This window comes from Antechinus flavipes, chromosome 3, assembly GCF_016432865.1.
Source record: "Antechinus flavipes isolate AdamAnt ecotype Samford, QLD, Australia chromosome 3, AdamAnt_v2, whole genome shotgun sequence".
Classification (NCBI taxonomy): Eukaryota; Metazoa; Chordata; class Mammalia; order Dasyuromorphia; family Dasyuridae; genus Antechinus; species Antechinus flavipes.
This window is the reverse complement of record NC_067400.1, coordinates 534,986,707-535,058,795: the sequence shown is the minus strand read 5'-3', so window position 1 is coordinate 535,058,795 and position 72,089 is coordinate 534,986,707. Positions and strand designations below refer to the sequence as shown.

The following is a 72,089-nucleotide window of genomic DNA, read 5'->3' as shown; positions in this document are numbered from 1 at the left end:
TTCTCTATCTGCTGTAACTGATAGTTGATGTATGGATGGTATGATGTTGCTTGGTGGAGAGCCTCTTTTTTTGGTATAAATCATTAGGCTAAAATTAGAACATGCTTCCATGGATTCTGGATAATGGAAAATCCTCTTGCACTTTGCCAATAACCAATTGAATGAAACAAGGCTGTGAGCTTGTTCCCATGATTTTTAGCATGATGTTTTCAGTGATGTTAACTATACCTTCAATGAAAATGAAAATGTCATCAAAGTCAGCTACTGCACTGTCAGTAAATGATTGAACTTGAAAGGCAATAAGCTAAGACTAAAGTGGAGGGAGAGTTGGTGTACATTTTTTGTTTGTGATTATGTACTTAGTGCAGTCTTTGAGTCTGATATGCAACTAAGTGTAGGATATACCTGTCAAACCAATATATAAATACACAAGTTTATAGTTACCTATTCACATGTGTATATAGGAACATAATTATTTAAATACCTAATTATATAAAGGCAACTTTGTAAGTACCCAATGTACTTAAATATATGATAACAAATAAAGATGTGTCTATGTTCCTAAATACTTAATATTAGCAAATTATGTGTTTATATCTGATGAGAAAAATGAGGGCCCAGAGAAAAATTATTTGTCTAAGATTATATAGGGACTTAGTGTAAAAGCTGGAATTTGACCTAGGGCCTCTGATTCCAAATTTGGCATTCTTTCCACTGAGCTAGTATTGTTCTGAAAGCTATTTAAATAATACGCAATCTTGGTCTCTTATTTTTCTCAGATTTTTTCATCTCAAGGACTGCTGTTACTACTTTTTTTTCCCTTTTTTCTCCTTTTTTCTTTCTTTGTCTTCTTTCTTTTATTCTTTTTCTTCTTTTGTTTCCTCTCCTCTTCTTTTTCCTTTTTCTCTTTTTCTTGTTCTTCTTGTTCTTGTTTTTGTTCTCTTTCTCCTCTTTCTCTTTCTCCTCCCTCTCCTCTTCCTCTTCCTATGACTACTGCTAGCTAACATCTATATAGTGTCTATTATATGTCAGGCACTGTGCTAATTTCTTACAATTATTATCTCATTTTATCTTCAAAACACTCTGGGAAATGGGTGCTATTATTATTCCCATTTTACAGCTGAAGAAACTGAAGCAAACTGAGGTTAAATGACTTGCCCAGGGTCACATAACTAAGAAATATTTGAAACCAGATTTGAATTCAGGTTTTCCTGACTCTAGGACCAGAACTGCATCTACTATGTTACCAAGTTGCCTAAGGGGTGAGGATCTGGCCTTCAAAAACAGGCAAACAAGCCAGGAGACAATAACTAATCTTTTCTGTGTCATATTTTCATTTTTTAGTCCATGGAAGCCTATAGACCCTTCTCAAAATAATGTTTTTAAATGCATAAAATAAAATACCTAGGATTACAAAGGAAATTAATTATAATGAGATACAATTATGAAAATGTTTTTTAAAAAGTTCATGGGTCTCAGGTTAAGAACTTCTGATCTAAATAACAGCTGATTTTTCTATACTATCTTAAAATTTAGAAAGTATTTCAATTAGACCCTCAAAACAACCTTGTGTGCTTTTCTCTTGCAGAAAATGAGCAGGTTCTATCATGTGGCTAACATGCATTTTTTCACTTAGGTTTCCTTTTGGGCCAGAAGACAGGAGAATTTTCTCCTTCCTGCCTCTCCCCCCAAGTCATAGAGATGAATACCTAGTACCATTGTTACATCAAGTTACTATGTTTTCTTGAAGTTCATATATCAGTGTGAAATAAATACTGGCATTGAGCCTATGAAGTGTTCCCAGAAATGTACTGGGTTCTGGATGCCTCTTTCTTAGTTTGAAAAGGAGGATAGAGGGGTTGAAGGAATGGTCTCATATGAACAGAATTCAGATTTTTGCCTGATTATGACTAAGCTTAGCAGTGGCAGCTAAGTGGAGTTAGGGGATAGAGCAGCAGGGTTAGACTCAGGAAGACCTAATTTCAAATCCATTCTCAGATATTTCCTAGCTGTGTGACTTTGGGTAAGTCACGTAAATCTGCTTCAGATTCTTCAAATAAACATGAAGATAATAATCCTCCAAGCTCCTAGGATTGTTGTGAAAATAACTTGCACTAATAATTATAAAGCACTTAGTACATGACATTGCACGTAGTAAGTGTTATATTGCCTTTCTCTTAATAGCATGGTGTGCTACTGAGGAATCAAGGTTGATCACTCACTTTCACAAAGTGTTTTTTATTTAAGCTAAGTATTTGACTCCTTCACCCCTCCTAAGCCCCCTAAATAAATAAAGTTTTCTGAAATGCCTGTGGTTGTTTTATTTGCAAATGGAATTTTCTGGGGTCTTATACATATAAATAATGGTGATTCCAAATCCTCTGTGTTTATTTCTTTACCTTGTGAACAGGCAGATCATATGTAATGCACCTGGAATGAAGCATGCCCTAGCTGTTACAGGTGATTATTTTGTTTTAATTTATATTTGGGAGAAGAACCCTAATAAGAAGATAAAAGTTGTTATTCTTCCAAAGATCATACAAATAAGGACCTGGCTTTGATGCAGAATCATAGGACGTCTGAAAGGGATATCAGAGATCATCTAGTTCAGATTTATTAACTGATGTCTACAGACCTTCAAGGCATCTGTAGAGAAATTTCAGAAGATCTGTGAACTTGGATGTCAAAAAATTACATCTTAATTTGGTAATCACTACTTTCTTTAATTATGAAATTAAAAATAATTATTTTGAGAGGACTTCACAGGTTTTACCAAGCTGTCAAAGGGATGAATGACATAAAAAGGTTAAGGATCTCTAATCTATTCTAATGAACAGAAAAACAGTAGACTACATCCTTAACAAGTCACCATCCTGTCTTTGTTTAAAGACCTCAGCCTTCTTCATTTTATATTATACTCTTTTGCTCTCCTGGGTCTCATGTTCTCTAGAAACTCATCATCTTATAAGATGGCATCATCTTTGAAGTTCATACACCCTCAGTAGCCTCTACCCTGGGTATTCTCTCTCCCTCTGATTACAAAGGATAAAGGGTGGATTTGAGGGATTTCCTCCTCCCCAGTAGGGACCCCTCTATTTAAGAGGGGTGTCCCAGGCAGCCTCATCATTTCCTACCCAATTCCCATCATGTTTTCTCTTTCTTCTTCTTCCCCTTCCTATTCAGTTGTTGCTTTTTTTTTTTTAATATTGAAAGGTGGCTTAGCGATATCAGACATAAAAGAATATGGCCTAACTGTTCCATACCTAAAACTATATTATAAAGTGACAGTCATCAAAATCATTTGGTATTGCCTAAGAAATAAGAGCAGTTGATTAATGAAATAGGTTAAGTTCACAATAGTCAATGACTATAGTAGTGTTTGAAAAACCCAAAGACTCCAGCTTATGGGATAAGAACTCACTATTTGACAAAAATTGTTGGAAAAATTGAAAAATAATATGGCAGAAACTAGACTTATTGACCAACATCTAAAACCCTATAAGGTCAAAATGGGTTCATGATTTAGACATGAAGGGTGATATTATAAGCAAATTAGGAGAACCAGCAGTAGTCTACCTCTCAGATCTGTGGAGAAGGAAGGAATTTATGTTCAGAAAAGAACTAAAGATCATTATAAAATGAAAAATGGATAATTTTGATTACATTAAATTAAAAAGGTTTTGCACAAACAAAACCAATGCAACCATGATTAAAAGGGAAGTAGAAAGTTGGGGGGAAATTTTACAGCCACTATTTCTGATAAAGGCTTTGTTTCTAAAATATATAGAGTTTACTAAAATTTGTAAGAATACAAGCCCTTCTCTGATTGATAAATGGTGAAAGAATATGAACAAATAATTTTCAGACATTAAAGCCATTTCTAGAAAAAATGCTCTAAATCACTATTGTTTAGAGAAATGCAAATTAAGACAACTCCAAGGTACCACTTCCCACCTATTGACTAAGATGACAGGAAAAGATAATGATAACTTTTGGAGCAGATATGGGAAGACTGAGACACTGATGCATTACAGGTAAAGTTGTGGAATGATCCAACCATTCTTTAGAGCAATTTGGAACTATGCCCAAAGGTCTATCAAACTATGAATACATTTGATCCAGCAGTGTCTGTCCCAGGTCTGTATCCCAAAGAGATCATAAAAGAGGGAAAAGGATCCACATCTGCAAAAATGTTTGTAGCAGCATTTTTTTAATCTTTATTTTTAGGACTAATATTCTTTTTTTATAGCTTTTTATTTACAAGATATATTCGTGGGTAATTTTTCAGCATTGACCCTTGCAAAATCTTCTGTTCCAACTTTTCCCCTCCTTCCCCCTGTCCCCTCCCCCAGATGGCAGGTAGACTAATACATGTTAAATATGTTAAAGTATATGTTAAATACAATATATGGATATGGATATACAATATATCCATACAGTTATTTTGCTGCACCAGCAGAATCAGACTTTGAAATAATGTACACTTAACCTGTGAAGAAAATAAAAAATGCAAGTGGACAAAAATAGAGGGATTGGAAATGCTACGTAGTGGTTCACCCTCATTTCCCAGAGTTCTTTCACTGGGTGTAGCTGGTTCTATTCATTAATGAACAAATGGAACTGATTTGGTTCATCTCATTGTTGAAGAGGGCCACATTCATCAGAATTGATCATCATATAGTATTGTGGTTGAAGTATATAATAGTCTCCTGCTCCTGCTCATTTCACTCAGCATCAGTTCATATAAGTCTCTCCAAGCCTTTCTGAAATCATCCTGCTGGTCATTTCTTACAGAACAATAATATTCCATAACATTCATATACTACAATTTATTCAGCCATTCTCCAATTGATGGGCATCCGCTCAATTTCCAATTCCTAACCACTATAAAGAGGGCTGTGGCATCATTTTTTGGTACTGGCAAGGAAATTGAGTGGATGTCCATCAGTTGGGGATTGGTTGAATAATTTTTGATATATGAAGGTAATGGAGTATTATTTTTCTATAAAAAATGATGAGCAGACTGATTTCAAAAAAGTTTAGAAAAACCTACATGAACTGATACCAAGTAAAGTGAGCAGAACCAAGAGAACATTGTACACAGTAACAACAAAATTATGTGACGATCAATTGTGATGGACTTAGCTCTTTTTAACAATGAGGTCATTTAAATTAATTCCAATAGATTTGGAATGGTGGTACCATCCACATCCAGAAAAAGAATTGTAAACACTGAATATGGATCAAAGCATAGTATTTTCACCTCTTGTTGTTTGCTTGATTTTTTCTTTCTTGTGTTTTTTTCCTTTTGATCTGATTTTTTTCTTATGCAAAATAATGAACATGGAAATATATTTAAAAGAATTTTATGTTTGACCTATATTGTATTACTAGCTGTTCAAGGAGAGGAAAAGGGAAGAAAATGGAGATAATTTTGGAACCCAAGATTTTGCAAAGGTGAATGTTGAAAATCATCTTTGCATGTATTTGGAAAAATAAAATATGATTAAAAATTGTCTCCCCCTGTTAGATTGTGAGTTCCTTGAGAGTTTTCCTTTTTTTTTCCTTTTTTTATCCCTAATTCTTAGTATAGTGCTTAACAATAGAAAATACTTAATAAATTTTTGTTGACTATTAATTGATTGTATAAGAGAGATAATGTCTGTCCTCATGACTTCAAAAGTTGTTTTTAATGAATCAATATAAAGTATTTTAATAGATGGAATAGTGAAAAGCTCTATCAGTTTTCTTTCAAACTACCTCAAGAATAATAAGAAACTTTTATCTGAAAGAAAAGGTCATAAAACCAAAAGAAATGAATAAAAGGAAACTCCCTTGAGGAAATGTCCTTTAGATAAGACAATGCTATCACAAGCAGGGCATAGAGGTCATGATTTCCCAGTTTGGTTTCCCCATCATTCAGCCCTCATTGATGAGGAAGGAGGGCACAAAAACTTTTTATCAGCTATGTTTGTCAGCTTCTCTCTTCACAAACCGAGTTATCTTTAGCAGGGAAGGGAATAATTATGCAAAAATTACAAATATAGTGCAAAAAAAGAAAATAGATTGGTCATGTGGACTCTGAGTGTGAGTATAAAGCCTCCTAGAAGTTTTAAAATAAAATGAAATGAAAAAAGAGTTGAATGAGAGTTCTTAAAGGAAAAATGTGAAAGGAAAAGAGAGTGCTCCTAAGAGAAACTAGAAACCTTACCAAACCAAGTGAGCAGACTAAAAAATAGAATAATGGAAATAAAGTTCCAAAATTCAAAATGCAGTAGGGAATAATGCAAAATGAAAAGACAGACAGATTGGAAGAACATTTGAATCATCTACCATCAAAATTGACTGGTTTTAAAAATAGAATGAGAAGAGATAATTTAAGAATTATTGGGATCCATGAGACAAAAGACTTGGGTAACGTATTTCAAGAAATCACAAAATAAAACTATTGGAACTGGTGTGCAAAGAAAAAAATGGAAAAATGGATAGAACTCATATGCCATCATTTTAAAGCTATCCTAAATTAAACACACTCAGCAATATAACTATCCAACTGTAGAACTTATAGCTTAAAGACAAACATTGCAAGCGGTCAGAGAGATACATGTCACCAATCAAGGCACCTTAGTCAAAAAGCACATAGGATGGTGCAGCAAGAATGAAGTGAACAGAACTAGGGAGACCATTGTACACAGTAACTGTAACACTATGTGATGATCAGCTATCATAGTTCTTCTCAGAAACACAATTCCAATTGACTCATGATGGAAATGCTATCTTTATCCAGAGAAAGAACTATGGAATCTGAATTCCAAGGTCAAAGCAAAATATTTTCACTTTTTACATTGTTATTTTTCTTTCTCATGGTTTTCCCCTTTTGTTCTAATTATTTTCCCACAATATTATGAATGTGGAAGTATGTTTGTGTGGGACGGGTGCTAGACCCTCTTCCCCACACTAACTAATCAGAGTCATCTTAAGAGAAATCATTTATTTAATCCCTGCAGGGAAAGGCCCAGCATACCCAGGAGGCATCCCAGCTACCTCCATGTGCTCCATCTGATCAGCAGGAAGTAAAATACCTGGTTAAATAGGAAAAGACCCAAGCCTTTTCATTGGATAGATGAAAAGGACGCAACCATCCTTGACTAATGGTCACCAATGTTGTCTGCTTCTCACAGGTCACATCACTTCTTGTAACTTCACTAACTTCATGTGACTTTCTGCATTCCAGGGTTCAAGGCCTGGAGATAGGGATCATGTGACTTAGTCTCAAACTGAGAAAACTTCATCTAATCAATCCCATTCATGTTTAATATGGTGGTACATATATAATTTATACATGTATAACATTAGGCTGTCTTGGGGAAAAGCAAAGGGAGGGAGAAAAAAAATTTGACATTCAAAATCATATAATAAATGAATGTGGAAAACCATTTTTACATGTAATTAGGGAAAAATACTATTAAGTGCTTAAAAAAATTAAAAGATAGTGTAGCAAAAAGTAAAAGAAAAAATTGTGATGTGTCAAAAGGCAAAAGATAAAAAACTTACAGACAAAAACAGGAGATAGAATATAACTAGAAAGATAAACATTCAAACAATTTGAAAGGTCTAAATGAAGATCAAATTAGTATAGCCTAAAAAAGACAATTGCCTCTTCAAAAGCTCACAATGAAGAACAAAGAAAGACAAGTTATCAGGTATAAATCCTGTGATTCTGTGATTTGCAAAAGGTCATACAACTAGCAAGTGGTGGATAAGGGTTGAATTCCTGACTTTGCTGCTTATTATTTGTGTAAATATGGGTAAATTTTGTAATTTTTTGTATCTCATTTTTCCTATCTATAAAATGGTGTTTTTAGATGAAAACAACTTTCAAGCCAGCTCTTACTCCTCTACTCCAGATTTTTGGATGCCAAGATAAATAGTTTCCTACTAACTTTAGTTACTTTTTAGTTCCTATTAAACTAGATGGCTCAGTGAATAGAGCATTGGGTTTGGATTCAGAAAGACCTTAAGTCAAATTTGGCCTCAGATACCTATTAGCTAAATGACCCTGGGCAAGTCACTTAACCCCTGTTCAATTTAATCCACTGGAGAAGGAAATGGCAAACTACTCTGTATCTGTGTGTCAAGAAAGCCCCATGGACAGTATTGGTATGATATGGTCCAGGGGTCACAAACAATCAGACATGACTTAATTATAGCAACAATCTTGAAATATAGAAAAGGGATAGGAGAAAGCCCTCTCAGAATATCATCAAATATTTTTTCTAAAATTTTGAATTCTAAATTGTTTTCTCCCTCCCTTTTTTCCCTCTTTTCTCCCCAAGATAATAAGTATTTTATACATGTACAGGTTATAGATGTACCAGCATATTAAACACATTTCCATATTAGTCATGTTGTGAAAGAAGAATCAGAACAAAAGGGAAAAACCATGAGAAAGAAAAACTAACAAAAGAAATAAAAAAGTTGTATTATTGGACACAAGACTTTTAAGAAAGTGATTGTGACTTACAAAAAGAGAAAGCTTAATTAATTGAAGTGAAGGAATGTCTTAACCACAAGTATGTTTTAATATTCATATTAACATAACCAAAAGGTTTTTGATGACTTGGAAGACTGAAAGATTAACTATCTTTCTTCCATAAATGGTTTCTTCATTCCCTCACTTCTTCCCTTCATTTGCAGTGTTTGGCTGCTATGTAGATATTAGCTATTATTATCATTAAAGATCAGTGTAATTTATCAGATCTCAAGCTAGTTCATATTAACTAGAGAATCCATGAGAAGACATTAAAAATAGTGGCATTAAGATTAGATACAAGGGACTTTATGTTGTAGCACAGATCTGTGGTCCCTACTACTGAGGAGGCTGAGATTAATGGAATGATGGGGTTTGGAAATTTTAGCCTAAATAAGGATAAAATTTATTTGGTGTTTGCACTGTCAGACACCAATATGATGAACCCATGGGAGTGGCTGCTTACAGAAAGGAGAAAGCTCAGACTGGAAGCAGAGCAAGTCAAAACTTCCATGATGATAATCAGTGAGCTTGGATCTGTGAATGGCTTTTGTCTTGCTTGCCTGGGTAATTTAGGGATACCTACTCCTCCTCCCTTTTCTCCCCCCACCTCCAAATATAAAGGGAACGTTTTGTTTGTTTGTTTCTTATTTGTCTTCTGATCTCCAATCCTCTGGATAGGGATGTCATGACCTTCTTCACCAAAATGCTTGGTGTACTACAATAGAAAGAACGCTGAATTTTAGAGTTAGGAGACCTAGGCTCATCTTTCAATTCTTCTAGTCATTGCTTGTGTGAAATTATACAAGTTATTTAAAATCTATGAGCTCTATTTTTCTCTAAAATGAGATAATTCCCTGTGAAGCACCTTGCAAACTTTAAAATACTATAACCAGAAGGAACTGGTAGTTGAGGGGATGCCCCTCAGTTGGGAATGACTGAATAAGTTATGGTATCTGAATGTAATGGGATATTATTGTTCTATAAGAAACAATCAGCTGCCTGATTTCAGAAAAACCTGGAAAGACTTATATCAACTGAGGCTGAATGAAGTAAGGAGAACAGAGAAAACACTGTACAGAGTGATAAGGAGATTATGTAATGATTAACTGGATGGACTTGGCTCTTTTCAACAATGACATGATTCAAGGCAATTCCAGCCCCAGTCTTGGGTTGGAGGGTACCATCTGCATCCAGACAACTATGGAGATTGAAGCATAGTATTTTCACCTTTTTGTTGTTGTTGTTTGTTTGCTTGGTTTCTTTTTTCCTTCCCATGTTTCTTTTTTCTTTTTGATATGATTTTTCTTGTGGAACATGACAAATATGAAACTATGTTTAGAAGAATTATACATATTTAACCTATAATGGATTGCTTGCTGCTTTGAGGAAGGGAGAGAGGGAGAAAAATTTGGAACACAAAATTTTGCAAAAGTGAATATTGAAAACTATCTTTGCATGTATTTGGAAAAAATACTGTTAAAAATTTAAAAAATATAATATGAAAGAAGAAAATTTTTAAAAAATAATAAAAGTACTATAGTCAGGTCCCTATTAGTACAAATAATGAATCCCCTGATGTGATTGCATATATATGAATTTATACTCTTTGAAGTTATAATTACATAAAATATGTTCATAGGTTCTAGTCTTACGGAAATATGCAGTGGAAACTCAAATAATATGATTACTTTAAAGTATTTTTTGTTTGTACTAATTGGGATCTAGCTGTAAATGCTATCATTAGTTTTATTATTATCATTATGACAGACAAGCCAAATTTATTGTCTCCTTATTCCACACCATCTTTTCTTGCTCTCTTAGTTGAAAACAGATAACTATTTCTGTATGTATCACTTCCTTCTCCATCCTTCATCATGTGGAGAAAACAGGTCCTGGCCTTTCCAATGTCTGAAACCGGGAGAGCAAAGAATGCTAAATTTGGAATCTTAAGAACTGGGTTTAAATGTCAGCTCTGCTACTTACTACCTATAAACTTCAGCAAGCCATTTCTTCTTTCGGGGCCTCGAATTACTTATCCCTAAAGGGACAAGGATAAAAGAGATAATTTACAAACTAATTACCAGCCCATGAGTCAATGATCTCTGTCTGGGGAGATGAGGGGCAATGACATCATTCTTGCTTTTCTCCTTGATTGTGCCAGCAAGGGAAAGTACCCAGGATTTTGTTGATCCCAAAGTTTTGGCTCCTCGTTCTCAGGGAGTCATCATGCTAAATTTCCAAGCCAGAATTTGTATTTCACTCCCTGCCTTCTAAGGGCCCAATTCTCATGGTCTCTGCTGATTTCAGGTCTGAGCTGTCTGAGAGGCTCAAAGGGGAATCCCCATCCTTCCTCCTCTTAACTTCCCTCCACCCACCTTTTTGGTTCTCAGCCATCACATTTACAGTCTGTGACCCACATACAAGTTCCAGGAGCACCTCCTAACATTTCACTATGCAGAAAATAACTTTGCTGATCACACTAGCTTTATGAGGCTTGATTTCCTTAGCCCTCCACCAAAGCCCTACCCTGATGGTTCATTGTGGCCTGGAGGGAACTCTGAGACGTCTAAGAAGGGTTGGGCAATGGATTGAATGTTGGTTGCCTGAGGATTTGCTGTATTCACCAAAGCATGAGAGCATCAAGTGATTAATGATTTTTGGCTAGAGAAACTCAGGTAGAACATCAATGAAGGCTTGAAATTTGTCTTGCTGGAGGGTTCACTCAGATAAATGAAGTCACAGATCTCTGAGGTACTTAAAGATTCTCAGTAGTGTAGTTACTCCTTAGATTTTTTTTTTCATATAGATAGGTACTATCCTGTAAAGATTTTCCTTACTGTGTCATGTTATACTTCAACAATTACAGCAGCAACAACAACCACCAAAATCATAGCCAGTAGGTATAAAGTGCTTTAAAGTTTGAAAAACACTTATTTCATTTAACCCTCACAACAACCCTGGGAGTTATGTTTTTATTACTCTATATTTTACAAATGAGAAAATTGACGCAGGCAGGCTAGTGCTACATGGCTAATAAGTATCTGAAGCCTAATTTGAACTCAGGTTTTCTTGATTTTAGGTCTAGTGGTTTATTAACTGCACCATTTAGTCATTCCTAATAATGATAACAAATCTATGATACTATCAATTGAATAAGAAACATGCATTAATTAAGTACCTATTATGTGGCTGACAGTGTGTCAGGCACTGAAGATACTGATATGAAAAAATGAAACAATTTCTATTCTCAAGGAGTTTATTGCATTCTATTTTGTATTTATATATTTTATCAGGGATGACAGCATTTTTCCCCCCAAGGCAACTGGGGTTAAGTAACTTTCCCAGAGTCACACAGCTAGTTAAGTGTTAAATGTCTGATGCCAGATTTGAACTCAGATCCTCCTGATTTTAGGACCAGTGGTCTAGGGGATGATAGCATTTTTGTGTTATATCATGTCAAAAACAAAAAATGTAAGACTGTGAAATAGAGTGATTTGGGAGGGGGAAATCAAGAAAAAAATTCATAGAAGGTGTTGCTGGATTCATATGTTGAAAAAAGAGATGGACTCTAGTAAATATTATCGAAATGGGAATGCATTCTAAGCTTGGGGGGATAGTAGGGCAAAGACATAGAGGGAACACGTATAAAACACTCTTAAAACTTTAAAGTTCTATTTAAATACTAGCTAGAACTATGATTCTATGATCTTTGCTCCTGAGCCAATATTTAAGTCATTGATATAGACCAATCATGTATTTATTGACTGGCTATTAGGTTGGATGCCCAAAGAAGAAAGATTCATTCCCCACACTCCTCTTCCCTGTCCATTCCCAGAAAAAAATACATGCATAATATATATTATGCATATATATATATATATATATATATATATATATATATATGTTTCATGTTGGGAAATCCTCATCGGGGTATAATGGAAAGTGAGCTTGATCGAGAACTAAGAATCCAAATCCAGGCTTCTCTATTATTCTAGGATTTGTAAGGCAGACTATTGTAGCCAATGGAACTCAATGATCCTAGAACCAGAAAATCCAGGTTTGAGTTTTGGATGACTCTAATTGTTTGTAACATTAGGTAAAACACTTAACTCCTCTCATTCTTGAATTCTTCATCTCTAAGATAGGGATACTCAAATGTATACTATCTATCTTTCAGGGTTGCTATGAGGAAAGCAATTTTTAAATCTTAAAGTTTAGAGATAAGAGCTATTATGACTCTTTTTTGTTTTATTTTGGCTTTTTTTTCTGCAAGGCAACTGGGGTTAAGTGACTTAGAGTCTAGTAACTGTTAAGAGTCTGAGGTTAGATTTGAACCCAGGTCCTCCTGACTCCAGAGCTAGTGCTCTTTTCACTTTTCCATCTATCTGGCCCTATTATAACTATTGTCAAAGGACATGCTATTCAAAATTTTATTCTATCAATCAATAAAACCTTTACGCATATTGGGGGTTTATAACAAACATATTTTCTATCAGTGACATTCATATTCTATCAGTGACATTCATAATTCAAGTCTCAATAAGCATTTATCAAACTCCTGCTGAATTCCAGGCATTGTACTAGATGCCAGGAATGGATCTTTTAAATAGTACAGATTCTCATTTGTTTGTGAGGATTCCAATGTCTTTTTCTCTGGGGACCTGGGGTAAATGAATGAATAAGTTTTCAGGAGTCCTCTGATTCTATGATATCTTTCAAAATATTGGTGACTGAAAACAAATTATATTATGGTCTTTCTGAGTCATTCACTGATGGAAAGAATAGTTGTTATGGACCCCAAATATGCATAAAGGTTTCATATGGTTGATTCTCTGGGCCCTTATCTGTAAATGGGAGCACTCCCCTATTCATTGGGTAAATATGAGGAAAATCATTTATAAATCTGTAAGTTCTATAGAAGTATGCAATATTATTATAATAATATATTTTAGCATTTTGAAACCCTTAAGATAGATCAGAATCTAGAGAGTGGGAAGCAGTTAGAATTCTTGGGTCAGTATTACTTTATTCTTCTGAGCAGATCTGGATCAAATGCCTGAATATGCATGTACCAGGATGGCTTGGGAATGGCCCCTCAAAATTATGCCACATGTTGTATAATAAGAAATGAAGAGCATACAGATTTCAGAAAAACTGGAAAGACTTGGATGAACTTGTAAAATGAAATAAGCAGAGCCATAAAAACATTGTGCACAGTAACAGTAACATTGTGTGGTAATAAACTATGAATTCCTTAACTCTTCTTAGCAATACAATGATCCAAGACAGTTTGAAAAGACTGATAATGGAAAATGCTATCTACATCCAGGGAAATAACTGATGGACTCAGAATACAGATTGAAGCACACTATTTTCAGTTGCCTTTTTCTTGCTTTTCTCTCCCCTTTTGGTCTGTTTCTTCTTTCATAACTCTGACTAATGTGGCAATTTGTTTTTCCCCTTCAAGGATAAAGTGTTTGAAGAAAGTGGTCTTTGAGCATACAGGCTGTCCATCCCTTATTTTTCCTACTTGATCTCCCTACCTCCTTTTCTGCTCAGTGACACTAAATGAGATGACATAGAACATTCCTTTATTTATTTATTTATTTCAGGTGTGCTAGATGAAAAGTCTGGAAAGGGAAAGGCTAAATCAAATAAACTTAAATATTGTTATCTTATGTAGGAGTATTGTATGATTTAGTGGAAAGAACATTAGAGTCAGGAGACTTGAATTCAAGTCCTAAGTCACCGATTTAGAGAAAGAAAAGACCTCAGAGATCATCTAGTTCGACTCTTTCCTTGTATAGGTAAGGGACCTGAGTCCCATGAAAATGTTTTACTCAAGGTCACATAGATAATAAAGGCATAGTCAGGATTTTAATCCAAATCCAGAGCTCTTTTGACTGTACCATAATGTCTTTTATTAACTATGTTGTTTTACAAAATAAAGCACCTGCAAATGCAATCCATATATACAGAACTCTTAATTTCATCATTGGATATTTAATTAAAACATAATTATAAAATATCAATATTTGATAAAATTTAATTAGAAAATCCAGTCTTTTCAGTTAAAAAAAAAAGTAATTTTCTCTAGATCTGAATTAAACTACTTAGATTGTGTAGACAGACTAAAGAATGTACTGGATTTTTTACTTTTCTTAAGTGTTGGTGCCAGATAAGCACAATGATGTAGTGCAGCACCAATTGCTTAGATTATACAATGTTCACTAGGTATTTTTTTTCCATTTCTATTTTTTTGCACTGAGTACTATTTTATTAAAATTAAAGTCAGTGATATAGGATTTTATGTAAAGCATGGGATCAAGAGGTGAACCATTATTTAAGTACCCAGTACCAAGGCAGTTTGATATTTTTATCTGACAAATTTGGATAATAATATTCAAACAATATATCACAGTGGATAGAAAATTGGATTCAGAATCAGGAAGACATGGATTCAGGTCTTCCCTCTGAATCATACTGTGTGAACAAGGCTAAGTAAATCTCTTACTGTTCTAGGAACTCTCAGAATATAAATTAAGGAGGAATTGTCAGCCAATTTTAGGAATTCCTCATGTAAAGGAAATCATAGGTGCAGGAAATCATAGGTCCGTAGGTCTATCATTTGAGAATGAGCTTCATACTAATTCCCTTTTAGGGATATTGTGAGAAAAGCAGTTTGCAAATTTCAAAAAAAAAAAAAAAAAAGGATTAAAAAAATAGAACCATGAGCAATTATTATTAGGAAAAATAATTTTTATTTGCCCTAAATCTTTGTAAACTTCCCAGCTTTTAGCCCAAAAGCCAAAAAAAAAAAAATCTGTGGAGTAGTAGAATCAAAAATCTGAGTGGGTCAGGTCCAAATTTAAGAGTAGGAATCTGTAGCCAACCAAATCACAGGCAAAAAGTTACCCGGAACTGCATGGTGGCTTTAGAAAATTTTCAAACAGGAACTATTATTTTTATCTAATCCTTCTCTTCCAAAGGCTGTGGTTGCAATACTGCTCCAAAGATAGCGACAACCAGTGAATTTTGCCATTTCAACCTCTTGCATACAAAGAAAACCTGACCTTTTTTTTTTTTTGCTCTCTTTCAGTTCTGGGTTTTTCTGGTTCCATACTTCTAATCCTGAATTGTATCTTTCTCTGTAAACAGTCTTTAAAAACATTCTTAAATACAAAATTCTATTTCACTTCATTTCTCCTCTTCCCCATTCTAAATTGACCCCATCCCTGTTCTTGGTCAGAACAGAAAAAGAAAAAGACTTTCAGCTGACTAGTGACTTGACTTTCTCATTGTTGGCTCTAATCTGCATTACTAGCCTGTTTTTGTTTTTTTGTTGTTGTTGTTTTTTTTGCAAAGTATAAAGTTCAGATATTCTCCACTGCCCCTATCACCATTTCCTACAGGGCCTCAAAGCCTTCCAGTCTTGGATGGATCTAGCTTAAGTGGTTTGGTACAAGTGGCCTGGGAAGGAGACACGAAGTCTGGGAATGACTGAGGGCAAATTTAGGGTTGAGTTGTTTACATGAAGGAAAGCATTAGATTCAAGTGCTCTGACATATTTAGCAGGTTTAATTGGGGTTTCCAGCTCACAGGATTGCCTGTAAGTCTTGATAGTGTACCCAGCATGTTCTCTAAGTTGATGGACATAGTCCAAAAGCATATTAGTAATGTAATAATAATAGTTCGCATTGGTAGGAATGTATTTGCCTCGTATCTTACGAACATAATCAAAATCATTGAAACTAAAGAGATTTGGGAGGGAGAACACTGCCAATGTTATTATACCAATCTAGATACCATCGTGAGTGACTACAGAAGAGTCAGTAGTGAAAGTCATGGCTTCAGATGTCTATGCAAAATTATCCAAAGTTCAAGCAACGTGGGAGATAACTTAGAAGCTCTGAAGGAAAGAGTTAAATTTGACCTCATAGTTATATCACTGAGACTTGTTGAGTTGAAATCTTTGTCTGGAATATGGCTGTGGATAGTTATATCTTATTCACAAGAAACAGAATGGATAAAAAGGGGCTAGAGGAGAACTAGGATTACATATTTGATAGTGGGAAAAACAGAATTGATTTTGTCAGCTGAGTACAATACTTAGACATTGTGTTTCTGTTCCAGGGCTTATTATATCTGTTTCTAGATTCATTTATTTTCTCTTTCTGTCCAAATTATGCTCAGACAGCAATTTATATCTTATATAGGGAAATAATGTGCACATAGAAAATCAAATGCAAATTCATTTAAAGTAGTTTCTGGGAAGAAGACACAGGTCCAATATGAAAGGCCGTTTGTTAACAATAAAAGTATATGTTTGTATATATATGTAGAGATGGGGGGGGTAAGAGGGATAGTGATATAGGAAGAACAGGGCAGACATGGATGGGTATGAAGGATCAGAGAATGATAGTCACAAAAAGAATTTAGGTGTAGACAAGCTCAAGTCAATTCAGATTGTAACAAGTGTCTCCTCTATAACATAATTAATAAGTGGTCACACAGTCTTTGCCTGAAAATTAGAAGGAACTCACCATTTCTCAAATCAATCTATTCTATTTTTAATAGCCCTAATTGTTAGGAGGTTTCTTCCTGATATTAAACCTCAATTTACCTTTTGACAATTTCCTCCCATGGTTTATAGTTGTACCAATTGGGACCAAATGGAGATTGTTTATTCCTTCTTTCACATGGCAATTCTTTAAGTAACTGAAGACAACTCTCAGGTCTCTCCATACCTTCCCCTATCCAAGCCCTTCCCCTTCTTATGATGAACTTATGGGAGGATCCAGATGAATGTTTCTCCAGTTGGGCAGATGGATGGATTTGCAAACTATATCATTGGTGGGTATATCCCACAAATCCATTGGATGTAGATCCATCGGTTATTTAAAGGGATCTGTGACCGGCAAAAAAATTAAGAGCTTCTGGATAGTGGATGGAATGTTAAAATTGAAGACAGGAAGACATAAATTCAAATCATTCCTTACTGGCTGTGTGATCCTGAGCAAGGCACTTCATTGAGATAAATTTAGCCCTAATGAGTGCTAAATCATAGGATTTTTGTGACTATCAGATGAGATCAAGTATGCCAAGTACTTTGTAAAACTAAAAGATCTGTCCAAAGGAATGTAAATTTTGATTGATTATATTTTGCAAGGTACCTTCAGGTTTGAGGGCTAGGTTTTATTTTTCTTTCTTCCCTTTTTATTTATTCCATCAAAAAAAAAAAAACAAAACAACTCATCTCATGCAGGTTTCATTTATGATTTTTTGAAATGTAGCTCTGCAAGATCAGGCTTTAACAAAGCCCATTATAATTCAAATAGCACTATCTGATTATTCTCTTAAACCCAAATTACTCTGGCTTTCACTAAATAGCCAATAATATGTCCCAGCCCAAACTTCACTTGCTCATTGTTTGGGTTTTGATGTCTTAGAGTGAATACAAATACCAATTATTTTAATTCTGGACAGAAACTCTGAGGGTCTTCCTCCCTCCCACATTGATTCTTTTTTTTTTAATAGCCTTTTATTTACAAGTTATATGTATGGGTAATTTTACAGCATTGACAATTGCCAAACCTTTTGTTCCAATTTTTCCCCTCCTTCCCTCCACCCCTCCCCTAGATGGCAGGATGACCAGTAGATATTAAATATATTAAAGTATAAATTAGATACACAATAAATATACATGATCAAACCATTATTTTGCTGTACAAAAAGAATTGGACTCTGAAATATTGTACAATTAGCCTGTGAAGGAAATCCAAAATGCAGGCAGGCAAAAATATAGGGATTGGGAATTCAATGTAATGATTCTTAGTCATCTCCCAGAGTTCTTTCCCTGGGTGTAGCTGGTTCAGTTCATTATTGCTCCATTGGAACTGGTTTGGTTCATCTCATTGCTGAGGAGGGCCAGGTCCATCAGAATTGGTCATCATATAGTATTGTTATTGAAGTATATAATGATCTCCTGGCCCTGCTCGTTTCACTCAGCATCAGTCCATATAAGTCTCTCCAGTCCTCTCTGTATTCATCCTGCTGGTCATTTCTTACTGAACAATAATATTCCATAACATGCATATACCACAATTTATTCAGCCATTCTCCAACTGATGGGCATCCGCTCAGTTTCCAGTTTCTGGCCATTACAAAGAGGGCTGCCACAAACATTCATGCACATACAGATCCCTTTCCCTTCTTTAGTATCTCTTTGGGATATAACAGTAGAAACACTGCTGGATCAAAGGGTATGTACAGTTTGATAACTTTTTGAGCATAGTTCCAAATTGCTCTCCAGACACATTGATTCTTTTATGAAGGCAAACTATGCTATTTTTTGCATCAATTCTCCTCTAGCTTTTTTTTTTTTTAATATAGCTTTTTATTTATAAGTTATATGCATGGGTAATTTTACAGCATTGACAATTGTCAAACCTTTTGTTCGAATTTTTCCCCTCCTTCCCCCACCTGCTCCCCCTGATGGCAGGTTGACCAATACATGTTAAATATATTAAAGTATAAATTAAATACAATATAAGTACACATGTCCAAACAGACTTTAAAATAGTGTACAATTAGACTGTGAAGGAAATCAAAAATTCAGGCGGACAAAAATAGAGGGATTGGGAAATCTATGTGGTGGTTCATAGTCATCTCTCAGAGTTCTTTCGCTGGGTGTAGCTGGTTCGATTCCTTCTTGCTCCATTGGAACTAATTTGGTTCAACTCATTGCTGAAGAGGGCCATGTCCATCAGATTGATCATCATATAGTATTGTTGTTGAAGTATATAATGATCTCCTGGTCCTGCTCATTTCACTCAGCATTAGTTCACGTAAGTCTCTCCAGGCCTTTCTGAAATCCTCCTGTTGGTCATTTCTTACAGAATAATAATATTCCATAATATTCATATACCACAATTTATTCAGTCATTCTCCAATTGATGGGCATCTACTCAGTTTCCAGTTTCTGGCCACTACAAAGAAGGCTGCCACAAACATTTTTGCACATGTGGGTCCCTTTCCCTCCTTTAAGATTTCTTTGGGGTCTAAGCCCAGTAGAAACACTGCTGGATCAAAGGCTATGCACAGTTTGATAACTTTTTGAGCATAGTTCCAAATTGCTCTCCAGAATGGCTGGATGTGTTCACAATTCCACCAATAGTGTATCAGTGTCCCTGTTTTCCCACATCCCCTCCAACATTCCTCATTATCTTTTCTTGTCATTCTAGCCAATCTGACAGGTGTGTAGTGGTATCTCAGAGTTGTCTTAATTTGCATTCTCTGATTAATAATGACTTGGAGCATCTTTTCATATGGTTAGAAATAGTTTCAATTTCTTCATCTGAGAATTGTCTGTTCATATCCTTTGACCATTTATCAATTGGATAATGTCCCCTAGCTTTTAATTACTGAATGGGTAGTGTGTAATAAACTGAGAGCTGGGAAAGACCTTAGCTTAAAAAGGCCAAAGTCTCCCATTGCATCCTGGACTATCACCAGTGGTCTTGATCTAAGTCTTGCCACTGGACTCTGATGCTTCAGGAAAGATAGAGCAAGGTGATGACTTAAATTCAATTTACTTGCAAATCATTAATCCTGATGTCATTAATCATCTTTGAGAATGAAGGACAAACAACAATATAAATCCTGATTATTATAGATATGGTTATTGATATATTTAAATTATTAAAATTTGAAAATATGATTTGTACATAACTATTTTATGATTACATCCATTAAGAAAATTTTATTAGGTCTTTTACAGAGTTGCAAGACTTTAGGATAGTTTTAGTTTATATTTTTCAAGGTTTTTTCCTTTGGAAACTCTTTAACAACTTGGTCCCTTTATGAAATTGAATTTTTAAAAAATTTATTTGTTTTGCTAATATATATATATATATTTTATATTTTTGAAGGTAATTAGTTCCTTTGAGCTCTTGGTTTTGTATAATTGCATATATTAGATTCTGATAACTATTTTTATTTTTCTGTGGGAAGTTCATCTTGTATATTTTTAAAATTTTTGGTTAGTTGGTTTTCTTTTCTCTTTTGACAAGGTTAGCTAAAGATATACTGACCATATTTATTGTCTCCATCCCCACCCCAAGAATCTACTTTTGGTTTTGTTTAGCAGCAGTTGTTTAGCCCATAGCTTTTTGTTTTCCATTTTATCTGTTGCCTATCTAAATGGCAAAATCTCCACTTCTACACTTATTTTGGGTTTGTTTACTTGTTGATACAAGTATCATTTAAAAGTCTGCATTTAGTTCTGTATCTTTTGTTTTTCAAGGTTTAAGTACTATTTTTATTGTATTATAGTTTATGAAATGTAAACTATATGTTGTTCTATGTTGTCCTCTGGCATTTAAATTCTTCACAACCTGGCCCCCAACCTACCTTTCCATATAGTCTTTCCAAAGTCTTGCCATATAATACTCTTTTCTTGAAGAATATGGTCCAGTCAAATCAGACTTTCTGATGTTCTTCACATATACCACTCCATCTTTCTCCTGTTTCTTTGCCTTTTCAATGGCCTCCTTTATTCCTAGAATACATTTTCTGTTCACCTCCACCACTTCTTAGAATGCCATATTTTCTTAAGACAAGGCTCAAGCAGCACCTTCTACATGAACTTGTTCTGATTCCCCCAGATGCTAAGCTGCTTCTTTCCAAAATTACATCATATTAATATTAATAGTATTTTTTATACATTTCAATGACATATGTTGCTTCCCTTGATCAAATAAAAGCTCCTTGAAGTCAAGGACTACATCATTTTTTCTTTTGTATCACCAGAGCCTTGTACACTACTATATGTTAGTGATAAATGTTGGATATTTGATTGATCAAAAAGATTTCTCTTTTTGATTGTATTCTTATTTACAGTTTCTATCCTACCATATGCTCTATTTGCCAGAGTGGCAAATAATGCTAATAAATAATGCAAATAAATTATTTACATTCAGAAAATATCATAAGTTTTTCAAATCTTACTACTTCAGGAGTTTGTTGACTTTCCTATTTTCCTTTTAATTTATCTTTTGGTTAAATTTATCTAGATCTTAGGAGAGGAACATAAAAATCTCTGATAGCTGTTGTACTTCTATTATTTGTATCTTTTTGAAATTCTGTTAACTTTTCATTTAGTAATTATGCCATGTGGTACAAACATTTAATACTGACATTATTAAATTGTACTTTTGAACATAATATAGTTTTACTGCTTATCTAAAACAGACTTTTTTTTTCTTTTTCTTTTTCAATACCATGGTGTCATCTTCTATATTTTTGGAATCACCTAATGCAAATGTTATTCTATTCTTTCCTTTTCATTCTGCGTGAATCTATTTTGAAATACATTTCTTATATGTGGCAAATTGTTGGTTGCTATTTATTTCTTTAATTTTATAATTGTAGGAGAAAGAGTAAAGGCTACTTCCAGAAGATAGAATTTGATCTAAGGCTTGAAGGAAGTCAAGGAAGCCAGTAGGTGGCAGTGATGGGGATAGTATTCCAAGCATGGGGGACAATCAGTGAAAAAGGAGATGCAGTGATGTGTTCAAGAAACAGCAAATAGGCTAGTGTTAGTGGACATGGAGGGGAACAAAGTGTAAAGAAAGGAAGGGGAGGAAGAAGTCAGATAGTGAAGGGCTTTAAAAGCCAAACAGAGGATATGATTTTTTATTCTGGAATCAATAAGGAACTATTGAAGTTTACTGAATAGGGAGATGACATAATCAGAAATGCACTGTAGAAAGATCACTTTAGCAGATAAATGAAGAGTGGACTGGAGTTTGGGGATAAAGAAGTGTCAACTGTGTGAGTAGTAAGAAGGACACTTCTGTAAGAGATGTTGTGAAGATAGAAACAAGATTTGGCACAGATCGGATATGTAGCATCATTTAATTGAGGAGCAGAGAATAACACTGTGGTTGTAAATCTGAATGATAATGAGTTTGGTAGTATCCTTGAAAGTAATAAAGAAGTTGGGAAGACAGGAGATCTTGAGAAAAAAGATGAGTTCCATTTTGGAAACTTTAAATTTGAGATATCTAAAGTCATCCAGTTTAAGATGCCCAATAGGTATTTAAGATGTCCAATAAGATTCTAGAAGTAAAGAGAGAGGTTAAGATTGGATAAATACATCTGAGAATCATCTGCCAGTAGAGATACCAATTCAAGGGAATTAATGAGATCACCAAGAGAGATGGTATAGAGGGAGAAGAGAAGAAGAACCAAGATAGAGTCTTGTTAGCAGATACAAGCTGGAGAAATTGCAGTAGATTCCTGAAAAGGAACAATCATACATAAAGGAGAAGAATAAGGAGAGAGAAGGACCATAAAAATCTAGAGGAGAGAGTATTTGGGAGAATGTCAGAGACCAAAGAGAAGGCAAAAAGGATCATAATTTTAAAAAGGACATTAGATTTGGCAATTAAGAAATGGCAACTTTAGAGGGAGTATAATAGTGTTGATGAATGATAGTTTATGGCTTAAGTAAATGTTAACATCTACCTGTGAATCTTTTTTTGTATGTTTTTGTTTGTTAAGAATTTCTTTTGTGAGGAAAATAAAAAGTTGTCCTATACCTGATAGCTACTACTTTGTCCATTAAATTGCCTTTCTAGAAAGACCAATATTAATTTTTTTTGGGAAGATCCTAAACATAAGTCAAATGAAGTTTTGTTTCAGATATTTTTCCTTTAGGAAGGGACATAATAAACCAGAAAGTATGAGAAAAATCCTGAGTCTGTTCCCCTTTTTTTGAGTCCTGGCTCCTCCAAAGCTAAACCTGATCTGTGCTAGACTAGAGTGGGAGTCACACTTGGCAGACAGCATCTCTGTACCATGGGGAAACACTCATAAGGAATTTTTACTGCTTAGATCTGGTGGTGAGGGTTGTCTTTTGTGGGAGTGTCTCAAATGCTTTTCTTCTATTGAAAAATCCACATTTTTCATTGATGATTAGGCCCAGCTTTAAAGTTAGCTATTATGGATTGCTTTTTGGAATATCTAGTCCAATCTTTTATTTTTCATGGCAGCAAAGTAATAATAAAATTTACAAATTGACATTCATTCATAGCTAATGGCTACTTGATGCCTCATAAAAATTCTGAAATTGAGTTATAACTTATCCAATACATATTATAACTTGTCTTGGAATTATAAGTTTTCTCTGGTGGTAATCTATGAATTTGATCAATCAATACTTTGTATTTAAATGTCCCATGCAGCTTTCTTGTATTATCTTGTATTATCAATGGTTTTGAATTGATCATATTCTTTGCAGGCTAAATGAGTCCACAGTCAAGAAAAGTAACATGACCATAGCCTACATTAAGAAAACTGTAGTATCCAGAAGGAGGAGGGGTAGGTCTACTATTTTCATATCTAGAAAATTGTGTTTATTCAAATGCATTACATCTTCAGAGGGTCATTGATAAATTAGAGCTCATTCAGAGAGGCAATCAATATGACTAAATATGACACAAAGGCAACTAGGCAGTACAGTTTGGAGTTGGGAAGATTCCTCTTCATGAGTTCAAATCTAGTCTCATACACTCAAGAATTGTGTGATCTTTTGTCTCAGTCTCCTTATCTGTAAAATGAGCTGGAGGAGGAAATGACAAACTCCTCCAGTGTCTTTGCTAAGGAAACCCTAAATGGGGTTCTGAAGAACCAGCTATCATTGAAATAGAGTTTATAATAGAGAGCATATCATGTGAGAGTCTGTTACTTACTTTGGAAAAGAGAACACTCAGGGGTGAAGATATAATTTTTGCTTTTTGGCAAAATAAAAAGAATGTTTGATGTAGGTTCAAGAAATTAAAATCCCACTTTCTGACACATTCCACTTACTTTTCATGGCCAAGTTGTTTAATGCCTCTGAACAACAGTTTCCTCACGCATAAAATTAGGATGTATGTAAAAAACACTTCATAGAATTATTAGTCTCCAGTAAAATAAGAAATCAGTCAACAAGTCCCAGGTGCTCTGCTAAGCACTAAGAGTACAAAGATGGGCAAAAGGTTCCTGTTCTCAAAAAGCTTGCAGTTTAATGAGGGAAACAACATACAAATAACTAGAAATAAACAAGATAAACTAGGAACAAACAAGATACAGATAGAATACATAGGAACTAATCAGCAGAGGTAAGGCACACTTTAGGAACTTTAAAACACTATACAAATGTTGCATTATTATTCTTATTCTTCAAATGCCAGAAAGTCTATAACATGGAAGAAACTGGACTTGACTCCACAGGGAAAATCCAGGACCAATGGATGAAAATTATAAGGAGGTAGATTCCATATCCATATAAGGAAAACCTTTCTAGCAATGAGAGCTATTCCCAAATGAAATGAACTGTCTTAAGGAGGAGGGCGTTAAATGGAGACTGGGTGACCACTTCTGAGCACTGGATTCAGATTGAGAAGAGATTGGATTTGATTGATTTTGAGGAAGGATAGTCAAACACTCTGGTGTGGGATATAGGAAGAGAATGAATTGATCCTTAAGGAGCACAAGTTCTTTGGGTTTGCTCTTTAGAAACTTGTTACATTATAGACCACGTTAAATTGGCCACCAGAGGGCATGGTTGGAATGTAAGAGAAAATACAGCTGTTGGTGAGGGGAAAAAATTTCATTTCAGTATCTTAATATTTCACAATGGGAAAGATCTTAGAGCTAATCAGCCCCAGTCCCCTCATTCTACCCACGAAGAAACTGTGATCTAAAGTAACTTATCCAAGGCCAACTAAGAAACACCAACATTAAGATTTAAATCTGTGTCCTGGACTCTGAACCCAGAACTTTCCCAGCTACACCATGATTAAAGAGACAGATGTCTACTTCCCAGGTCAGAGTGACCTGGGGATGGAAGTCAAGGGTAGCAAAGGCAGCCTGAAAAACGTTCCAAGAGATTTTTCAAACCCAGATTCCAAGGAAGCTGAAATAATTGGAGATATGATGATGTGAGAACATTTTAAAGAAAATCTGGTAGTGTTTCATGGAGGCAGTGTAGAGAAAGCTCTAGACTTTGGGTCAGGAAACCCAAATTCTAATCCAACCCTAGATACGTACTAGTTGTGTGATCCTGGATAAGTTACTTAAACTCTGTCTGCCTCAGTCTCTTCATCTGAAAAATGGGGACAATCATAGCACCTCTCTCTCATGACTGTTGTGAAGAGAAAATGAGATATTTGTAAAATAGCACAGTGCCTGGTACATAGTGAATGTTCAAGAAATATTTGTCATTCTCATCATCATCATCATCATTTATGTAATCTTTTTTTCCCTGAGGCAACTGGGGTTAAGTGACTTGCCCAGGCAAGAAGTGTTAAGTGACTGAGATCTGATTTGAACTCAGGTCCTCCTGATTTCAGGCTGATGCTCTATCCACTGCACCATCTAGCTGCCCCATTTATGTAATCTTAAGCAAATCTCTTGGGTCTCCATTTCTACATCTATAAAATGAGGTGGTCAGGATAGATGATGTCTGAAGTCTTCCAGCTCTAGAGCTGCCATGATATCAAGTCATTTATAGTGTATAAGCCTCATTTTACTCATCTGTAGTATAAAGGCATAGGGCATCTAGGTGGAGCAGTGGTTAGAGTTCTGGGCTTGGATTTAGGAAGACTCATCTTCCTAAATTCAAATATGGCCTTAGACAATTACTAGCTGTAGTTACTTACCTCTGTTTGCTTCCTTTTTCTCCTCTCTAAAATGAGTTGGAGAAGGAAATATCAAAACACTGTAATATCTCTACCAAGAAAACCCCAAATGGGGTCATAAAGAGTTGGGGATGACTGAACAAATTTCAAATCCTGCCTCAGCTAGTAAACTAGCTATGTGACTCTAAGTCACTTAATTTCTTTCTACCTCATTTTTCTCAGTTGTAAAATGGGGATAAGTGTCTTCCTCATGAACGAGATAAAATGAGATCTTTCAAGACAGCTGTGAAAATCGAGTAAGGCTTCATCTATTTCAAAGTTTGAGTAGGCCTGAAGGACTTTAAGGTCAAGGGCATACTTAGTATCTTCTCCCTGCTATCTTAAGGACATACTTAAAGTCTTCCTGCTATCCCCTCCCTGTTAGCCCCCTAAGGGCATTCTTAAGTCCCCTTCTTGTTATCCTCCCTATTTCAGCCAAATATGGGCAACTATGTACTTGTTGGCCAAGTTCAATTTCTTGGATAGTTCCCGCGTTTAGAATGTAAGATCCTCAGCCAATAAGGATGAGGGTCAGTGGTGGGAGGGGGAATTTGCATCAGGGAGAAAAGCGCCCACCTTACCCCCTACGGTGCTTCCTCCCTTCGACTGTCTGCTCGATGGTGAGACCCCCGATTCTCGCGAGAACGTAAATAAACTTTGCTTTGCTTCTAGAGATCTATCCAGCTGTTTTATTAATGGTTTCTGACCCACACACTCAACTCTCTGCTTATTTTCCTTCTATCCATACTTCCAAATGTTTTCTCTTGTATTTTGAATATTGTGACAATCTTTAAACCTTGCCCATAAGGTACTTCAGTGGATAGGGCAACTAAGTAGAGTCCATGGTGCTCAATGAAGAGATCCAGTGTGGGAGATAGGGGGTGGGATATTGAGAGTTGGGATCAATATTAAGCATCTACTATATACAATTCAGTGAGGGAATACAACCCTTTTTCCCTTAAATCCAATTCACTTCCCTGACGTCATGGTTATCTTACAGAAGGAAGGACAAATAACCACATACAATACACAAAAGGAAACTAAAAAGCTGAAAGGAATTTTGGAGAAATGCAAAAGAGGGCAGCTGAGTGGGAAATGAAAAAATGGCCAGCTTGGGTTCCCTCCCTCAAGAAATGGAGGCTGGGGAGGAATTCTCCACCCCACCCTCTCTATTCAGAGAGGTCCAGGAGCAGAGGGTACTGAGTAGGTGTGGGTACTAAGGCCTAAGTGAGGTGGGGATTGTCTCCAAGAAGTTCCTTTGTAGGGAGAGGTCAGAATTTCAATTGAAAGAAGCCAGGATTCTAACAGACAAAACAAAACTGCACAGATGAGTCACAGAGCTGAAATGGCCAGAGGCTGTGTCTGAAGCAGAAATAAGGTCATCACCAGCAATGAGAATTAGTCTGAGAGGGAGCTAGGGAGAAGTGAGGGTTCAGGAGGAATTCACTTCATTCAGAAGGATCCCAGGGCCAGAAAGTACTGATGAGACCTGGGCACCAAGTGTAGGTCTGGAAGTCAGCCTAGATTAGCTGAGTTTTTGTGGCACAATTTGGGGGCAAGGGGGAGAAGGCATTGGTGTTGATTACTTATTAACCAGGTACTAGCTAGGCTTAATCACTTAATATCTTTGGAACTCAGTTTTCTCATCTGTAAAATGTTGGAGATTGGATTAAATGATTTCTGAAGTTCCTTCATGATTCTACAACTTGTATTAATAAAAATAGTTAGCATATAAATAGCTCTTTAAGGTTTCAAAGCACTTTGTAACTATTCTCTCATATCTTCATGACAACGCTGAGAAGCAGATGCTATTATTAGCCCCATTGTATAAATGAGAAAACTGAGACAGAAAAAACATAATAATAATAATAGCTAATGTTTATATAGTATTTATTCTATGTCAGGTACTATGTTAAGCACATGACAATTATGATCCCATCTGATACTTACAGTAACCCTAGGAGGTGGATGCTATTATTATTCCTATTTTGCAAAAGGGGAAATTGAGGCAGATCAAGATTAAGCGATTTTTCTAGAGTCACACAGCTAGGATGCATCTGAGCTTGAGTTCAAATGCAAATCTTTCTGATTCCAGACTCAGGCTTCTACTCACAGTTTCACCAGGTTGTGCCAGACCAAGAATTATTATAATTTGTAATACTCCATTGCTTTGTGTATACATGTTTGTTTTTATCCCTGAAATGGGTCCCAACCACTAGTTCTATTGAAGTTCCTTCTTCTAGAGACCTTCTGTTTCTACTTCCTCATTGTTCTTCATGGCAATAGCGGTCAACAGGGCATTACCTCAGTGACTGTAAAAAACAACAACAACAAAAAACAAGGAACCAGCAGCAAATGTGGATTGTTGGGTAGGCAAACATTCCTTCTCACATGTGGCATATCAGGGCATGTCAGGACCCTTAAGAGGCTGTGTTGTGTCACTGATGCTTTTGATGTACTCTTCAGGCAGTCATTTAGAGAAATCTCATCAACATTAATGGTCTTTCTTGTTTTCTTCTCAGTCACAGAGCTCTAACTAGTTTTAAAATAGTCAACCAATCAGCTTGGGCCTTGACTCACTCTGATTCCATAAGCCATTTTGGGAACTTTTCAAAAGAGAAGTATTTCATATGCTGATGAAGAAGAACAAGCTATATTAAGCCATCATAGAGTTTCAAAGTTGCAAACACCCTCATCTAAGTAGCTTTGAGACCTGAAATAGAAAATAGCTAGCAAAACAGTAGCATGCATTTAGAAGGCAGGGGGAAAAAAGCCAACAACTTTTCCCGAAACTCAAATCATTTTTAGAATAGGAGACAGATATTTTAAAAATGGAGAGTTAAGGGAAACATGTTGGAGATTATTAAAACCAGCATCAATAGGTCTGTATCAAATATCATTTTTAAAGTTTGGTAGCAGATACAAATTATCATGTAAACCAAATGGTATTTCTATATATAACAATAAAATTAGACTGTAAAATCATGAAGTCACAGAGATGGAAGGCCCCCTTGCCTATTTAGATTTTCCAAGTCAATTTCCATCTGAAGAATTGATTCCTTCTATCACATTGATAACAAGTTATCATCTGGTCTTTATTTAAGTAATAATAAGCAAACTCTTTAACCTATCAGAGAAGCTTGCTCTATTTTTTTGATGTTTGATTTCTAAGAATTAAAATTTTTGATATACTTAGAAAATGAAATGATACATCAGGTCCAAGGCTTATCTATGGTCATAAAGATGGAGTAAATGTCTATGGTTTGTATTAATAAAATGGCACATATAGCTAAGGTTTACAAAACACCTTACAAATATTCCCTCATTTTATCTTCATGATAATTCAGAGAGTTAATCACAGGTGATGAACTTTTCAGCCGCCATTGATCTTGAAGATCATCTGTTTTTGATACTTGAAGATGTAGTTCATTTGGGTCTAGAGATATGATTCCATTCTTATCAGCTTCATATTTCTTCCTTCTGTCTCTCCTTCCCTAGTCTTTTGAAGTTCAAAGGTTATTTTTAATTTTTTTTCCTGAGGCAATTGGGGTTAAGTGACTTGCCTAGGGTCACACAGTTAGGAAATGTTAAATGTCTAAGGTCAGATTTGAACTCAGGTCCTCCTGATTTCAGGGTTGGTACTTTATCCACTATGATACCTAGCTGCCCCTAAAAATTATTCTTCATGGCAGAGAAAACCCAGTGTTAAACTATTCTTCCTTTAGCATATTTAGCCTAGACAAGATAAGACTGGGAGGGAACATTATGAAGGTCTTAAAGTATTTGAAGTACTGTTCCCTAACTGAGCACCTAGATTTATTTTCAATCCCTGAGGGCAAAATTAGGAGTAATGGGTGAAAATTGTTAAGAAACAAATTTAAACTTGATGTCAAGTATAAATGCCTAATAAGATTGAAAAGTGGAAAGAATGGTTGTCTTGGGAGATGATGTATTTCACCACCACTGAAGGTCTAAAGCAAGGCTGATCATTTGTTAGGGAAGTTTATGAGAGAATTCCTCTTCAATAATATATTGATCCAACTGACTCTAAGGTCCTTCCCACTCTGAGATTCTATTATTCTAGGTTGTAGAGAGGTTGCAAGTCATTATATAATGTAGTAGGATTTAGAGCTGGATGGAACTTTAGAAGTCTTTGAATTCAATTCTCTCATGAGGAATATGAGCCACAGAGAGATTAAGGACGTGCTAAAAATCAAGTTTAGTGACTTACTAAGAATTATACAATATCTGACTCAGGATTTCAGTATGTCTTCTTGACTTTAAGGCAGTTAGGCAATAAGCATATATTAAGTGCTTAACATGTAACAGGAGTTGTATAAGCACTAGAAACACAAATAAAAACAGAAAGACAATTCTTGCCCTCAAGGAGATTACATTCTAAAAGGGGAATAACAAATAAAAGCAGGCCGGAAGGGGAGAGCAGAAGGAAGACTTTATCTGGATTTGGGATCAGACAGGAGAAAGTCTTATGGAGATATTACAAGTGTGGCCTGAAATGAGATGACCATATCTTCTTAAATTGGGGGATTTGGGAGGAACCAGCCAATCAGACTGGGAAGTCTGTCTTCTAAGGATGGAAAATATTCTAATGTGATAGTCTGGTCAGTGAGCTTCTAGGACAAAGAAAAGACATGGAAGAGAGCATTCTGTGATGATGAATTAAGTTAGCAGTCTGGAGAATAGAAACTACTAGTTCTCTATCTACTGTATGCTGCATTCTCCCTGATGAGGGATAATACCAGAGATCCTAAGGCCGCAGCACTAATGCTATTTCTGTCAAAAGACTTCCCTGACTTCTCCAGGTGTTAGGCTCTCTCTGTCATGGATTTCTTTTCCTTGCCTTGCCTTGCCTTCCCTTTCCTTTCCTTTCCTTTTCTTTTTTCCTCTTTCCCTTTTTCTTTCCTTCCCTTCCCTTCTCTTCCCCTCCATTTCCTTCCTTTTCTTTCCCTTTTATTCCCTTCCCTTCTTTGTATTCCCTTCCCTTATTTTCCCTTCCTCCCCTTTCCTATCCTTTCCTTTCCCTTTCCTTTCCTTTCCCTTCCCTTTTTCCTTCTCTTATCTTGCCTCCCTTCTTTTTCCTTTTTCCTTCCATTTCCTTTCTTTCTCTTTTCTTTCACCTGTGACTATGTTTGATCCAATGTGTTTTTCTAGAAGAATTAATGCTTATGGAAGGCAAAGACTGTCTCACTTTTGAATTTTGTATCCTCAATATCTAATATAATGCCCAAAATCCATTAGAACTTAAGATAAATTTGCTGATTTTCAACACTTTGCATTTTTCCTAGGGGTACCTGACAAAGATTTTCTGTGCATAATAGGCACTTAATAACTTGTTGTTGAATTAATGAATGGCTGAGTGCATAGCTTCAAATATAGGCATAGAGAATTCTTCAGGTTATAAATTAAATCAATAAAGATATGTTTCCTGCTAAGATAGAAAAATAAAACTATATGTTTCCTATGAAATTCAGAATCATAGAGTCAATTTCAGTTTGGGAAGGGACTTCACTAGTCATCTGATTCAGCCTATACCTTAAAAATAATTCCTGAGATTGATAGGTGGTACAGTAGATTAGGGTACTGACCTTGGAATCAAGAAGGTCTGAGTTCAAATGTGGCCTCAGAGACTTACTAGTTATGTGATTCTGGGCAAGTCATTTAATCCTTACAGACTAAAAAAAAACAAAAATGGTGATTCCCACTACAACATAGCCAACAAGGGTCATCTAGCCTGTGTCTAAAGACCGACTCCTTTAATTGAATGGGATAGACTCAACTCATTAGCTAGCCCATTCTGTTTTTAAAAAATAACTCTAATTGCTACATTTTTTTTCCTAAAACAGAACTTATATTTATCTCTTCACAGCTCCCAGTCATTTCTTCTGGATTTTCCCTCTGCACTAAACAGAAGAAATCAAATCTCTCTCCCACTAGAGTCCTTTAAACACCAGAAAACAGCCACCTTGCCCCCATTGATTCTTTTTCATAAAAATGTTACTTTTTTTAGTCTTTAGTACTTTCTTTAACACCAGGTTTTCTCTGTCATGAAGAATAATTTTTAGGGGCAGCTAGGTATCATAGTGGATAGAGCACCAACCCTGAAGAAATAGGCTTGAGGGCCTTCCTCATTCTCATGGCCCTTTGTGAACATCTTCCAGTCTATTAATGTTTTCCCCACAAGGGAATACTCAGAATGCAACACGATATTCCAGACATGTTATGACTATACAGAATACAATAAGACGAACCAACATCTCCTAATTCCTGGAAGCTATTCCTATTTTAATGTAGCCCAAAACACATATTTTTCCTTTTTTTGGCTGCCATATCACACTATTGACTCATCCCACTTCCCACACACCTTTTTCTTCAATCGTGTCTCTCACCTACCATATCTATCTGGGATTGGTAGGCACCATTAGGGTGTGAACTTGATCCATTTAAAAGGTAATGTCTGGAGGATTGCTCATTCTGAGAGGCTTTGAGCCAAGGCCCAAGTTTCTTGGCTCACTAAAAATGGCATTTTCAATTAGGGAACTGGAGACTGAATGATACAGACCAATAAAGGAGACAGGATGATAATTGGGGAATTATGAAAAGACAGACAGATCCTTCATGGAATTGGGAAAAACAAAATGAACAATTAAATGACAAGGCAATTAAGGAAATGATACCATGTTGCAGAGAGGACTCCATATTCATATGAAGAAGGTCGCTATTGAATTGGGCAGAGACAAAACTACAAGAATGGACCTCACATAAGTACAGAGGAGGAGAGTTTTTTCTTTTTCTCAATAGTATTTTTTTCAAATACATGTAAAGATAGTTTTCAACGTTCATTTTTGTAAAACTTTGTATTACAAATTTTTCTCTCTTCCTCCCTCCCTTACCTCTCCTCTCCCTGGGACAGCAAGCAATCTGAAATAGGTTAAATATGTGCTATACTTTTAAACATATTTCCATATCTGCTGTGTTGTACAAAAAAAAAATCAGACAAAAGGGAAAAACACAAGAAATAAACAAAAAGATGAAAATAATATGCTTCAATCCACATCCAATCTCCACAGTTCTATACTATATTATGTGTTATATAATAATATAATATGATGACTTATATTACAGGGTCACCTGAGGAGCAAATGAGCTAACATATGTAAATACACTTTGTAAACTTGAAGCTTGTTAGCTATTTGCTGGTCTTTTCAGCCAACAGAAATTGTAAAGTACTGATAACGGCACGGCCTCCTTGTTTGAAATCTTGGATTTAGACATTATTCAATAGCTTAAATATCAGCTGATATTGTGTGGATCAGGGTATGGCGTTAGCATAAACCTCTGAGTTACAACTAACTCACTTATCCCAGACTTTTTCTCTGTTCTTCTGTTTGGGAGTTAGTGATAAGAGTGTGACCTCATAGAATCTTTGAGCTGGAGAGGCTTGGAGTCCAGACCTTAGTGACCTTGAATCTATTCAAGTCCTTGTTGGAATGAGCCATGTGCTTTTCTGTACATACACAGATCACAAAACCATAGACTAGCAAATAGAGAAGGGACCCTAAAGATTACCTATCTCAAACCCCATGATTTTACAGAAGGGGCCAACAGAAGTACAAGGTCACACTAATGAGGGACTGCATCAAGACTTGAACCCATCTCTCTATTTAAATCCAGTGGGCTTTCTATTGCATCACAGTAAACTTTTTGTAGAAGAAAGAAACAAGCTAATAAAAAATCCTTGAAGGTAGGTTAATGCCATCATTCATATTCTTACATTAGCGTGGCTAGTATTGTCTTCCTTTATTTATATGTTTTAATGAGAATTTCTCCATCCTCCCCATCTAGACATTTTATTTTTATTCCATTAGATTAAAACTTGGTGCCTTTCAAATTAGTCCTTGCTCTTTATAGGAGAAGGGCTCTGGTCCCTTTTAATAGGATGACAAGGGGGAGGCTGTAAATCATGTCAAAGAGGTCACTCATTATTTTTACTCTCCTAGATACAGACATATAAATACCATAGGGACAAGTCATTGAGACCTTTCTGCTCCTTAGAGTCTTGTTTCTTCAAGAAAACCTCCTACTGGAAGGCAAAAACAACAATATCAACTCCTCTTGGTTGGTTTTAAGAGCCAGTTGACATGGGTTTTCTTCTGAGGAGATCTGTCATCTTATTGTGAAGGCAAAAAGAGCAACACCGGCCTCTGTTGGATGGTTTTAAGATCTAGATGATACTTTTTTTTTCTTGAAAGGAATTCTTGCTTCAGTCCATATCTGAGTCAGGCTATCTCAGGAGTAATAAAGAACAATCATTCATTCCTTTGAGAAAATTTACTGAGAGCTGTTGTAGGAACTCAGGGGTGGGGATGGGGATGAAGATGAGTATTGATTCTTACCCTCAAGGAGCTTACAGTAAAGTAAGGAAAATAAATCCAACACTCAGACAACTATAACAAAAGTGTTAAATATGTTACCCTTCATGGGCTAAACGAGACTTACAAGACCCCCAAGTGATACTCAAAGTAGATCAAAACATAATAACAAGGTATTTAACAAAAACAATAAAAATGCAATAAAAACAGATGACATTACATTTTAAAATCAAGTCAATATGTGACCTCCAGAGATCCTTATGTAGGCTTCCCATTTCTTTTTTTTTTTTTTTCACAGTGTTGTTATGATTTTTTTTTAATTATAGCTTTTTATTTACAAGTTATATGTATGCGTAATTTTACAGCATTGACAATTGCCAAACCTTTTGTTTCAATTTTTCCCCTCCTTTCCCCCATCCCCAAGCCCAGATGGCAAGTTGACCAATACATCAATTGTTAAATATATTCAAGTATAAATTAAATACAATATAAGTATACATGTCCAGACAGTTATTTTGTTGTACAAAAAGAATTGGACTTTGAAATAGTGTACAATTAGCCTGTGAAGGAAATTAAAAATGCAAAGCCTCCCATTTCAATTTTGATTTTGATATCCCTCTACTATAATAAAAGGCAGACTATAAAAAATATCATAAGAGAAGTACAAACTATGGGGTTTCTGAAGAGGGAAAGATCACATCCAGTTAAGGGAATCAGGTGGAAAGGTACAGGTTCTGGACTGAGAAGATTTGGGTTTCATCCCACTTCTGATGTTATCTACCTGTATGATCTTGGGCAATTAACTGAATTTCTTCAGGCATCAGCATTCTTAAAAAAATGGGGTGTAATTCCATCTGGCTTTTGAGATCCACCCTAAGTCTCCATCTATGTTTGCGACTTAGAACAAATTACAGAACTTCAGAGTTGGAAAGAATTTTAGAGGTCATAGAGTTTATTCTTTCTAAAGCCTCCTTTCTGTTAACCCCATCCTCCACTAGAAAATCTCCCATGGGAGAACCCTGTGTCAACATAAATATTGGGGAAAATTTTCCTTCTATCAAGCCTCGAATTGACTTTCTGTTACATCTACTAATTGCTGAGGGTGGAGGAAGGAAATAAGTGTTTACATAGCATCTGCAATATACCAGGTATTATGCGAGGTGTTTTACAAATATTATTTCATTTGATCCCCACAACAACTCTGAGAGGTGGGAGTTGTTTTCCCCATTTTGCAATTGAGGAAACTGAAGGAGAAATTGAAGTTAAGTGACCTGTCCAGGGTCACCCAGCTAGGAAGTGACTTGGACTAGATTTGAACTCACATCTTGACTGTAGACTCCAGAACTCTAACCATTGCACCACCAGATGCCTCGTACCCATCAGCTGGAGCATGTGAATATTATGGAATATTTTGTTCTATAAGAAACCACCAGGATCATTTCAGAGAGGCCTGGAGAGACTTACATGAACTGATGCTAAGTGAAATGAGCAGAACCAGGAGATCATTATACACGGCAACAAGAAGACGTCCGATGATCAATTCTGGGACATGGTTCTTTCCAACTATGAAACGATTGAGGCCACTTCCAAAGATCTGGTGATGAAGAGAACCATCTACACCCAAAGAGAGGGCTGTGGGAACTGAGAGTAGATCACAACATAACATTCTCATTCTTTTTATGGTTGTTCATTTGCATTTTGTTTTCTTATTCATCTTCCTTCCTTTTTTAATCTGATTTTTCTTGTGCAGCAAGATAATTGTACAAGTATGTTACATATATTGGATTTAGCATATATTTTAACATGTATAACATATATTGGATTATTTGCCATGTAGGGGTGGGGGTGGGGGAAGAGAGGGGAAAATTTGGTAACAGGGCTATGCAAGGATCAATGCTAAAAAGTTATCCATGCATATATTTTGAAAATAAAAAGTTTTAATAAAAAATTATCTCATCCTCCCATTTCCCAAAAACCCTTTAAAAAAACCTAAATAAAAATCTCCTTCTCTATCATACCTGACAAATGCTAAAAGATCTCCAGTGAGAGGAAACCTATTAACTCATGAAGCATCCCATTCCACTTTTAGATAGATTGGTGACTTATTATATTATTATATTGAGACTAAATTTCTCTCTCTGCACTTTCCATCCATTGCTTTCTATCATTTGGATCTAAGAAAAGAAAGTCTAATGCCTTCTTTCTATATTGTTTGTCTGTTATTTTGTTAAGTCAATTTTCAGTTATATTTAACTCTGACTTCATTTGCGGTTTTCTTGGTGGTGATGCTGGAATGATTTGCCATTTCCTTCTCCATTTCATTTTACAACTGAGAAAACTGAGGCAAATAAAGTTAAATGACTTGCCCAGGGTCATATAGCTACTGAGTATCCAAGGCCAGATTTGAATTTACAAAGATGAGTCTTTCTGAGTCTAATCTCATAAGTTTCCATACATTCAATACTCATTTCTTGCTGATGATTCTCAGATATATAGATTTAGCCCCAGTCTCTTGCTTGGCTTCTACTCTTACATCACCAGATGTTTACTGGGCATTTCAAACTATAAGCATCCCAGATTCAACATGATCAAAATAAAATTCATTATATTTTCCTCCTGAACCTATACTGTTTTCTGAATTTGATCTATTTCTGAGCACTGAAGACTCAAGATTCAAGATCAGAGAGACATTAGGATAAAATAGTACCAGGCTCTTCTTGCTGGGTCCTGACATTAAATCTACTCCCTCTGATCCATGAAAAATGAATTAGCCATTACAACTAGCAGTTTTAGGTCTCTCCAAGCATATTATCGGACATGAACCAGAAAAACACATTGGCTGTAGGAATTTCCATCTATTCCAGATCCCTAGTCTTTGCCTCATATTTTGAAGAGGAGCTAATAACTATGTCCAGAGTTCCTGAGCTGTTTATCTAGTGACTGGCCCATCTGAATGTTGGCTACTGGTTCATATTTTCCATCCTTCTTTGCCCTTTGGCAGGAGGAGTGACCACAGTAAATAAGAAAAATCAAACTGTCCACCTTTGAATTCCTGAGTTCAAAGGAATCTATGGGCTTCCTGGGTCTGGGAAAAGCTAGAGTCTTGTGCATGCATGATGTTATTTGAAGAGGTATTATTTACTGCTTTTTTGTTTTTATGCTAAGTGAAATACTATATATAGTTAATCATGTTCTATTTCTCCTTTAACAGTAGTCTTCATAATGCTAAGAATACGTGACTAGGGCTCAGTGGAATTTCACAAGGTCAAGAAATAAAGCAGGAGTTTCCGGATACAAAAGGAGCTTAAAATTAACTTGATTGGGCAAGCCCATTCTAACTCCTATCCTTTAGGCAGCTAGGGGGCATATCGGATAGGGTATGGAGCTTGAAATAAGGAAGACTTGAGTGTGAATCCTGCCTCAGACATTTACTAGCTGTGGGTAGCCAGACATGTGATTTATTTCTCTCAGCCTCAGTTTCCCCATCTGTAAAATATCAGGGTTAGACTAAAAACTCTTCAGATTATTGCATTAATATAGTCACTCAGAGAAAGTTAGAGCTGGGGGACAGAAGATTTTTTTTACTTTCTTGGAACCAAAGAGAGCTGGGAACTTCCCCAGTACTTTTGTTTAATAGAATGGAGGATGTTGTTTTTCCTGTTGAAGGGTAGTGAGTAGCAACTCCACTTTGTGGTTAAAAAGGTTAAGAATTTCTTATCAAAGATTGTTATGTCACCATGTGACCTAGAGCCATTAGCACAAAATAATTTAGTGTTCTCTCTGCCTCAGACTTCAAGCAGCTCACAGCTTAGATCAGCATTCAAAACATCTTCAAGGATTCACATAACAAGTGAACACAGAGAAAGGGTACAAAATGGTGTCGGGGAATAATAGACATCAATCCTTCTTCCCCCTAACCCCCAGGAAGACCCTTCTTCTAGCAAGACCTTTCTCCTTCTCAGTGACAACCCTTTCTGCAACAGCAGCAGAATAGATGAACTAAAACACCAGCCATCAGCAGGTCATCCTGAGAGGACCATCCAAGAAAGCAAATGCTTTCTTCCCTTTCCCTAAGTGAACTGCACTATTGAAATATGCACCTTAGAAACTTTGATTTGGCAACCAAAAATAAATTCATAGCAAGGCAATCATGGAAAGAGACTTGGACTGGGAATGAAGAGATTTGGATTTTTATCCCAACTGTACTATTTGTGCTCCTTAGCTCACAGACTTATGAGGAGCAAATGAAATAATGGGTAAAAAGTTTTGTAAACTATTAAGTGTCCATGCAAATGGAACATGTTATTGAATTAAAATGGCGTTTTAATTCTTTCCTATCTGAGGGAAGTAGAGGAGCTTGAGAAGAAAAACATAGATTCAGAGTGATAAGGGATCTTCAAGGCCATTGAGTCCAATTCTTCTATTGCATAGATGAGGAAACTGAGTTCCAGCTCTCTACGATTCCAAGAAAGTAGAAAATCTTCAATCCCCCAACTCTAACTTTCTCTGGGTGTAGAGGGCCACAGACCTTCTGTGGAGAATTCTCAGTGACACATAAGACCCTTCAGAGTTACCTGCTGATGGTTCAGCTCTCATCTCCCCTTGCGGCATCTCGCCCTTCCTGAGAAGTTGGGGTTGGGGAGTTTGGGGGGGGGGTCAGGGGAAGTGTGACTACTGTGTTTTACTTGAAGCAAGGGATACTTACAATAAAGAGGCATTTTACATATCTATAGGAGGGTGCTTATAGTTAACACTTGTGCAGTGTGCTGTGGTCATTGATCATGTGATGGTTCTATAGTTGGCACATGCTGATTGTGCTGTGGTGATGTAATTGTACTAAGGTATTTAGGGACTGAGAGGACTTGAAATAAACGGACTCCATTTTTGACCATCCTCATGGGTCCCTGCTTCCACCAAGACCAAGGACTCGGGCTGGTCCCAAGATCCTCCAGAGAGCTAATCTGGACAGTATATTTTGGGAACCCAGCCTGGGGGCTCTAGAAAGCACACTACATCTGGCTGACTATATTAATACATTAGTTTGAAGAGTTTTTTGAGGCAGAAAGTCTAAACCTGATATTTTACAGATGGGGAAACTGAGGCCTAGAGAGGTTAAGTGATTTTTTAGTGATGTTTAATTGGGGTTGTGACTTGCCAGGATCATACAGCTAATAAGTGAGGCTGGATTTGAACTCAGGTCCTCTTCAGGGGCGGCGCTCTGTGGACTGTGCTTTCTAAGACTAGTTAAACATTATTATTAAGAAACCTTATTGTTAATGTTATTAAAACATTATTATTAATATCATTAGTGTCACAAAATATTAAGATTATCCCAATTTTATTTTTATTTTATTATCCCAATTTAATTTCCAAGAGGGAACAGGTACTCTGAGCATTAACAAACCTGCCAAAAATCATATGTATAAGTCTGAGTGCCTCCATTGGAGATGGGATTACAAGTCAAGCTTTGTAGTTCTTTAACCAGAACTCTTTCAGTTGACTCTGCCACAAGTAATATTGCTCCAAAGAGGGGGAATGGTGTGGATGCATTTGGGGTTTTTATGGACTCAGAAAAGGCAAAGGAGAATGACCAGTGAATAGATCTTTTCTTCTGAAGGTTGATGTATTTGATATACTTATGTCAACTCTCAAATTTCTCTAGAACAGGGCTTTTCAATCTGAGGCCCATGAACTCTGGTGAGAAAAATTAAATTTTATTTCAAATAATTAGTTTTCTTTGTAATCCTATATATTTTATATCATACTTTTAAAACCATTATTCTGAGAATTTATCTACAATTTTCATCAGACTTTCTTTTTTTGGGGGGGAGGGTGACAATTGAGGTTAAATGACTTGTCACTTGACTGGTCACACAGCTAGTATTAATTATCTGAATCCAGACTTGAACTCAAGTCCTGTTGATTTCAGGACTGCCATTTTATCCACGGCACCATTTAGCTGCCCCATTCACTAGATTTTTCTAAGGGGTTCAGACATAAAAAAAGATTAACAGTCCTTGATTGAGATGATTTTTATATCCAAAAAACTTGACCCAAATCCTCTATCGCAGGACTTCTTAAACTTTTTCCACTTGTGACCCTTTTCATGTGACCTCAGGCATACAAGTATATAAAATAGACATGCAAATCAAATATTTACTGATAATAACTCATAATTTTTCAATCCCCACATTCAGTTACATGACCTCATATGGAGTTATGACCCACTGTTTACAAAACTTTGCTCTACACCATATTTACATCTCTCACACCCATGGTTTCCTCTATATTCACATCCCTGAATTCAATTTAACAAATATTTATTGATTGTTTACTAAATAAGGCAAGACCTTGTGCTAGGCACTGAGAATACAAAGACAAAACCAAACCAAATCATTTCCTCTCTTGGGAAAGGTTAGATTCTATATCACAAGCATTATCAGCACCACACCATTAAGAATCTACTAAGTATAAAGCAGAAGCATTTCCAGAGATAAAAAACAAAACAATTCTTGTCTTCAAGGAGCTGACGTCTAGTAGGAGGATGCAACTTCTATTCAAAAAACCACAAGTTAAAGTGTGCTAAGTTCATAGGAAAGATTACTAAGAATAGGTGACTTGAGCTCTCCCTTTTTTCTCATTTGTTGTCCATCAGAATTGATCATCATATAGTATATCATATTGATCATCATATATCATATATCATAGTAAGGAATACCTGAGTTTCAGGCTAGCTCTGCTACTTACTGGAAAATTATTTGACCTCTCTGACCCTCAGTTTTCTCATCTGTAAAATAGGGTATTTTTGAAGGACTTATTCTTTAAGTGTTTTGTAGCAACATAAAGCTTTGTGAATATAAGAGATCATCTGATTTCAGGATCATCATTTGCAGCTGGAAGGACCTGAGAGATCATCAAGCCTAACCTCCCTCACTTAACAGATAAGCAGATGGAAGCTAAGATCCAGCCAAGAGGGTGAAATGAGCCTAAGGTCACACAGCGACTCATCACCAGATCCTTGAGCACCAGAACCAGGGAGTATTAGCAATATAAGAGATTATCATTATTTTAGGGGAAACAATTGAGGTAAAGTGATGTGCCCAGAGTCACAGCTAGTTAAGTGTCTCAGGCTGGATTATAACTAGGTCCTTCTGACTTCAGGGCCAGTACTCTTATCTATTATACCACCTAGCTGCCCTGAGATTATTATTTTTTTATTTTTGAGATTAATATTCTTGATGAGAAGCAGCGTGTTGTAGAGAAGAGAGAATTGTCTTTGTAGTACAGATGCCCTGGATTTAAATCCTGCCTATGACAAATATTAACCATATGATCTTGAGGCTATGAAAAATATTGACCATTTGATCTTGAGCAAGTTACTTTATATTAAATAATAAAATAATCCCTTAAGAACCTTTCTAATATTTTAAGTGGAAGGACAGTTGCTGCTCTACTCTGGTAGAAGGAGTTTCATCGTTTGGGGCTCACTGCACTGATGAAATCACACATCTCAATAACAGCAACAAAAAAATTATTATGTTCTAGGGCCCAAAAAAGAAAGGCCTTAACTCAGTCACTCCCCCCAAAAGTTCATATCTAGTTTTCATGGGAATCTCTGTACGTAGGGAGGTCTCAGAGTATTTGTGGCAAGCAGAAAGGACCGGCTCAGATCTTGTGGGATAAATAGAATGCCTGTGGGCTGGCCCTGACAGTTATTGAAAACCATTTCCAGGCTCAGAAGGAAGGGAGAGCCTCCTTTCCAAAGGGGTGGGGAAGGCAAGAAGCCAGACCTCAGGCAGTCTGCCCTGGCTTTGTGAGCAGAGCCACTCCAGCAACCTGTACTGACCCATTCCCAAAACAATCTTCACTCCACAGCATTGACTTCTCAGAAGAAGTACAAGGTCTGTGTGCTTTTAGATCCCATTTTTTCTTGTTGCTATTATTACTATTGATAAAGACAATAACATTCTGACAATTCCACATTTATGTAGCATTTTATGATTATAAAAAGGTATAACCCTTGACTCAAAGTTGGTGGTATAGTGGCTGGAATGCTCAGCTCAGGAAGATTTGACTTCAAATCAAGTCTTAGACACTTACTAGCTATGTGATCTTCAGCAAGTTATTTCACCAAAGCCTGCTTTGGTTTCTGCGGTTATAAAATGAGCATAGTAATAGTGCTGATCTTGTAAGATTGTCACTAGATAATATTTGTTTAAAAGTCCTTAGCACAGTGCTTGGCACACAGTTGGTGCTACATAAATGCTTATTTTCTCATCCTCCTTCAGTAACAGGCTAGAACAAGAGAGAAAAGAGATTCTGATTTCCAGATCCAAGAGAAAACATCAGTTTCTGAATTTTCTTCAGGTCTGTAAAGGGAGAGAAAGACTCTGGGTAGAAACTGATACCTAGAAAATCAAGCCAAAATGTTGGCTTCTTCCCAAAATACAATTCAACTTTCTGTCACCTGAAGAAAAGTTGGAAACTTGTTTCTTCTCTCTCCAAACTGGAAGGAAGAAAAGCAGGACTTCTCTCCACCTCTCATCAAGACACAGAACACTGAATCATCAATCTTCATCAGTGAAGAAAGACTTATACAAATGGGCTTTGAGCTGGAGGATAAGGGATTTAATAATACATTATTAATTATGTTCAACCCTTACAAAAGAAGGGGTAGATATTGTTAGAAGTCAGTCAATAAGCATTTATTAAGTCCTTATTGTGTTCAGGGGACTATGCTAAATTCTAAGGATGAAAAGAAAGGCAAAAACCACATATATGCAGATATAGACACATTTGTGAATATAAATACACCTGCATATTTATATATCTACATATACATGTAGATATGTATATATCTTTCTGTGTGTCCCTTTCTAAACATATATACACATGTATATATAGCTACAGCTTATAGATATATGTTATGGGCCAGAACTCTAGAGAAGTGTACTTGAAACAAGATGTTAACTCAGAGGAACTGATAAGACAATGGCTCTCTATTTTAGCATGGTGATTAACAGTTCTCTAGTTCAGTACATGTACTAAGTACTTAAAATAGTTCTACAAGATTGACATCTACTCTACAAGATTAACACCTATGATGCTGTAATTATAATAGACCTAACAAGGACTGCACTAGAGACATTCACTCCATCTCCCACCACTGTGGTGACTGGCCTGTCTTCCTTCATTTCTTCACTGAGCCCAAGGCCCATCTGAAGGCCCTCCAGACAGCTAGCTGGGCCCCAAGTGAAGGAGACAGACTGTGAAGGAGACAATAAAGAATTGGGACTTTATCCCTGGATATTCTCTGCTGAAACAAAGGCTGGTCCCAAGACCTCCAGAAAGCTAACCAGAACTTTACATTTTGGCGCCCAAACATGGAACTAAGGGTTTACACTCAGCAGTCCAGACTGACACAATCCTGAGTTCAATGGAAAAGTCTCTGTGACCCAGAAATTAGAGTGAGTACATAAAATAGAGAAGCAGGAAACTTTGTTAAGGGCTAAACTTGTGTTTCAGCTGAAATGGGACAAATGCTTAGAAAGGAACCTTCTCCACCCCAAGGAAAGTGTGTAGAAAGCATAGTTAGGCTGATAAAAAACAAGGTTTGATTATAACTTGGAAGCAGATCATTGAACTCTTCAAAACATTAAAATATACATCTCCTTGGTTCACTAAGGAAGAAGAATTAGAGCTAGACAAGTGGAGAACAATTAATTGAATATTACAATGATAAAGGTTCTAATTCAATTCTTAAAGAAACATTCTATACATATAACTTAATATAATTGGCTTTAAGGAATTACATAAGTATTAGAATAAGGAAAAAGAAGAAAGAGCAGGAGGAAGAGAGTACTGATAAAACAATTGAAAAGCATAAAGAATTAGACAAGAAAGGAGTTAAGTACAATGCTAATTATTTCCCATCCCCTGACCTACCCCCCTCAATTAACCTTTCATGGGTGGAGGGAGAAGGAGAGGGGGTAGGAATATAATACCATCAGTACCATCCATGTAGGAGCTTTGTCCACCCCCTATGCAAGATTACAAAGGCGCTAGTTAAAGCTAAAAAAGAAGGACAGGATATATCTGATTTAAGAAGAGAAACATACCCTGTTATTCAAGAGTTTGACTGTTCATGTCAACAAAGGAGAAGATACACTCCTTTTGATCTGGAAATTATCAAAGATCTGAAAAAGAGTTGCACTCTTTATGGGGCTACATTGTCTTATGTTAAGATGGTATTAGAGAATTTGGCTTATGAAACTTTAACCCCTAGTGATTGGAAATCTATAGAAAAACCATGTTTAAAAATTGGACAAAACTTGTGGCTTTCAGAATATAGTGAAATATGTAGAATACAAGAGCACAGAAATAGGCAAACTGGAGTTAATATACCAATCACCTCTGACCAACTAGCAGGTAAAAGTCAGTAGACAGATGCTTTAGCACAGATTAATTATTCTTTGATAGCATATGAGCAAATTGCTGCTGCTGCTGCCATAAAAGCATGGGGCTCCCTCCCAGGAAAACAAGATAAAGGAAAAACCTTCCCCAAAATAGAGCAAGGTCCAAATGCTTTGCTGATTTTGTGGGATGTCTGCACACAGCTGTCATAAGAACTATCTTGCAGCAACAAGAATTATGATAAAATAACTTGCTAGAGAAAATGTTAATGAGGTTTGTAGAAGAATTTTATACTAGGACTACACAAGGATGCTCCTTTAGAGGAGATAATAAGATGCTGTGCTACAGTGGGCACAAATGCCTTTTATACCCAGGCTATGATGCAGAACATGGGAAGACAGGATCCCTCTTGGGAAGGGACTTCCAGAGAGACTCTTTAATGCTTTCAATGTGGTAAAGTAGGGTATCTGAAAGCTCAATGTAGGCATAGAGATAAAGTGAGAAGACAGAGTGAGAGACCTAAGGGAACAAGACCCAAAACCCCATGTCTAAAATGCAACAGAGGCTTCCATTGGGCATCAGAATGTAGATTGATTCAGGAAAACAGGAAGCAGGGCTTGGCTCCAGAGTCCCAGGCAAAAACAGGGAGGGCATCATATGATGGCAGCTGAGATTACATCCAGAGAGTCTTTAGAGGTTCAATACTCTGATATGATCAATCAGCAGAGAAGCAATCTGATGAGAGAAAGGGATTACAATTGAGAATACAGGCTTTTTAATGCACTGGAAGGGCAGTGTCCAGTGCAAGCAGCCCCACTCTCTTTAGATAATCTCCAGGTGATGTGGAGAGATCCAGAAAGTGATGAATAGAAGGGACCAGATAGGTTAAGTGCTTGGGGGAGAGGGTTTGCTTGTATCTCTACAGATGGAGAAGGAATCAGATGGGTGTCAACGAACTGTGTTCACCTTGTCCACTGGAGAGAGACAGAAACAGAGAAAAACCTCAAAACAAAGGAGAAGACCTAAGAAACATCTGACACTGAAAGAACATGGCTGATAATGAGACTGTTGCAGGACTTTAAAACCAGCAGGAATCATTGGATTCCCTGACACATGATGAGATTATTGCAGGACTTCAAAATTTACAGGAACCATTAGATTCCCTGACACATGAAGAATGGACACTAGATTGGTTTTGGACTATTTCTAGGACTTATGGATATGTATAATTCCTCATATTTATTCATGTTGTTTGTTACATCACTACTAGCCTGTGTTATATTGCTATACCTCCCATGTTGATGGATTTATGTATACCTGTTTCAAGTGAGACCCTTCAGAAACCCACTAATCTGGTTTGACTCCTCATTCCATTTGGTGTTTTCACCTCCTTTCCTGAGACATTAGGGAAGGTGTGATCACCCCCTTTTTGGGGTTCTCATCTCCCTGAGAAGTCAAGGGAAGGCATGACCACCTGTGTTCTAAAACAAAAGAAAGTTGGAGATGTAATGGGCCAGAACTCTGGAGAAGTATACTTGAAAAACAATGGTTATCTAGTTTTACATGTACTTAGTACTTAATATAGTTCTACAAGATTGACACTTATTATGCAAGATTGACACCTATGGTGATGTAATTATAATAGAGTATATAAGAGCCAACAAGGACTGGTCTAGAGACATTAATTCCATCTCCCACCACCGTAGTGGCTGGCCTGTCCTCCTTCATTTTTCCACTGAGACAAAGGCCTGTCTGAAGGGCCTCCAGAAAGCTAGCCTGGGCCCCAAGCAAGGAGACAATAAAAAATTTGGATTTTATCCCTGGCTATTCTCATGATGATTATTCTACTGAAACGAAGATTAGTCCCAAGACCTCCAGAAAGCTAACCAGAACATTACAAGTATATAAGGGAATAAGCATTTTTATGGCACCTACTATGTGTCAGGCACTGTATTAAGTGCTTTACAAATATTCCATTTGATTTTTACAATAACCCTGGGAGATAGGTGCTATTATTAGCTCTTTTTTTTAATGGATGAAGAAACTGAGGCAAACAGAGATGAAGTGATTTGTCCAGGGTCCCACAGTTTGTAAATGTCTGGAGCCATATCTGAACTCAGATCTTCCTGAATTCAGACTCAGTGCTCTATCCACTGTGCTACCTAGGTGCTTCATTTAAAATGTATCATTTAATATGTATTTTTAAATGAATTTAATATGAATTTTAAAAAAATGTATTTATCAAATATAGAATAATTGTGACATTCACCTTTTCATAAGCAAATCAGGTGGCCATCTTTGTTTTGATGGTAACTTTTAAAGGGCCCTTCTCCCTGCCTCCTCTCTTCTCTGATTCCCAAAAGTCTATTTTTGTCCCACTGTGACCAAAGTTTACTTTCAAACTAATCTCTACTAAAAACTAGCCAATGGCAGTTATTCACTCCATTCTAACTCAAAGGGATATTTGCATTCCATTACAAAATTCCCAAAGATTAAATAAGTTTTTAAGACTGAAAGGAAAGAGTGAATTTCAAATAGTAGGATTTCAGGGCTAATAGCAGTCAATAACAGAAAGACTTTGTGGGGGTATAGTAAACCCCTCGGAATTCCACTCATCTAAGATGGCCTTTCAAAAGCTTCTTAAATCATAGCGCAGACAGGGGAGTCAGGCTCATTGCCGATCTGGACACAAATATCCTGACCTTTGAATCAAATAAGTCAGTAATCATTTATTAAACAATTTCATTTATTAGGCACTGAGATAGGTCCTAAGATGTAAAATAATCCTTGCCCTCAAGAATGCTCATGTTCTAATAGAAGAGAGAAGCATAGCTACATATATAGATATTATCTTTGCAATTTGGGGTTCAAAACTGATGTATTTGTATAAAACTGCACTTGCATTCCCATTGGTGCACAGAATACTGACTGAATAGCACCCTAATAGCAGCTTTATGTCTGAATGAGGGAAGAGTTGGTCCAAAAGCTTGGGGGAGGAGATATCTTCCTTCCTTCATTGAGAGAACGTATGTGGTTCTAGATCTCTTCAGAGAGAGAGACAGAGACACAAAGAAAGAGAGAGAAAGAAAAAGACAGAGAGAAAGAGAGAGATAGAAACAGAGAGAGAAAGAGATAAAGAAAGACAGAGATAGAGAAAGAGTCAGAGAGAGACAGAGATAGAGGAAATAGAGAAACAAAGAAATAGAGAGAGAGAGAGATGTAAAGGATCTGGTATTTCAATAGATCCTTGATTTCTAATTATCCTTCCTAGAAATACATAGAATTTCCTCTTGTTTTGAAACTCTTGGTTGGGTTGAGATACTTTACTCCCAAGGAGACAGCTCATTCACATTGTATATTGTCAAGAATATTCTTACACGTATAAATTTTCTGATTTCTTTTTACTATTTGCTTGGATACATAGATTTTTGCTTATTGTTCCTTATTTGTGATGGTCTTTTATGTATTCAGGATTTAGAAGGAAGAGACTGTGCCTTTAGAAAGAAACTTTATACCTTATTCCTTAAGAAATATCAACCAGATACTATTGTACCTTAGGAAGAATTGTGACTTGGTCCAGCCATTCTGAAAACCAATTTGAAACTATGCCCAGAAAGTTATCAAACTTCATATGCCCTTTAACACAGCTCTTTTCAAGATAGTTAAAAATTGCAACCAAAGGAGTGTCCTGTTGAAGACTGGTTAGGCAGAGTGTGATATATAGATGTAATAGAATATTATCCAAAATAATTGGGATATTAATGAAAAGAATTAATGATGAAAGGGACAATATCAGAGGATTTTAGAAATCTTTTGTGAAATGATACAAAACAAAGTGAGCAGAAATAGGAGAACTAGTAATATGATCTAAACATTATAGAAATTAATACAATGAAAATAATATCATAGAAAAACAACTTTGTAAGATTTTAGAACTCTAAATAAATGTCTTCCCCAAGCAAGCTGTTGCCACAAACTTTTATGTATGTCTCTATCATTTTTTCAAGAAGGACCAAAAACTGACAAGAAAAGAAATAAGGAATTTTATGCATGCTCTGTATTCATTCTGAATTCACATTGTAGTCATTCCTGAGCAAAGGGTTAGGCCTGAAAAGACTAATACTGTGACTTAAAACCTCCCAGTTTTGGGAGGTAATTGATGTTCACTTCTTTGAGTTTAGAATGCTTTATACATGTAATTATTTCCTTTTCTGTGGACATCACCTTCATCAGAAAATAACCTACTCAGGATTTCACCTTCTCTTAAGTATATTAAGAAAGAATAATCCTTAGAACCAATACAAGTTACAAACTCATAGATGAGAAACAGAGATGAAGTGATTTGCTTAAAATCAGTTAATAATTGTCAAAGTCAGGAGTAGAATTTCCAGACCCTCTCCCCTACTTCACTTACTGTTTGTTCAATTGATTTATCCACTTCTCAATGTGTGTGAGGGGGGAGGAGCAGGGCAGGTTTGAGCCAACTCCTCTGGATTCCAGATAGGTGATTGTTAAATGATTAGACTTATTGTTTTGTTGTTAAATTATTAGATTTATTGTTTTGTCTAGACTTTATAAAGTGATGGATAGGATGGTAAGAATTCATGTTAATTAAGCTTAAAAGTATATCCTGCATGCATCCCCACCAAGTTGTTAAACATTCACCAGCACACAATAACAAGGCATTTTTATTTTTAATTTAAATATCTTCTAAATTGTATTGATGCCAATTTTCTGGGTATAAGATTGTTTTGATTTGGAGTAATCTTTCATATGGTTGTTAAGTTTGCAATTTTTCTACTGAGACCTCTTTGTTCGTGTTATTAATAAATAAAATAAAGAGCTAGCATTTGTGTAGTGATTTAAGGTTTGCAAAATGTTTTATAAATGTTATCTCATTTGATTCTTAAAACAGCCTTACAAGGTAGATGTCATTATTCTCCTCCTTTTACAGAGAAGGAAATTAAAACAAATAGAGGTTAAGTTTCTAGAGTCTCACTTCTAGGAAATATCTAGATCACATTTGAACACAGATCTTTCTGATCCTAGGACTAGGATTTTGAATGCCAAATAGAACATTTTGTATTTGTTCTTGGAAGCCACTAGAGAAAAGAGACAGAGAGAGAGAGAGAGAGAGAGAGAGAGAGAGAGAGAGAGAGAGAGAGAGAGACAGACAGACAGACAGACAGACACAGAGAGAGACAGAGACACAGAGAAAAGAGACAAAGATACAGAAAAACACAGAGACAGAGAGACAGATAAACAGAAGGAGAGAGAAGAGAGAGACACATAGAGAGAGCAAAAGGAGAGAAGAGAGAGAGACAGACACAGACATAGAGACATAGAGACAGAGACACAGAGAGAGGGAAATTCAGAGACAGAGATAGAAGAGAGAGACACAGAGAGAGAGCAAAAGGGGAGAAAGAGAGAGGAGAGAGTGGGGAGTGAAGGGGAGGGAGGGAGAGGAAAGGAGAAAGAGGGAGAGAGCTGATTGAATCTGTGTTTTAGGACAATCACATTAGTGGATGAAAAGAGGATGGATTGGAGTGAGAAGAGACTCACTAGCAGGCTACTATAGTAATTCAGGCATGATGAGGGTCTGGACCAAAATGAGTCAGTATTAGGAGACATAATGGGGTATATTTGAAAGATGTAAAAATGAAATTGACAGGTCTTGGCAATAGTTTGAATATGAGAGTGGTGGGAGAAACATGAAAGATAGTGAATAATTTAGTATGACTCCTAGATTGAGAGCCTGAGGGACTAAGAGGGGCTATTGTTGTCCTTTGCAGTAATAAGGAAGGTAGGAAGGAACAGAATTTTGGGAAAAGATAATAAATTCTATTTTGGACATATTGAGTTTAAGATGTCTCCTGGGTCTCTAATTCAAGATATCTGAAAGACAGAGATACAATATTGGAGGTCAGCAGAGAGTTTGAGGCAGGAAAGGTAGATCTGAGAATCATCAGCATAAACAGGGCAATTAAATCCATGAGAGCAAATGGAATCACCAAGTGAAGTAGTATATATAGAGAAAAGAACCCAGCATAGAAACTCAGGGATATCTATATATAGCAGGATGTGATTTGGAGGAAGATCCATCCAAGTGACAGATAAGGAGCAATCAGATAGGTAGGAGGAAAATCAATAGAGTTGGGTTCCAAAAACCCACAGAGGAGAGTATCAAAGAGGAGAAAGTGGTCAACAATATCACAAACTGGAAAAGTCAAGAAAAATGAGTACTGAGAAAAGGCCATTGAATCTGGCTATTAAGGGGTCATCACTAATTTTCCAGAGAGCAGTTTCAGTAGAATGTTATGATGGGAAGCTAGATTGTAAGGGATCAAGAAAAGAGTGAAAGGAGAGGAAGTGGAGGCACCTACTATATGTAGATGGTTTTTTAGAGAAGTTTAGTTACAAAAGGTAAAAGAGATATAGGATGATAATTAACAAAGGTAGAAGGATGAAATCAGGATTTTTTTAAGGATAGAGGAGAAATGGAAATGTTCATAGGCAGTAGGAAATGAGCCAGATATGAAGAGATTGAAAATAAATGAAAGAGTAGGGATGACAGAGGGGGCAATCTGTTGAAGGAGATGGAATGGGATCATTTAACAAGGAGAAGGGTTAGTTTTGGTAAGGAGAAAGGCTATTTAATTATGTGAAACAGGGGTGGAATGTGGCAGAAAGTATCTGAGTGATAAAAAGATAAGGGACATACGGGAGTTCATGGTGAATGACCTCATCTTTTTCCTGTAAAATATGAAGCAATGTTCTTTGCTGAGAGTAATGGGGAGGGGGAATAATGGGAAAGTTTAAGAAGGGATGGAAAAGTTTGAAAAAGTCATTGTGAAGAGTGGGATATTAAGTTGACAAGAGACCTATATTAGGATTTCTTAACAGCAGGGAGGGCCCAGTTGAGATTATAGAACAAATTCATGGTGGTTCCACTAAGAACAATTGTATGATTTTCTCTATCAATGAGTAGTTATTGCAATTTTCTTGTTTCAATCAGTGAGTTGAGGAGAAAGAGTGAAGGTACAGCCAATACTGCAAAGAGTGACCAGGGAGGATATGTCATTAGGGAAGGTGATTTTCACTAAGAACTATTAGATGGAAGGAGTGGAAAGGGAATATATACAATGAAGGGAAATTTGTTGCTAATGAAATAGGCATTCCAGAAAGCACAGTGGAAAGGCTAAGTGGAATTAGAATAAAACTTTGGTGTTGAAGGGAGATGGGAAAGAGGAATTGGGTGGGGTAGGAAATGGGGTTTGAATGATGATCTACAGGAGTTTGGAATCACTGGGATATGAAGGATATGACCAAAGATGAAAATGTGTATCATTGCAGGGAGGATATCACTCTTCTATCTTTAAAGGACAGGTGCAGCTAGACACTTTTTTATCGCCATTGAAAATATTTAAAACTAACATTACTTTTCAGAGTTATCTTAAAAACCTATAACCTAATTATATTAACCACTGCATTAGGATTGTAGACTCATATATTTAGAGCTGGAAAAGACCTCAAAAAACTTCTAATCTAACATCCTTTTCTTATAGGGGAAGAAACTAAAAGTTGAATAGTTTAAATGATATGTCCAAGGTCACACAAGCAGCTGAGATTCAAATCCAGGTCTCCTGGCTGCAAGTCCCAATTTTTCCTTTCTATATCACACTACTTCCTGAATGTCCCCATTTCATAGTAAATTCACTGCACCCTAAAAATTGATTATTGGTTTTGATTTATTGCATTAGTCGAGAGAGGTTTCTACTTTGCAAGAAGGTGAAATTAATGTATATAGCATTTCAAAAAAGGAGACTCTCTTTATAATATTAGGGTTAGACTGAGTATGGAATGATTTTCCTGAACAAGTGCAAAGGTATCCTCAATAATACAGGTTTGAGTTTAAAATTATGTGGGGTCCCCAGAGGTTGTAGAGATTATGCTAATCTTTATTACACAAATTATGTCTCTGGCATCCTACCTGGAGAAAGTATTGTTTCACTGGAATTTTCAGGGCCTTTGCTAGGCACAGGGTATTAGTTTAGTTATTGACTACAGATTTGGCTTCCTGGAAAGAAAGAAAGAAAGAAAAAAGAAAGCAGGAGGGAAAAGAAAGAAAAAGGAATAACAAAATGTCTGTGACAACAGTGCTGTATTTGAATATGCTCACAAATAAGTAACAGTAAACACATTGGAATGATGCCCTGAGGGGCAACTAGAATGACTATTGGCATTTAACACCTTAGATTTTTCTTTCTTCACTGCTATACATTCATCAAGTGTTCAAGTGGTAGCTGTGGAAGCAGAGTCAAAAAATGTAAATAAAAAACAAGAAATTGAAGTCTCTCAATTACATATAATGATTAATTATATTTTAAAGCATTAGTCATTGCAGTTACCTGATCCACCTTGGATTCCCTCATTTTAAAAAGAAAACAAAAAAAAAATTGCATGTGATATGGTTAATATACCAGGGCATCCTGAAAATAGAGACCCTTTTAGAGCTAGATTAAAAGTCCTGTTGTGTGTACTTCCTTAATGACCATCTAAAGGTTTTCGCCAAAAATGTCACCAAAGAATACTGTGTAGACAAGTTAAACTCATGCATTCCCTAAGAAGCACAGAAACTTCTCTAAGAAGGATAATTTTTGTTTGGCGAGTCAATTTGCTCAAACAAGGCATTATTTTGTTTCCATAGTATGTCTAGCATCATTCTCATTTTTTTTTTTTTGGCATTTAATTTGAATAATTCTTTTTTTTAATATTTTATTTTATTTTGTAATAACTTTATATTAACAGAATCCATGCCAGGGTAATTTTTTTACAACATCATCCCTTGCACTCACTTCTGTAACTTTGAATAATTCTAATCAAAAGCGGTGATACATTTTGGATTATTATCTTGTTGCAGGAGGGGATTGTAGAAGGAAAGAATAAATAATTCTTTCTTTGCCTAGTGACTAAACAACTGGGAATCAATGGTAGTTTAGGTTAAATATGTCAGGCCCATTGCTACTGAGGCATTGTTCTAATTAAAATCTAGTGAAGTGGCAAGAACTGAATGAAGTGATACAAATACACCTTTGCCTATTCTGGGTAACTGGATGGAACCAATTCTAAACTAAAGAGAAGCCTGAGAGAGGACCAAAGTTCAAGTCTTACCTAAGTCAAGAATTTACTTGTATGATTTTGGTCAAACTGCTTAATTTTCTTGGGCCTCAGTTTCCTCCCTTGTAAAGGGAGGGGTTTTGGAAAAAAAATCAGATGGCCTTTGAGATCCCTTCTAAGTTCTAAATTTAAGATTTTGTGATCTTAGTTTCATTATTATTAAATTATATTAAAATGTATGTATTAATACTGTAGATAATTTTTTTTTTTTTGCTTTTTCATTCTTCTTAAGGACTAACAAAAAAGAATGCTTCAAGTTCATTATACCATCACCACATCTTCCTCTAGTCCTTGAACTCATTAGGGAGTCTGAGAATGAGCTGGTACCTTTAATGAACTGGACCTAACATGTTTCCAATGACATAATATAGGAAAGATACACCCTTGAATGAATTTATACCTCCTTTGTGCTATGTATTTAATATAAACTAATGAAAGCCTGATTGGATCAAACCCAAAGTCCTTGGAAATTTAAGATTAAATTAACACACAAACAACAACAAAAAAAACCCCAACCCTATGCCTTTATTTCTATCAAAAGATATCTTTAAATTGCTCACATGATGTGATGCACAAGTTTTCTTTCAAATAGCCATTTTGTAATTTTAGGGATTTAAAAGAAACACTACAATACGCACTCTAGGCAAACACATGTACATATACAGACATATACATAGATAATCACACTGACATCACATAGTCATCCACTCCCATCCATGCACATACAAACATACATTCTCTCTCTCTCACTCTCGCTCTTGCTCTCGCTCTCTCTGTGTGTCTCTCTTTCTCTCTCTCTCACTCACTCTCTTTCTTTCTAATGACAAAGTCTGGCCTTTCCTAAAATAAGTACAATGAAGACCTTTAAGTGCTTCTGGGGAGAAACAGCCTTCTCACCCCTCCCTACAATCCACATAGTTTCCTTTAATCCAATAGCAAATCTGTGCGTATTTTAGGGGGGTGATGCGAACGGCCACGTTGAAATCCTGCGGCGAGCCATTCATGTCCACCCACTGGTGTCCTGAAAAGATCCCAATAATTTTGCGCTCCCATTTCTGCTGCTGTCTTTTCCACATCCTCACATACACTCCTGACCCACTAGCCCCGGGCTGGGCATCACACTGCTGGTAGAGGAGGTCATACGTCTCATCTTTGACATCACAGAAGCGATACACCAGATTTCCTGGCCGGTCGTTGTCATAGCCAGAGAAGTGGATTCGGCCCCCGGGCAGGTGCTTGGCAGGAGGGCTCACCCCAATCTTCATGAATTTTCTCTTATGGGGTTTTTTGAGCTCTAAAAGAGCATAGTCATAATCCATCCCGATGTCGTTGGCATTCCCTTTGATCCAACCCTTGGGCACATGGGTGCGCTTCACTCGAATCCACTGAAATTTCATCTTGTCGGGGATGGCTGAGTTGGAGGTGTTAGTGGCCCGACTGCTATCTTTCACTTTGGGCTTCAGGAAGCCCACTCGAAGTTTCTGGGCACCCTTCACATAGGTTTTGCCATCATGGACGCAGTGGGCAGCAGTGAGGACATGTTTCTCAGCTACCAGGGTGCCCGTGCAGCCGGTTGACAGCTTCACAGAAGTTGAGAATGGATAGTTCAGCAAGAAATCCTTTCCAAAGATGCTGAACCTGCTGTCATAACCATAAATCTGTCTCTTCATCCGAGACCGGCCCCTGGACTCTGTCTCACTTCGCTGGACATAGATACCAACTTCTGTCTCTGTGAGGCTGCCGTTGGCGTACAGTGTTTCATACGACAAGTACTGCTTGACTTCTTCATATGTTGGCAGAGGTGAAACCTTGTGGCACTGGGGTCCGCAGGGAGAGGACACTTCCAATTTGGCTTCAGCAACAAACTCTGGCTTGTCTAAATTGTGGGTGGACTGGGGCAAGACGATGGGGACTCGGTAAGCCGGCCACGTAGGCTTCCAGTGAACGCTGTAAGGAATGACCTCCTGGATGACACAGAGGAGGAAGAGGAGGAGTGTTGGAATGATGGCCATGCTGAGCACTGCTCTGTGGAGACAGACAAAAAGGGAGGTTATTAAGGAAAGTGCTTCCAAATTTATTCCTTGCTTAAAGAGCCCAGCAACATGCTTTACATCATTTATAAAGCCTTTTAAAAATCCCTACTCTGGGATCAAGGTGCAGAGAGAAGGCTTTAGATAATTCTGTCACTTAACAATGCAAGAACTTGACCTTGGAAACATTCATAGAGCTAGTTTCCGAAGTTGAAATGGAAGTTTCTTTCTTTCTACGTTTCAGATGCTACTGATGACTTACAGCGGCTGGACTCCGTGAAAACATCTCTTTGCCCCTTCCTGAACTTTGGATGTTGTCTCAGCTCTCACATAATTAATTCTAAGAGGCTTCTGTGTACTGCATGTGAGATCTTCTCTCCCTTTTCCAAGGCAATGTAATTCATTTTTTCAACAAACTTGGAAAGTACCTATCACGTTCTAGTGCCGGGCCAAGCACTGGGAGGATAAAATGCAATACAAAGTGACTCTGTTCTCACAGAACTTATACTTTAATGCATTGGAGCAAAGGAAATGCACGCAAGTAACTTTAATGTGAGACAGAGCATGACAGTATAGAGGAAAAATTCTGTCATTGTACTGTGAGAAACCTGAGAACAAGATCATTTCCACTTTGGGTAGTGGAAAGCATCATGGAGGAGAGATTAGCTGTCAAGGGCCAAGAAAGGAAGGAGTTGGGGGCAGAATGGAAAGGCCATGGGACTGGCAACCTGAGGACCTGGGTCTGACTCCAGGCTCCACTACATTGTGAATTAAGACTAGCAACAAAATCTTTGGATCTCAGTTTCCTCATCTGTAAAATGAGGTACTTGTACTAGATTATTTCTTACATCCCAATCAGCCCTAAACCCTAAGATCTTGTTTCTCTCTACAATTCATTCTCTTCCCTCCATGAAATAAATATCAATTGCCTTAGCCTAAAGCCAGCTTTTTAAACTGTAGTTCAGTTCAGCCCTGTAGGATAACTATGGCATAACTGAATGTGAAGGATGCAAAATTATGATCTATTATCAGTAAGAGTTTGATTTGTATATCTACATACCTGAGGTAAGATAAAAATTTCTTGGGTGAAAAAAGGATCATGAGTAGAAAAACTTTAAGAAGCTCTGGTCTAGAGAACAAATTCCCTACTGTAGTGTAAGGAGCCTGTACCTGAAATGCATCTCCTCTTCATCTCAATCTGTTGAAATCCTTTGGGGAATCCAAAGAAATTCCATCTCCATGACTTTAAGTTGGTGATCTCCCTGTGACTGAAATATTCTCTTTCCTTCCTTTCTACCCTGGGAATCTTTTATTTCTTTTAAGATTCAGCTCAAGTAGCAATAGAGAACTCTGGGGGCTTCCTTTTCAAGGCCCCACTCAGATGCCAGCTCTTGCATACTTAATGTATTTTCTCTCTCACTTCCAACTTAATGCCCTAAGTCTGGATTTCTTCTTTGTCTTTGTATTTCTTTCCGTAGTATTCTTACTTAAGTGTATATTGTATTAGTTCTCTCTCTCCCTTTTCTATTAGATTATTCATTATTCTGATATCTACACTACTCTGCTAGTACATAAAAGGCATTTCACAGATGCTTGTTGAATTGAATTATTTAGAAAACATTTCTTATTTCCTTGAAATCTTGAGATTGGGATAAGAAAATTCCAGGGTGTGGAGTTTTGGCAAATAAATTAAAAGTGGTCAGGATTGGGGGGAGAGCGGTGCAAAATGGGGCAACAAAGGTAATAAAACCCCTTCAGATAACTCATTTATGGAAGCATTCACCAGACTTTTCCCCTGGAAGTTTCTTTCTGCAGGGACTCCTGGAAAACTATGGAGAGGATACATGGCAGAGTGGCCCATAATAGTATTAACAAGTATATAGTTTTCTCAGATTAAATCTTGTGACTTATCAGTTAAGGGCTCTGGCCTTAGGGTTTCTGAACAATTTTGATGGCAATATCTGCTTTTGTAGGGAAGAATTATCATAGAATAAAGAGGTAAGTTGTAGAGAAAGAGAATCGTAAATGGTCTATTTGTTCAGATTCCCTCTGTAGGGGATTCCATTTATGGGAACAATCATTCTTGAAGGGGCAGCTAGGTGGCACAGTGGATAGAGCACCTGTCCTGAAGCCTGGGGTTCAAATATGACTTCAGACACTTAATACTTCCTAGCTGCATGATTCCGGGCAAGTCACTTAACCCCAATTGCCTCAGTAAAATAAATAAATAAAAATCATTCTTGAAATGGGAACTTCATTTTTGTCCAGTTACAGTGATCAATGATTTCATAAATGCCAACGCTAAAGGCTTTTTTTCTCAATCTTCAAAATTGTCTCTAAAGCATTTGACATGGATGACTATCTTTTTCTCTGGAATAATCTCTCCTCTCTAGGTTTTTGTGACACTGCTCTCTTGCTACTTTTATCTTTGTGACTACTTTACTGGATCATTACCCATATTACACTCTGTCCTGAATTCTGATCTTCTCTCTCTATTTTCTTTCTTAGTGATCTTATCAGCTCCCAGGTTAAATAAATAGTCTCTAATCTACATTTCCTAAAGAAATCTTTTCTGAGACTTGGGGCTGCAACTTCAACTGTCTCTTGGACATTTCAGATTATATATGCAATGGATATCTCAGACTAAGCAGATCCAAGTCAGAACTCATCATCTTTCCCTGTAAACTACCTCTCAACCATCTTTATTATTTTGACAAAACCATCATTTTTCCAGTTACCCATGTTTTCAACCTCATTGTAATCCTTGACTCCTAGTCAATCATTTGCCAAATTTTGTCATTTCTATTTATACTTAGGATAGTTAGTTGGTATAGTGAATTGAGCTCCAGGTCCAAAGACAAAAAGCCTTGAATTCAAATCTGACCTTGGATACTTTCTAGCTATGTGACCCTGGGCAAGCCACTTAAAACTGTTTGCCTCAATTTCCTCATCCATCCAATGGGGATAATAATAGTACCTACACTAAGCAAAATACCTGGCTCATAGTGAGTAACATAAATGTTAGCTAATTGTTATTATTATATCATCTCTCATATATGTTCCCTCACATAGCCAGTATCCCAAGTTAATTATCCTCATGACTTCTCAGTTCTATTGAAATATCCTCCTAATTGACTTTCCTGACTCTTGTCTCTCTTTAATTCAATACCCGTTTGGCAAAATTACCCAAGTGATTTTCCTAAAATGCAAGTTTAACTATCACTCCCCTATTCACTAAATCCAATGACTCCTTATTACTTACAGGTTCAAATATATACTCTTTTGTGTAACATTTAAAGTTTTTCAAAACCTTGTCCCAAATTAACTTTCCAATCTTATGAAATGTGGAATTTCCTAAAATTTCCTAATTCCTCATTTCTGCCTTTACAACCCCAAGAGTCATTTTAATGTTACTTTCTACATAAAGCCTTTACTGATACCAATAACTGATACTCCATTACCTTATATCTACTTTATCTACACACACACACACACACACACACACACACACACACACACACACACAGACTTTTCTGGCTAAATTTTAAACTTCTTAAAGGTAGAATGGTTTCATTTTTGTCTTTGTGTTCCCAAGATTAAGCTGGTAAATAGAGATGCTGTACAAATGATCCAATATTCAAGGAGGAATTGTCTTTCATTCTTGAAAAGGGACCAATGACATCATGAGAATGATATCCTGACTTTCAAGTGAAGTGGATTTAAGTGAGGCAAAGCTATAACTAAGGACAAATAAATCAAAAATCCACCAAAGGCTAAAAAGGATAATTTAGATCCTTGTTACCTGGAAATTTCTCCTATTATATCCAATTTTACCCTGGAGGATTTTAAAAGATCATAAAAGTCCATCAATAAAAGTGACAAAGAAAGCTGAATTGGGAAGATGTTTGAAAAAACTTATGCTAAAAACTTTTGTTGTTGTTTAGTCCCATCTTCATGACTCCATTTAGGGTTTTCTTGACCAAAATGCTGGAGTGGTCTGACATTTCCTTCTCCAGCTCATTATACACATGAGGAAACTGAGGTAAATGGGATTAAGTGACATCCAGAATCACATAGCCAATAAGTGAGGCCAGATTTGAACTCAGATCTCCCTGACTCCAGGATTGGGGTTCTATGCATTGCATCACCTAGCTGTCCCAGTTGCCAAATACTAGTTTATAATAAAAACTATTTTATGTATATAGAGTACTTTCCATATTACAAAGCACTTTCCTTTATAATTCTGTTATGTGAGTAGTGCAAGCATTATTATCTTGATTTTGCAGATGAAGCAGCTGAGGAAAAAGAGAGCTCAAGTGACATACACAGTATCAGACAACTAGTAAATAGAAGAGATAAGACTACAACTCAGAAGTCCACAGTTCTTTCCACTATGCACCTTTAACTCCATAATCTGGTGTTAAAGGATGTCATCTCATACTGATTAATTATAATTGCATTAATTATAATCTAATTAATTATCTTTCAGTGTATCTATGTTCTTTTAATGTGTATGAGACAAAAACTCAGATTACATTCACCTTGTATTTGTTTTGTATATTTCTTATAATTATCTGGGAATATAGTGTATTAATCCAGTAGAATATATTCTCCCTGAGGCCAGGGACTTTCCCACTTTTGTTTTTGAAGTACCAATCCACAACAGAAAGGATGTTAGAGCTGGAAGAGATATGTCATCTAGTTCAATTTTCTCATTTTATAGCTGGGATAAGTGAAGTGATTTACTAAAGGTCACACAGTTTATAAGTGGCAGATACAGGATTCAAATGCAGACACCCTGACCCAGAGTCCAATATTCTTGTCACTGGACTGACCTGCTTCTCCAACTTCTCTTAAAGTATTAACAAATGCTTACTGATTGATAATATCTTATCTTGTATTATTCAACCATCAGTCAATGAAAAACACTGATTAAATACCTACTTGGTACTAGTCAATAGGGATACAAATATGAAGAATGAAATCATTCCTACTTTCAAGGACCTTATTTTCCAACAGAGTTGAGAGATAAGTATATGTGGGCATATGTATATGTATGTAACTGGCACCAGATCAATGTGCAGATTCTTATAAACTAGTTCTGCTGCTGTAATTTGTATATATGTTACATGTATATACAAAATAAATACAGAATAGATACAAAGCAGTTAAACATAAGATAGTTGGGAGGGAGAAAAACTAGCAGTTTTATGGGAATCTATCTGGAAATTTTCAAAAAAGGTTCTCCTTAGTATACTGTGGGCTTTCCACCATGAATATTGTCATGTACACAGGCTTCATCCCTGACTTGCTACCTGACCAATTCACCTCCCCTTCAAGTCATCAAGTCTTTTATATCTTTTTTTTATTATAACTTTTTATTGACAGAACATATGCCTGGGTAATTTTTTACAACATTATCCCTTGCATTCACTTCTGTTCCAACTTTTCCCCTCCCTCCCTCCACCCCTTCCCCCAGATGGCAAGCAGTCCTTTACATGTTAAATATGCCACAGTATATCCTAGATACAATATATGTGTGCAGAACCGAACAGTTCTCTTATTGCACAGGAAGAATTGGATTCAGAAGGTATAAATAACCCGGGAAGAAAAACAAAAATGCAAACAGTTTATATTCATTTCCCACTGTTCTTTCTTTGGGTGTAGCTGCTTCTGTCCATCCTTGATCAATTGAAACTGAATTAGATCTTCTCTTTGTTGAAGAGATCCACTTCCATCAGAATACATCCTCATACAGTATTGTTGTTGATGTATATTATGATCTCCTGGTCCTGCTCATTTCACTCAGCATCAGTTCATGTAAGTCTTTCCAAGCCTCTCTATATTCATCCTGCTGGTCATTTCTTACAGAACAATAATATTCCATAACATTCATATACCACAATTTACTCAACCATTCTCCAATTTTGGGGCATCCATTCATTTTCCAGTTTTTAGCCACTACAAAAAGGGCTGCCACAAACTATAAGCCTAGTAGTAGCACTGATGGATCAAAGGGTATGCAGAGTTTGAAAACTTTTTGGGCATAATTCCAGATAGCTCTCCAGAATGGTTGGATATTCATCTTTACTAACAATAGAAAAAAAGGATGCTAAGCAAATTAATAGGTCGATATTGAACAAATGAAACCTCAAATCTTCTTAAAAGCTAATTATTTTCATGTACTTTAAAAACTCCAATTTATATCTAAGAACCTAATTAGAAATTTTTCATATTTGCAACTAGAAATTGAAAATTTATTATAACTGTTTCTTATATGTCAACTCTGGTGGGTTGGATTGATTTCTTGTTGAAACACCACAACTGGTAACACATTTTCCATTACTTCTTATCACCATATGAATATGAAAATGATTTAATTGCATTTCTTGAGGAATAGGAATTCAGACTTTCCCCAATTTCAGATTACCTCTATATCTGTGGGACCATGGATAAGTTGATTTACTTTGGGGATTCAATTTCTTCATTTGTAAAATAAAGAGGTTGGATTAGATATCCTACCTTTCCTGCTTAAAAATTTGAATTCATAATGCTAGGTGAAATGAGCAGAACTAGGAGATCATTATACTTGGCAATAACAAGACTATACGATGATCAATTCTGACAGATGTGGCTTTTTTCAACATTGAGATGAATCAAACCAGTTCTACTTGTGCAGTGATGAAGAAAGCCATCTACACCCAGAGATAGGACCATGGGATCAGAGTGTGGAACACAACATAGCATTCTCACTCTCTCTGTTGCTATTTGCTTGCGTTTTGTTTTCTTTCTCAGTTTTTCTTTTTCTTCCTTCTTGATCTGATTTTTCTTGTGCAACAAGATAACTGTATAAATATATATGTATATTGGATCTAATATGTATTTCAACATATTTAACATGTCATTGGACTACCTGCCAGCTGGGGAGGGGGTGGGGGGGTAAGGAGGGGAAAATTTGGAACAAAAGTTTATGCAAGGGTCAGTGTTGGAAAAAAGCATGCATATGCTTTGTAAATAAAAGTTTTAATTTTAAAAAAATAAAAAGATATAGTCAAAAAAAATTGAGTTCATATGAGAGATTTTTTTTCTTTGTGTATGTGTTTCATTATTTTGCTTGTCTCCCCAACTTCTTAATATGGAAACTCCCTCCACTGATACAGATTGATTAATCCCCTCATAATTTATAGTTTTGGAGAGTTGCCTGGGACAATATAGAGGTGAAGTCATATTTGTCCACAGTCACACAGCTAGTAGCTGAAGGAGTCAGGACTGGAATGAAAACCTTTCTGACTGCAAAGTCCCCCTCTATTCAGACTGCTTCTTAAATCACTCCATCATTCTCTCAAAGCTAAGACCGAGCACTATTAGTCCCAAATATAAGTTTTTACCTTGTCAAAGAGCAGTAGATTTGATGTTTTCTCTTTTTAATATTTCATTATTAGTTTTCTTAGCAGCTTCTCTCCTTCTCTGCCACCTCCAACCAAATTATCATTCAAGTTCTTTCTAGATTGTTCATTTCATCTCCCAACAAACCTCTCCATAAATACCCTAGAACATCCCAGGGGTTGGTTTTGTACTTGACTTCCACACTCCTAGTTGATTATACAGTCACTTTGTTTACAAACATAGTCTGTCTTGCCCTTTGTAGCTTTGGATGATTTACTCAGCACTAACTCAGCAGGGTTATGGAGGGTGGAGGCAGCAGGGAAAAGGAAAGTTTATATTGTTAACAGATCTTACACTGCGTGTGATCTGGCTTCCTCAATTCATCCAGAAAACCTGCAGATTTCATCCAGCAGAGGGCTGCTTTCAGGAATGTGAATGGAAGGATGTGGAGTTATGCTTAGAAATGCCTAAGAAAATGTCTTTTGGGGAAAATAATTTATCTGTCAGCTCTAGAATTTCACTAAATTGATGCATCCCTGCCCCCAAAGGCCTTTGCAACACACTGAAACTCATTGTGACTTACACACAATATACACACACACTCACTGTGTCACTGTGATAGAAAGAGGGCTGAATTTGGAATTAGACAACCTTTGCCACCTTTGAATCAACTAGAAGCTTGGTTTGGGGTCTTAATTTCCAGATATGTAAAACGAGAGAGCTGTTCTAGATGGCTCCTGAAATCTGCTTTCCTTCAGGTACTCATGCACCCATTGTTATAATAGTAACAGCTCACATCTAAAGGCTGCCTTACAGTTTAACAAAACTCTCTTCTCATGGCACCCTATCAAGTAAGTATTGCCAGTATTTTATAGATAAAGAAACTGAGATTCAGATCATCTCCAGTTGTTAATGCCCTTCCATCCCCCCACCTCTATCACTTTTTATTTATTTTGTATCTATATTTACTTTCTGAGTCTAGGGAGATCTATTGGATCTTCTCGGTCAAATTTTGGCTTTTAGAAGGCAAGATTTGTGACTTTTGTATTTATTTCCTTAGATTTGGCATGGAGCAGATATTTTTAAAGTTTGTTGATTGATTAGAAAATTCAAAGAAGGTGACTGGATTCGTGATCTCCACGATATAAGTGAGATCATCAGGTGAGCAAACTCTACAACTTTGAGTCTTAATTGCCTACCACAGAGATTAATTGATTTATCCATAGTCAATTCAATCAGTAGTGTCAGAATGCTAAAATTAAAAAAAAGGATTCTAATCCCACTGTTCCTAGAATAAGTCACCAGGGGGCAAATGAACATTGCTTCTATCTTAATTATAGGTAGACCTACTTACAAAAGTTTAGGCTAATATAAAAGAAGTTTTAAACAGGATTGTAATAAGTGTATTTCTAATTCCAGCATTGAAATGGTCACTCCAGGGTTAAAGAGAATAAAAGAGAGACTAAAGAGATGCTTCTGAATGAATCATCTTATAGCAAAGGAAAGCAGGCTTTATAGAAAGAATGGTAATTTCTAAATCTTATGACCAATCTACCCAAGTTTTCATGAAGAAAACTGTGGTCTGTGTGGTTTTCTTTCCAAATCCAAGATTTTGCCAGGAGTAGTTACTTGATACACACACACACACACACACACACACACACACACACACACACAGACACACACACTTACATGTTTCTTGCTAAGTACTTTCATACAGTACTTTATCGATAATGACAAAGGAGAAGCAAAATGGAAAATTTAGCTAAGCAAATATTTTCTCATTGCAATATCCTGTTTTATAGAAAACTTTACTTCCCTAGTTTTATAAATCAGACTCATTTAACATGTGTAACAGTGACAGCAAAACAGAATCATAGATTTAGAGGTAGAAAGAATCTTACAGGCAGAATCCCATTTCCTCATTATATAGAAAAGGAAACTGAGATCTAGAGAGTGTGTTCAAAGTCACCTAGGTGCAGGCTTTGATGCCATAGCCTTGGACTATAGAGCCAGCAATTATTCTACTACATAATTCTTTCCTTTTATATCTGCATTCAAAGAAGATCTGGGATTTTTGTAGATTGGGAAACCCTTTTCAGCTATTGCAATTCTCTATGACTTCATAAATACATTTCAGGGAATTGCCTAAGCCACACAAAGTTTAAAAGACTGCCCAGAGTATTACTGTACAGTGGGGATTAATTGGGACATTAACCATAAGAGCATTTGGGCAATATCAACTAGGATTATTCCCTTCTGTCTCTGCAATCTTACTCTCTCAGTATTCTAATGGGAACTTTTTTTTAAAAGTCTAATTAGTTTACTTGATTGAATTTGTAGTTAAAAAAAATAATGTTTCTTTGGAAACAACTTTTTTTTTAAACAATTGGTTTTAAGTGACTTGGTTAGGATCACACAGCTAGTGAGTGTAAAGTGTCTGAGAGTGGATTTGAACTCAGGTTTTTCTTGATAGAACAGTGTTCTATCCAGTGCACCATCTAAATGCCTCCAAAATAACTTCTTCAAACAATACACTCCAAATTGTACAATGACCAATTAATATATACAGATTCATTGGAGTCCAAATGACAACATCTGAGAGCAAACCTGCCATAATACAGACTTCTTCTGTGCCAAATAGCTGGGGAAATGGATTAGCCTCCTTCCAATGACAAATGAGTACTGGAGAGAAAATTTAATGCTTAGCAAGAGTTTTCTAATTGTGCACCTTATAATGTGCTGTAACCACTGTAAAAACAGTAATTACTGAAAGACACAGTGTAAAATTCTGTAAAGACAAATGTTGCGGTTATAGTTTGGAAAGATGAAGAAAGTTTTTCCATGGGGTCTGAGGCCAGGGGCATAGACCAGTTAGTTAAAAAGCAGGCTGATTTCAAAAGCAAATATCTGAAACTAACAAAAGCAGGGAGAGAATCTTATTCTCATTTTCCCCAGTTAGAGAACTTGCTAAGGGAAAATTGATCAAACCAGGTAATGGTTTAAAAGTAGCAGAGAGTCCTGCACAGGAGAACACAGAATTTTAATGAGATCATCAGGTAAGAAAACGCTCTCCATTTTCTCTACAACTTTGAGTCTTAATTGCCTACCACAGAGATTAATTGATTTATCCATAGTCAATTCAATCAGTAATGTCAGAACGCTAAAATTAAAAAAAAAAAAAAAAGTATTCTAATCCCACTGCATCTCGAATAAGTCACCAGGGGGCAAATGGACATTGTTTCCATTTTAATTAACCTTAGGTAGACTTACTTTTCCATTTATAAAAGTTTATGCTAACATAAAATAAGTTTTAAACAGGATTGTAATAATTGTATTTCTAATTCCAGCATTGAAGTGGTCACTCAAGGGTTAAAAAGAATAAAAAAGAGACACTGAATGATTAAACAAAGTCTTCTTTCCTCCATGCCAAAGAGCAGGCCCATTGGATGGCTCAAGTCTGAGGATCCATGAAAAAAACTAGAGACTGTAAAATTTGTTCACAGGTAAGAACTCAAGAAAATGTCTCCCAGGAGTCAAAGGGAGTTTTGCATGGGCTCAGTCTGAAGCCTTTCATCCTTGGGGCATACAAAAATCAATGAGCTAGAAAACCTGACACCTACTAGTGGCCGACTGGATTCTGGCAGCAGTGGCTTGCTCGGACACACACTAATGGGCATTTTGGCACATACTCTAGGGAGGACAAAATGCATTCATATTCTGAATTGAACCGGATAAGTAGTGGAATGTTCCAAAAATGAGATATATAATGTCCTGTTGCTTCTGAATTTGGGGAAGGAAAAGAAAGTTTTTGTAATCCTTGAAAGATTGTACCAAGTTGTTACTGTTACTTCCTTTTATGGAAGGTGTAATATAATTTCAAAGCTATAGTATATTTATAGTATTTACAAATATGTTCACTCTCCTTCATAAGTTTCTTTTAAGTAATCCTCCACCCCGTTCTTCCACCCAATATACTCTATTTTAAACTCACACTTCAAATATATTAAGTGAAGGGAAGGTCAGTCCTGTTACACATGGACAAATGTACACAAGTGCTACCCTAAGAAATCTATATGATAGATATGAATTATGTGAACAGAAAGTGAGAATTTTGGCTACTGGTGAGTGTGATCTGGAAAAAGAAATGCAAATTCTTTCTTTTCCTCCTAGTTATTCCTTACAAGTTAAAAATGAAGGTTAATCTGACATTGGCATATCTCTTTAAGAATTAAAAAGGCTCAGAGTTACTTTTGAGCTCTAGGACTTCAGTGTACAGCAATCCCATATATCAACATTGCTCCTTTATGAGCAGGCGGACTTTTCACCAGCTGCCCTGGCTGTTTCTGAAATCTCAAGGGTGTCACCCAATGGGAAATAAAACAAACATGATTTTTATCAGCTGCTTTCTCTGGAGATAATCGACCAGTCTATTTGTATTTTTAAACAGTGCACTTCAGCGGGATGTCCAGCGCTTTTAAAGTCTCTCTCCACTGCCTCCCCTTTGCTCTCCTGCTTTCTATTTAAAAGTTAACAACTCATAAGAAACGGTTACAGCTGAAAGAAAAAAAAAATTTCGCTTCCAGCAACTGTTGATAATATGTTGACAGGAGTTCTTGATGCAATTCTCTGCTAAGTCCAGTCATCAATCCAACTCCAAAGGAAGGAAACTGAAGTCTCAACTATTCTTCTACCAGGGTGTGTTCACAAACTTGTGCCTGAGAGCTAAATGTTAATTTTCACTCACAGAGCCACAGCACTTTGTAAAAATAAACACTCACACACAGACGCGCCCCCTCTCCCAGACATAAATTCAAGAGAGGGACAAAATCAAGAAGGGAAAAGTGTGTTCTTGAAAGTATTCTCCCACTTATACCTTGACTTCAATAGAGTTCCTTAATATCAGTTGTCTTTCTCAACTCGCTTGCAGAGGGATCATTCTCAGGATTATTTCCCAAATCTTTTCATATTTCACTGAATCTTAGACTGTTTGATCTGAAAGGGGACTCAGAGAAGTCTACTTCAAAACTCCTCCCCCCCCACCCCATTTGACAGAAGAGGAAACTAAGGCTGTATATGTGCGTGCCATGTCTTGTCCAAGGTCACACAAGTTAGCGGCTGAGAAGCCTGAATCTCAGATATCCTTCCTGCCACCCATTCCAGGGCTCTTTCCACTGGACCACTCTGCCTCCGTTCAGGATGAAGTTTCCACTTCATCCGGAAAAAAAAAAAAATCCAAAAATTCTTCTCTTTGGCTAAATGGTGAGAAATGGGATATTGTATGTTGCCTTTTTAATCTCTCCAGAGATACAGGAATTTCAGCTGCAGTCCTCGCACCCTTTCCAGGCATGGGCCGAGCGGTGGGCGCACAGAGGCAGTGATGGGGAAGGATCCCAATTTGTCGCCAGATAACTGTCTGTGTGTGTCCGTCCGTCTATCTGCCCCCCTGCCCGTCAGTGAGTCAAGCTGCACTCGCTCCCTTTCTTTGTCCGGTTTTAAGCCGCAGCTCAGCCGGGGAGCCCCCAGTTCCTAGGAGCTGCCCCGCCCCGCCCGGCCCCGGAGCAGGTCTGGGGCAATGGCCTTTCCCAAGCGGAGTGCAATTCCTGATGGAAGTTCCACTTTAAGAAGGCCTGGAACAAGGGAGGATAGAGCGCGGGGCTAGGCTGGAAAGTCCGGGAGGTGGGGGCAAGAGACAGGAGTAGAGTTCAGAAACTGCTCAGACCTGCCTGCCTGCCTGACTGCCTGCCTGCCCGCCGGCTCGCAGCTTACCTCCCTTTTCCCTAAGGCCAAAAGCATACTCACCCGGTGCCTCGCATCCCTGCGCCCCGACCCAGCTTGGTGCGCCCGGGTGGACAGGCGCGCTCAGACAGGTGTGGGCAGTGGAAGTGAATGGGTTGCTCCCATCTCTGCACCTCTCGGCGGCTAGTGGCAGTGAGGACGCGCGCTCGTGTGTGTGTGTGTGTGTGTGTGTGTGTGTGTGTGTGTGTGTACTCGCGTGTGCTGAGCAGGGGGTAGCTCAGCGTCCGCCGGGTTCCCTCTACCGACTCCTCCTCCTTCACCTCCCCCTTTCTTTTCTCCTCCCCTTCTTTACTCCTCTTCACCCTCCCTCTTCCCCCCCCCCCTTTCCACCTCCTCTTCCCCCTTCCTCCCCCTCCTTCTATTCCCCCCTTCTTCTTTCTTCCTTTTTGTTTTTCCCGTTTCCCCAATTCCTCCTCTTTCCTCTCCTTCTTCTACCACTCCTTTCCCCTTCTCTGTCTCCTTCCCCTCCCCCCATTCCACCTCCTTCTTCCCCCTCCTCTTTCCTTCTCTCTCGGACTGCCCTCCTCAGTTCCTCGATGAAAGAGACTGAAATCGACCGCTGCGCGGCAGACCGAAGGTTGCTTCTGCTTGGGTGGCTTGGAGGAGTGAGGGCTCCGGGTGACCATACTTCCCTTGCAGGTGCCACCTGCTTTTGTTACAAGCTTCTCACAACTCCTTTACTCCCAACACCCCCCGCCCCGCCCGCCCTTTTTCCGAGAGAACTTTGCCTTTCCCGCTCCAACACACTCCAAACTTATTACCTAAACACCCTGCTTGTGATCCTTCCTCTCTCCAACGTGTAAATGGTTTTGCAGCCCCTCTCTGTGATTACTGATAGTCTGCAGTGAGGGCAGCATGAAAAAAAATCACTCGATTCTGATCGCCACCACCCTCTCCTCTCTGAATTCCTGCCCAACCTTTAAAATCTAACTCAAATGTCACCTCCTCCAAGAAGCCTTCCCAGACGATCCCACTGATAAGAGCCTTTCCTTTCCGACCTCATATTCGTTTTACTTTGCTCGAATTTCCCAAGTACAATTTTGTATTACGGTAATATATGTACTGTCGTGGCTTCCTGCTAGACTTCATTAATTTCTAAGTTTCTTGCAGGAAGGGGATGTTTTCATTTTTGTCCTTATGTATTCAGAGATTAGTACTGTGCTTGGAACATAACAAATGCTGATTAATAAATAGACTTAATTTGTAAACTTTTAGGCTCCATGGAAGATTGGTATTCAGTCTTAAAATTTGTGTTTTACCTAGAACTTGGCATCTTGCTCTGAACAATCCTAACTAACCCATTCTGGTTTCTAGTGACATTTTGATAAGTGGCAAATTACCTGGTCAGACATTCTCTTTGGGGTAAATAAATATTTAACGAACACTTGTTGAATTTGTTGAATTAAGAGACCTCCAGTTCAAATCTCTGTCCTACCACTGTCATCTATTTGCTCCCCACACACACTTTATGGGCTTTAATTTCTTTATCTGTAAAATGAGGGGTTTGGGACCAGCTGACCTCTGAAGTTCCACACACCTCCAATAGGATCCAATGATGCCCCATTACCTTCCAGACTGGAAATTTTGCTAATCTCTCTGTTTTGTTGCAGGTTCCTCCTTTGAGTGGTTTATGCTGATTTTTAGTGGTTTTCTCCCCTGCTTAAAAAAAAGTATAAACTTGAGCTTACTAAAGAGCAAGATTCTCCTGTCATATTTTGCGGACTTAGAGTAGTTATGGGCACATCTAGTGAGCAGTAGTAGCACATGCAAACTTGAATTCATAAGTATTACAGTCTCTCCCCTGTGTACCCTCTCCCCATTTATAGCACTCATGTCATGTTTGGCCTCCTGTCTGCCTCCTGCTTTTCTTTAGTAACTTCAAGGTAGGCATTCCTGGGCCAATAGTATTTCTAACTCTTCATTCCCCACATCACAGCCGAGTGAACTCAGGCTAAAATCATGAAGGAGAAGGACAATCATGAAGGAGAAAAGATACCACAAAACATGTAGCCTGAAAGAAATGTGTGATAGGGATAAGGTAAGGATTATAAGTTGCTTGTACATATGACAACTTTACCCCTCTGGCTGCCTTTTAGAGTCATTGAAAAAGTCAGAAGCTTAAGATCACTAAGACAGGTTGAATGATTTATTCCATGAAAGGCTCTCCCTTTAGTGTTCTTAAAAAAGAAAGAAAGGAGAAAGAATCTGAAACACTTATTCATACTAAGATATTAGTGACTGATAAGATATTCTTACCAGTTACTAGCATGGGGAAAACACAAGAGTCCATTCCTAGTTCTGGAACTAGCTAGCAGTATGACCTTGGGCAAGACATTCTAGAGATTCAGTTTGCTTATTTGTAAAAGGAGGAGTTTGGACCATACGATGTTTAAAGTCCCCATCCAGTCTAAGAGTTTATAGTCTATGTTCTGTCAATCTATACTCTAAAGTTCTTTTTGTCTAGAACATCTTCTGCGATTCTCTGCTGTTTTTTACACTGGTATTTAGATTTAAATATGGAATATATTCAATTCAGTTATTAAACATTTCAATAAACATATATTAAGCTCCTACTATGTTGGGGTTCTGGGCTAACCACTTGCATTCAATTCAATAAACATCTATACAAAGCACT

General features: G+C 36.9%; 1 protein-coding gene across 1 annotated transcript; it reads right to left on the bottom strand.

The window, feature by feature from the left end:
* Window positions 1-53,206: 53,206 nt before the first annotated feature.
* Window positions 53,207-69,623, bottom strand: PRSS23 (serine protease 23). The gene is made up of 2 exons (XM_051987290.1): window positions 69,458-69,623; window positions 53,207-56,264 (listed from the first exon to the last, which is right to left on the bottom strand). Exons 1-2 carry the CDS (start codon window positions 69,469-69,471, stop codon window positions 55,133-55,135), a joined length of 1,146 nt encoding a protein of 381 aa, XP_051843250.1. The 5' UTR covers window positions 69,472-69,623; the 3' UTR covers window positions 53,207-55,132.
* Window positions 69,624-72,089: the final 2,466 nt, after the last annotated feature.